Here is a 72,089-nt window from a genome sequence, read left to right as displayed (position 1 = left end):
CTGTCCTACTTTTTACCCTTTTATCCATTTGTATTTTATTCAAAATCTTTTCATTCCTCTGTGAAGACATTCCCATTATTGGGAGGCATTTACCTGTGGGAGAAGCTGTATATTTTCAGGACAGCTAGAGGGAAATCACCATTTTTGAAATCACTTTGGAAACGTAGGGATTTTCTTGACCTTCTTTTTGGAGTCCATCTTTAATCCTGAACAGGTACGTTGTTTCCCCTTACAAAAGATTCGTTTTAGTATTAAAGTCTTTCACCAGAGTTGAAAAGCAAAATGCTTGCTTTCGTTGTAATGTTCACAATCTTCAAGAAGAGCAGCCAGACCTATTCATGAAAATTGATAACGAGAATGACTTCTTGTGCAGACTTAAGCGTAAGTATAGTAACTTTTCTAAAGCTGTCACCTTTTATGCCTAATCAAAATTTTTCTGGGTCACCTTAGATACCCAATAAAACTGAAGTCTGAGGCTGGAAGCCCTGAATTGCTGGCAAGCAATTTTGGTATATCCTGGGATCTCTATCTTTTTTCCCCTTAAACTTGGATGTGGTAATCAGATTAAGCATTCTTGGTATGTTCATGTTGGGGGAATGCAAACACTGAATATCTTTCTCACAAATCCCTCTTCTCCCTGTCTCAACCACCTTGCTCTAAGAGAAAAGCATATGCATGTGGTACTGAGTTACTCAACCACACACACAAAATCCCTTACTTAATATCTCATCCCTTTTCTTGAGGCAAGGGTATGAAAATGTGCACAACTCCAGGTGAGAGTAAAACCACAAATTCCTACAAAATTACCTGCCTTAACCAATGGAGCTAGACTCCATGTGTTTTGTTTTCTCAAAAAGATCCTTTTTGGAGAGAAAGGAAAGTAATTTTAGAATTACAGAAAAAATATGATTGTAGCACAAAGAATTTATACATATTCCATACTGAGATTACATCTTTATTAGAAATTTACATCAAAATGGTACATTGATCCAAATTACTAACATTAATGTGCTCTTATTAACTAAACTGAATGGATTCATTCTTTCTTTTTTAACTTCATTTGTGTGAGTGTGTGTGTGTGTGTGTGTGTGTCTGTGTGTTTGTCTGCATGTGTGTCTGTGCACCACAAGCACTCAACATCCTCAGAGGAGGCCAAAAGATGACATTGAATCTCCTGAGACTAGAGTTGCAAACAGTTGAGAGGCCCTGTGTGGGGATCTAGGAAGTACTAGAGTCTGATCTTAGATTCCTCAATCTTATTATGCTGATCATTTAACTACTTTGTCAAAGTATAATTGAAAGAAGATAGTTTGGGGGAGGATAGTTTCAAGTAGAGACAGTAAAACAACCCTATCCCCTGTTTCTTTTCCCTTAGACTTCACTACAGCCTCGTTAAGCTAGGAAGAGATGGAAGGTTGAGACTTCTGTGTATACCCCAAAACATGAAAAAGGCAGAAAGAAAAGAATGGGCATAGCAGAGGTATGTATATATTTTCTGGTACATTCATACACCAAAAAGCTGAATTTTAAATACTTACTCTTATTATAAACCATATCTCTTATTAAATATGTAGCTCTGCTCCATCCTAAATAAAAACATCATAAGGTAAATATAGGGGGACCCTTAAGATGCTTTCATAGGCTAGGGCAAGCCACATACCAGTGTTATTTGTTGCCGTTTTGAGAGAGAGATCCGCTATGTAACACTGCCTGGCCTTGAATGCATGGTTACCCTTCTGGTGCAACCTCACAAGTGCTAGGATGACAGGCATGAGCTTCTAACAGTAATTCTTGTTAAATTGATATGAAGTTATGGTATAAATTATGTTCCAAATTCTAATGATCTAGCTTTGTTATATAACATCTTATTAAAATCAGAAATAACATTTTAGTAATATCTTTCAGGTTTTGAAAGGTTGATATTGGTATTATACATATTGATATTGATCATATCCATACCACTACCTCCCTGCAATTTTCTCTAGGGCACCTCACCTCAAATCAATCCCATTCCAGTTTTATGTCCTCTTTTTACTGTTTATTTGTTTTTATTAATCCCCTGGGTCCAATCAGTGTTGTCCATATGCACATAGGCATCTGCCCATCTACTTGGGCATGATCAAACTACTAGCAACCACTCCCTTAAAGGAGAGTGACTCTCCCTCACTCAGCAGCTATCAAATACAAATAGCTCCTCCTCTGACAGGGGTGGAATTTCAGGGCTCCTTCCTGCATCCATACTGGAATATTGACTGGCTTCATCTAGTGCAGATAACCACAGATGCTGTCAGTTGATGCTTGAAACCACCATATCATGTCAGGAAATAATCAAGAATGCCATTATTTTGTTGGCCACTTTCAACAAAGAAACCAATAGCAGGAATCTCAAGAGAACACACAAACTTGATTGGTAGGATATTCAGAAGGAAGAGGGGTGGCTTAAGCTGCTTCTAACATCTTTAATATAGAGTTTTATCTTTTTAAGCTTTGACACCTTTCAGCTTTTGTTCACTTGATGTTATTTTGTCCATTGAAAGGATATTAGTTAGCTTATTTTTATTTTTGTGAATTTAGCTAGTATTTGCTTGACTGTAATTTCTATCCTTTGTTCTCGTAGCTCTAAAGCAACCTTTTCTAGAAAATAGTCTAAATGAGCCTCCTTTTTACTTGTGATAGACTAATAAAAATCTAAAACTAGCTATTAGCTCTTACACACAAAGCTTTCTATTTTCAGGGCTAAAATATTCTAGCTCTGGTGTATAAGTCAATCCTTGAGCCATTTTACAGCAAATCACAGCTATCAATTTTGGCGAAATTAAAATCTCATTTTTCTTATGAATGAACACATTTCTCTTTTTGTTGAGAGGCAGTATGCATGGCACTTATTAGTGGAAGCTGAGGAATCAGAAAGAACTGTTTGCAAATCTTTTTATGAGGCTCTTGCTCTGGCCCTTTCCAGTATCTTATGTTCTCCACAGAAAGAATTCAGATGAGACAGACAGAATGAGAGGAGACAGAGTTTATTACAGTGCCAAGTGCAGTTCTCTTAAGGCATGAGAATAAGTGATAGCCGAAGGGGTGGTTAGAAAGGAAAATTCTCCCAGAGAGTGAGAATGATCCATGGCAAGAGACTATTGTGCCAACCTACATGATTAGGTAGATTGTATTTCATTTTACAAGTTCTCTGGAACAAATGTCTATCTTTCCTGTGGGTGGTGAGTGTCACCTTTTCTGTCCAAGTGACTGACAGATTCATTTGAATTAATGCTTAGAGGAGGAGACAATGGTGTAATCTTCCTGGCAGTTTGAAAAGTTGTATCTCCAGCCAGGGTCTGACATCTGATTCAGTTCCCATTCTCTTGACCAAAGTCACTTCACAGAATATGTTCTACAAAAATAAATAACTTTTAACCCCCAAAACAAAAAAGCCATGCTTTACTAGGATTCTTTCCTTAATGGACCTCCATAGTACTCTAATATTTTCACCTTCTTTCATATGATATTTTAAATCTTAAAGGCAGTGGGATTTCGGTATTTTCTCTTTTCATGTGGTATTTAAATTTTGAGGTGAAAGTATTACCATGCTTTCCCAGTCTTTAAAGACACTGTATAAACATAGGAGGCAGGGTCCAGAGTTGTTTATGAGGGAAAGGCCCATTCTCAATAACCTGCTAATTTCTAACTAGCTACCTAAGACTGGTCCTAACTCATCTGGAAAATGTATATTGTAGGCAGAGTTTTCCTGTCCAACCACCAGCTCCAAAATCAGCACAGAGGTTTGGTATTAATTATAAATATTCAACTCATAGCTCAGGCTTGTTACTAACTAGCGCTTACAACTTAACCTATTTCTATTAATCTATGTGCTGCCCTGAAGCTTGTGGCTTTTATCTCTATCCTATTTTGTGTGTCTGACTACTTCTGCATCTGGCTGGCAACTCTTCTAACTCTGTTCTTCTTCCCATCATTCTGCTAGTCTGGCTCTCCTGCCTAACCTTGTTCTGTTCAGTCATTGGCCAGTCAGGGTTTTTTTTTTATTAAACCAATCATGGTGACAAATCTTCAGTATACAAAGGGATCACTCAACAGCAGTATATAATGATAGGGCTTATCTGGGTATGTTGGTAAAAGAGTAAAATATCGAACATATCCCTTAGCATGCTTGCCTGATGCCTGTGGCCTCCTCAGTCTTTCTCTGAACCTCCATCCCCATTCTAAGGCTGAACCTGCCTGCCTTCTTGGGCACTAACTCAAAAGGCAAGGCTTTCTTTTTTCTTCTAATCCAGCTCCTTCCTCCCAGTAGCTGTCAAGACTTACAGCTTGTCTCTCTTGTTTTCTCTAAAATTTTAATAAAACATTCTTTCATTTGAAGTCTGTTTTTAAATTTATTTTATGAGCAAGATTAACAAATGCCAAAAGGGAATTTCACTTCCTGGTGACACAAGTGCCTCGGATTCTAGGAATGGCAGAATCTTGTGAGATGGACCACCCTTTTCCTGGAAGATAAGTCCAATTATCCATGGGGCAAGGCTGCACCCTGAAAAGAATTGATCATCTTCTGAGAATCACCTGAGACAATTTGTCTTGGAGAAACTGAAGTTTCTTTCTGTGTTCTTAGTCTCATTACTAACATAATTCAGAAATAACCACAGAATGAAGCCTTTGGCATTAGTTCAATATGTTGTTTACTGAAATCACAATGTAAAAGTATAGTGTGAAGGGCCCCAAATTGGCTTGACCTCACAGCAGTCACGACAGGCTTAGGGGCCTAGACACAGCTTCTGTGACAGGCTTACTGGCAGGCAACACCCAGATCCAGGAAAACCTTAAGCTGATACCATCCAGGGATCCACCCAGGGATGAGGAAGTACCTGACATCCCAAACATTCCAACCATTAGATAAGGTGGCCGGATGTCCTTGAGTCTAGTACACACCTATTTTTTGTTTTACAGATACCCCTAGACAATTGTCAGCCAATCAGGGTCCTGAACCCTGGAAACCCCCTCACCCCAACCTCTGCTACGATAAAAACTCTGCCCCACCTGAGCTCAGGGCTCTCTGCTCTCACAGCTGTGTTGGACAGACAGAGGGACCAAGCTCCAGAGCTTGAAATAAAGGTTCTTTGCTTTTACATGCAGGATTCTGTCTCTGTGGTGGTCTTTTGGGAGTCCCTGTCATCTGGGCATAACAATAGTTGTTCTAGTATGAGAAAAAAATCTCAGGCACATTTGCACTGTTAAATGTGTCTTCTGTGGGTACTGTGCAGTGGCATTTTTTCTGTAAAGACAGTTTTGTTTTTAAGAAAGAACAACACTCAGGCAGTTGAAGGAGAGAATTTTGGAAGATGTAAATGTGGAAAAAAGAACACCTTTCCCCAACTTCCATTTTGTGCTCATTGATAACGTGAAAATATTGGCTGTCTTATCAAAAAGGTACACTGGAGAAATAGGATAGTAGACATGGTTAAGTCAATTTTGACTGTCAACCCAAGAAAATCAGTACAACACTAATCAATGTCATTAATGGCAATCTGTCCTGGGAATTGAGCAGTCTGCTAAATATTCAGGAAAAGCTATTGGACAGGTATCAAGTATCAAACCCTTGTTGTATGTAGTCTAGGCCTAGCAATCCCAGTGATAATGCACAATGGAATCCCCAGGTTCTAGTTAGTATCTGCTAAGTGTTTTGAATGTGTGAGCTTCATTGAGGTGCTAATTGTAGCTGTTTGTCATCCTTGGCTATAAAACTATAAAATTTGAGGAAGATATATTCACATGATAATTACCATTCAGTCCTTCAAAAGAAAAATCCCTGAAGCAATTTACCTATTCCTACTAAGCAGAGTTTGACAAGCTAGTTTTACCATGAATTTATTGAAAGTCTATGATCTTGGCAATGTTTCCTAATCAGTACTCCATGACAATTTGAGCCATTGTCAAAACACTGTGTGTGTTGAAATATCCTGAGTTTCCTTACCCCAGGCAATTGCTTTTTTGCCAAAATCCTAGTTTCTGAAGTCACTGCTTTCAGCTTCTGTCTGCAACAGAGAGATAAAAGCCAACTAATTCCTTTGAGGAACATAAACAACTGAATAGGGCAATCAAGATTAAGTAGGAGACCTTTAGTACAAATGCAGTAGGTGCTCTGGACTGAATTCTAAAACTCTTTGCAAGGATGTAGTGCTAGAGTGTAGCATGAGGAATGCAAATGTTAAATAAAATCCACATCCCAAAAAAAACAAAACAAAAAATAAAACCTCTTTGCTGCATATAGCAAAAGTACTCAAATTTTGAAGTTGTAGAATTTATTCCTAGAACCTCTGGTAATGCTTATGGAGATGTGAAAAGGAACTGGATAGACATTTAAACTTTCATCTTCTCATATCCAGAAAATACAAAACCTTTTCACTACAATAAGACATTCTGTAACAAAATACTCATGGATGTACTGAGTTCTGAAAATGGAGTAGGGAAATACTCCACTCACAATGATTTGATTGAATGTAGGGATGTGTTAACACAGGAATTTAATCAGTTCACTTAACCTCTGTGATGTTCTTATCCCCAATATTCGCATTTTTAAATAAAATAACTAAATCAAATTTCATAAATGCTCACTATTAACTATATTGTGCAGCATTGCTTAGTAGACTGATATTTTTACTCAAAACAAGAGTGTTTTCCACTTTAAATTAACCATGGTTGTTAGAGACTAGGCTTACACTAAGAATGCTCATGTAGCCATATAGGGCTTCAGACAAACTATAAATAGACTCTTTCTATTGTCTATGCCATATTTCTAAGTTTAGGTATTGTACAATAGACTCTATTCCAGCTTACTCATTATGAAGAGAATATTTTGCTGGAGAGTCCTTTTCTTCTAGCTGTCTGACAGCATTAAGAATGGTTTTCTAAATGCGATTTGAGGAAATAATTCATCTTACAACAATAAATGTTCTTTCAGACAAAATGAAATGAAGAACTAAACATGAATTAAATGAATTGGAGACAACCAGTCCTAATTTAGATAGTTTAAGGTTCCCAAATCACCTGAATTATTCAAACTATCTGTCTCTACTACAGCCAATTCAAGTTAATTGCTTAATAGTTTCTTCTCTTCTTCCTTCCTTCCTTCCTTCCTTCCTTCCTTCCTCCCTCCCTCCTTCCCTCCCTCCCCATCCCTCTTTCCCTCTTTCTTTCATTCCCTTTCTTTCTTTCTTTCTTTCTTTCTTTCTTTCTTTCTTTCTTTCATTCTTTCTTTCTTTGTTGTTTAGCTCAATAGAACAGGCTCTCAAAGATCATTGATAAATCTAGCACTGGTTAATGGTAAAACATAGAAAAGAGATGTTTTCACACTATCATTCATGTACCAAATATATGTTTGACATCACTTTTCATAAGTCATATTACACAATTTTTGAGGGAGTTTTTAACAAGATAAATGCATCGAGATGTAAGAGTTCTAAGTAACTAAGAAGGCCTCTTAAGAGGAACCCTCAGCTTGGTGTGGTATATGAGAAGGAGAGACATGTGGACCTGGAGTTTGAGTTCATTCTGTGCTATGTAGAGTCTGAGGGCACACTGGGATACATGAGACCATGTTAAAAAACCAAAAAGCAAAAACAACTCCCCCCCCCAAAAAAAACAAAAAACAAAGCCCTGATATCTCCACTGTTTTATACAATAATTTAAATCTTAAGGAGAACAAAGAGGTAGAGTCCAAAGGAAGGGTTTTTTCTCAATATTCTTCAACCCTGAAAATATCAGTCTAGTCACATAACAATCTCACTGGTTCATATAAAAGCACTAAGAAGAAGACAAAATAAATGGGTTTTACCGTATTTACAAACTATGAAACCCAATTGGTTCTCAGGAGAGTGCAGGGAATCAAACTCTGATTCTCTGAAAGAGCAAAACATGCTCTTAGCTATCCTAGCCATCCCTCCAGTCCTTTATACAAACTATGGAACCTTTCTGTTCCTATGTACAGGATATTTATTAATTAAAGGCAATATTTCTAAGGAGTGACTTTGTTCAATAGCATCCCTATGAGCATTATCTCCTCTATTAAGAATAAAAATAGGCAAACTAAGGCTTAGTGAAAAGAAAGGACTTTAATCAAAGTCATATAATTACTGACTTACAGAATCATAATTTGCATGGTGGTCATCTCTTTCCATAGCTTGCATACTTAACTACTTTAACTATAATTCCTTCTAACATAACAGGAAAAACTTTAATTAGTTATCATTATAAGCATTTCCTATACATCACACTAGCTTAGAGAACATCCAGGCCCTTGTTTATTAAATACCTTTTCATCTCTATTATTTTTTCAATTTTCCATTTTAAATAATTTCTTCTAAATCTTGAAGTTACATACTCAATGCTTTGAATTATTTTCAATTTGTTCAGCTAAAGTCTGTAAATTCCTGTTGCTTCACTTTAAAACCTAGTAGCTTGTTAGTGTCTTTTCTAATCATGGAGCAGTATCTTCTTTTTCATAGTTCTTTTATTGTTTATTTTGCTTATTTATTCATCTATATGTCTCTGTGTTGTCAAGTTTGTATGGGGGGTCTGAAATCCACTTTGGGCATTGCTTTATAGACATTTTGTGTCCTCAATTATACCTCAAACATGTCAGTAATGTTCAAATAATTTCCAATGGAATGTTAGAAATATATGTTAATGATACACTGTTCCTTTTTTATGAATTCACAAACAACTTATTTGTAATATTACTTTATTTCTGATTGCTAAAGTGTTATTTTTTACAAGATGGCAATAAATCTTCGTTGTACTGGTGCATTAGAAGCCAGAGCTACACATCTTGCTTTCTTGTTGATATTGTATACATGCCAGGAACACATATAGCTCATGTGTGCTACTTTTCTGTTCATTGTCAAGAGAAGTGCTGTCATTTATAGATTTTGTATATACATGGTTGTTCTTATCATAGTGATTACTTTCATACAGCTGACTTCAAGTACTGTTATGAGCTGCAGGAACATAGTAAGAATTCAGCTGAATACATTAAAGCTATACCAGGAAAAATCAAGGCATTCTTCAGAGGAACCCAAGTCTCAAGGAGTATTTGGTGTTATTCAGCTTTATTAATGCATCAGCTGTCTTTTGCTGTGAAGTTTATGTGTGCTCACAATTTACCCAAGAACTTTTAACAGTGTATTTTACCTAGCATCCTAGAACAAAATGGCAAACAGACCAACTCCTGTCTCCTGGATTAAGGTAAAATCCTTAGGGATACACTGTCTCCTAGGCATAGCTTTGTTTCTTGTGCAAATGAAGCTCAGACTCTCCTTTCTCTCACAGCCCAAATGGCATTCCAGAGCAATTCACTCAGAACAAAAGGGTTTTTTGCATACCAGCTTCAATATAGGTTTGAGACAGGTTTCCTAGCTCTGAGTAAAGTTACCCCACCCTGCCAGTATATGGTGGCATAGGAAAATAGAGGCAATTTTATTTTAGTTACTTATAGACTCATTTGCCTAACCACCTGTAAGATTGTAGTTTGAGTACATTTATGATAGACTCATAATGTTTCACCTAACCATTTATAAGAATATATTTGGAGCACATAAATTCACTTTCTGACTTATTCCAGGCCTTATCTGACCCCATCTCCAGTATTCACTCCCCTTTTGGGCTGCAAATGAAGCTGGCTATCACAGCTCTTGTAGGGACCTTGGAAGCTTTGCACTGGATGGTAAGGTCAGGCTGCTGGTTGGGAGAGACAAGTCCTGGGAGAGGAATGGGAAGGAACCTTGATGGAGAAGAACCAGGATGAAGATGAGGATGGAAACAGAAAAGAGAGTTATGAGAGGACAGGAGGAGAAGGGACAGAAAGGAGCTAAGTATAAGAATAGAATTGAAGCCAGGTGGCGGTGGCATGCACCTTTAATCCCAGCACTTGGGAGGCAGAGCCAGGAGGATCTCTGTGAGGTCGAGGCCAGCCTGGTCTACAGAGCAAGACCCAGGACAGGCACCAAAACTACACAGAGAAATTTTCTCTCAAAAAAAAAAATCGAACAACAACAAACAAACAAAAAAAAACAGAATAGAATTGAATTGAAGCTGTGTAGAAAGAATTTAATCTCAGAGAAATAAAATGGATGGATGAAAGAGCATGGTATACTCATGATATTAGTAGTGTCTCTTCTGGACCCATAGAAGGAAAGTAAGAAGCCAGCCCTCAATAATTTCTGAAAAAGTACTTATCTTCAAAGTTATTGATTCACAGGAGAGTAGCACCCAGTTTCCCTTGATCTTATATTGCCAGATTCACATGGCTTAAAAATGTATTTCCTCAATCACTTCAGCTTGCATATGTAAAAACACAGACTAGCTTCCTTAATGATTGGAACAACAAAAAACATGGATTAAATGGACATTGAAGAGTGATAAGATGGCTCCATGGTTAAAGGTACTTGCTGGCAAAACTGACAACTTGAGTTGTATCCCTGGGTCTTACATGATGGAGACAACAGAATCCAGAATGTTGTCTTCTGACATCCACACATTTGATATAGTACATATCCCATATCCCATACATATAAGCACACGGATGCAGGCAAATAAATAAATAAATAAATAAATAAATAAATAAATAAATAAATATTTTTGAAAAGGGTCTTGAATTGCTTACAAAATGGATGAAAATACAGAAGGTTCAAAACTAAGAAAGGGGGTAAGGAGGGAAGACTGCAATCACAATAATTTGATATGTATGAAATTATAAATAAGTAAATTAAGCAGTAATATTATTTTCAAAAGCTAAAATAATGCCACCAGAATAGCCTGGATAGATTCACAACCATCTGCAGGCCAATGATACATGTTCCACTGTCAGAGAAGAACCTAGGGTGACTGTCCAAGTGGCCTGATGTCCCTGTCATTAGGTAACATTTTATCTTTCTTGGGTCTTTGATGGAGTTGAAGACTAGATAGTTACAGTTTTCCTTAGTTATGACAGAAGGTAAATTAAGTATAAAACTTTAGACTCACAAAGATAAGATAGGTAATAGAATATTTTCTCTAAGTTTGCCAAATAAAATAGACTGTATATTGTAACTATAATTCTGAGTTTATACTTGTTTCTGTTGTCTATAATTTTACCCTTAAAGTTAAAATCTTCCTTTTTAATTAGACAAAAAAAGGGGAAATGCTGTGGAATAATCCTTTTGTACACAGTGAAGATTTGTTACTTGGTTTGGTTTAATAAAAAGCTGAATGGCCATTAGCCAGGCAGGAATTATAGGCAGGACAACCAAATGAGGAGAATGATGGAAAGAAGAAAGGGGGAGTCAGAGAAGACACTAGCCAGCTGCTGAGGAAGCAAATGAGAAAATTCTCATGTGGAAAATGAGGTAACAATCCCTAAGCCACATGGCAAAGCATAGATAAGAAATACAGTTTAATCTAAATGTAGGAGTTAGCTAGTAGCATGCCTGAACTATTGGTTAAGCATTTATAATTAGTATTAATCCTCCATGTGTTTATTTGAGAGCTGCTGGCAGGACAGAAACTTCCACCTAAAACCATCATCAAGACAATCTTTGCTCTGGCAAGAACTTTAGGTGACTACTTCTTCCTTGACTATTTTCTAAACTCTCCTTAGTTATTTTTAGTGCTGTAGTAATTATCTTTCTAGAATGTGTACATATAAATGACTCATAGCATCAGGTGCTTCTTGGCTTCTAGGGAATAAGGAATGAAAGAAGTTTCCTATGTCAACTTCTAAAGTGTAAGAAAGACAACCAATCAACAACACATACAGTAAAGAATTTTTGCCTCCCAAATAAGTAGAAGATTTGAATGCTAAGAAGCTGTGCAAATTGCAAATATTCATTAAAGTGATATTAAAGGGATTTTCCCCTTAAGTAAGTCCATCTATAAAATGACTGTTGAGTTTCTTAGATTAGTTTTCTTTTACTGTTACATACTCTGAAATAGATTTGAAATCTTTGGCATGTGTCATAGTCACTGTTCCACTACTGTGAGGAGATTCCATGACCAAGGCAACTTATAGAAGAAAGCACTTACTTGAGGCTTGCTTATACTATTAGAGGATGAGTCCATGATCATCATGGAGGGAGAGTGATGTCAGGCAGGTGTGGTATTGGAACAGTGAGAACTCACATCCTGAATAACAGGTAGGAGGAAAGGGGGGGAGAGGGGGGGAGAGAGAGAGAGCGCCATTTGAGAGTGGGCCTCACCTGGGCTTTTGAAACCTCAGTGCCCACCCCAGTGACACACCTCCTCCAACAAAATCATATTCCCTAATCCTTCACAGATAGTCCACCAACTGGAGACCAAACATTTAAGCCTATGGGGGGGGGTTGGATTCTGATTTAAACAATGACAGCATGTCAGTTTTATTCTTATCTAAGTTCCTGACTTGACAGTGTTCTCCAACTTTCTTATTGTTTTTCAAGTTTTCACATGCATTCCAGTTCTTCAAAATGTTTACCTCAAACATATTAATACAATTTAAAAACAATCAACCACATGGGTACCAATGTTTAGTGTCTACACGAGGGGTTGAAATTTGAGAAAGTTTATTATAATTATGAGGCCTTATCTAGAATGGCCTTTCTAGGTAATTCTCTGACCACTTCCTACCTCTCCCAGTGCTACCTACAACGAAGTCCTTTCTTTATGTTGCTTATGCCAGTTGTTGACAGACTCTTCCAAACATGGATCGTCAATTCTTTAGTCTTAGGGAAAAAAATCAAATCAATGTTAAGTAGTTGGTAAGCTTTAGATTTCCATGTAACAAGCACGTTTCTCTTTGTCCCTGTATCACACTATCCCATTTGAAATGTATAGCACTTTTCATTATAACTTTAAAATAAATTACACTTTAACTATGTCAATTAAACCACTTTGCAGTTCTTAATGACTTGAAGAACTGGTGAAGCTTTATTTTCAGAGTCTTGGCATTGCTAAATAAGATGGCTTCATTTTATACAAGTAATAAATTGACAAAAATATTGGTTAATTAACATTGGTTAATTGAATCATTATGGTAGCAAACACTTGCATAAACCTCAAGAAGAATTAAATGAGAAAATGAAGCTGGGATGTGCATTGTAAATTCTTCCTAATAATGGGTGATGGGTGCAGTAATGTTTTTTCACTGTCCACCTGACTCATCATGAAGTTTTCAAATCGATATTGTTTTCTAATATTATCACATTAATGCTAAACTTTCCATTAATATTATACAGTAATGACAGACAAAATTAGACACATTAACACACATGATTTTCTTTTTAAAACTCCCTTTCATTTTCATGAAAATATAGACATCTGGTTCCAGATATATGTGTGTGTTTTTATCAGTGTGTTGCATAAATTTAATCTGATCATAGAAATTAAAAAGTAATAAACTTCTTTTTGTTTGATTAGTTTTATTCTTTGAATGAAATATATGTGATGACAGTCACTGAAAAATGAAGAGACAAGGCAGCATATTTACTAAGTAGCATTATTGGAGTGTACTGGGTCTTCCAGTGCGTATACTACCTTGTATACATAAATTTTCTCCTTGAACACAGTATGAAAGCAAAATGCACAGTCTTCCTGAGATATACACATTATGGACTGTCAGTAAATTTTTACATTCCACATGTTCACTCTTGCCACCAATGCTGTACTTCCCTTCTACAAGCGACCACTCATTATTAGTTTTGACCTGGACTTAGTCCCAGTCACCTTAACATGATAAAGTCTGTTATACAACTGATATGATGCATATCAAAGTGTTTCCCAATCTGCTACAAGCAACCACATACTGGTCATACAGAGAAGTCTTGTATAATATTAAAAGGACCAGCCTTAATATTATACTTCCCAGGGGCTCAGGAGAGAAAACTATAAATGACGAGAATTATTTTTGGGAAATGAATCTAAGTACACCAAGCTCTTTTACTGTCTACTTTAGTCCTCTGGGATAAAATTCTATCTACACAGCTTCAGTTCTGTTGTCACGTCTAGCTCTTTTCTTGCCTGATTTCTCTCTATATTTATCTTCTGTTCCCTCTAAGTTCTATCTTAATTCTCTCATCTTAATTCTGTCTCACCTTGGCCCTTCTCATCTCATTCTTACCCAGCTAGTACTTCCCCATCTGGTTCTTCTCATCTTCCATCTCGTCCACATGTCCTCTCTGATGAAAATTCTCCGTATCCCTCTCAGTTCTCTGTCCTCAAGCTCTCCATTCCTCTCGTCCTCTCTGTCTCCTTATACCTCAAAGTTCTATCTCTGTTCTCTGAAAATAAAACTGCCTTTTTATCCCTTTGACCCTTATCTCTCCAAGTTATCTCTGTTCCCACCATTTCTGGCGAGTGTGCTCCATCCCTAGGCAACTTGGCTAGGCAACTTGCATCACAGCTAGATGTACCTGTAAGTTGGAACCCTTTAGTTCTGAGTTAATTGTTAAGGGTGGATCTAAAGCTAGAGATAAGACTTTGGAAAGGAGAAAGTTAAGATTAATTGGCATATCTGCCAGGCTTTCTCAAATAAATAGTCTGGATGCTTACTTAGAGAGTACAGAGGTATCTCTGATAAGGTACTTTCCTCCATCCGTGGATGGACCTGGTTGGATGCTGCTAATGATGATAGTTACAAGGAGCCTTGAACTTGGGTTCTGGCTGTGCATAGCTATCAGCGCAGAAGGTTATCTAAATATTCCTAGAAGTGGTTAGATAAGGAGTTAGAGGTCTATAAGTAAGGTTGTATAAGAAAGGAGGGTTTCACCCTAAATAGCACTAGAAATAAAGCTATCTGCCTAACTTAGGAGACAGGTGTTGTTTTCTTTGGCCCTGGATTCTGGATAGATATTTTAGATAAATTCAGTGTTAGGAGTTCTTGGAAGCACACATAGCATTACAAGAAAATCATTGTAGGAACCAGCTAAAATATATATACAAAAGCTAAAATATCATCAAGATTTCTTAAGCCATGGCTTGACCTTTGGAGAAGTCCTTGAATTTTCCAAGTAGTAGCTTTTCTGATAGTAGCTGAATTCCATTACATTTTCCTGCAGCTTGCAGCAGGACTTCATATCAATCTATACATATCCAAACAGATGTATTCACATATACTATGCATGCATATTTCTTCTTTCCAGTGTGTATATACATGCACACTCAACAGGATGGAAATCCTGCCTGGCACTTGAAAATTAGCCATCTTCCTGGGGCTAATGAGGTCATGAAACTTAGAAAAGAATCTACTACCACCATTTTGCTAGATCAGCATAATTCCTTACTGCATTGTAAATCTTATCCTTATAATCATAGACAGGTGTTGCTATCACCACTCATCAGATAAAGTTCTTATAGCAAATGGAGTTCATCACAGAAATCCACAACTGGACACAATACAGAGATCAACATATCTTGGGGAGATCATGACCAATGAATACATTTCCAACACAGCTCCTGATCACTTGCTCATGGACCACCACAAAAAAGGGAGAAAAAAGACTCCAAGAGTCTGAATACCAAAAAGTCTTCTGGGGAAATGTCTTTCCTTGAAATAGCTACATAAACAAAACTGGAACAGTAACAATATCATGGACATGGAATTTCCATGGACATGACAAGGGTTAATTTTTGTGGGGTCACACCCCTAAATAAAGAATGATAGGCAGTTATTGACTGCTAGCAGAAGGAGAATTAGCCATTTCCATGAATGAGGCCACTGCTGGTTGTCCAGTAGAGAGTAGTCAGCCTTGAAAGCATATAAACTTAGCAAAAAGAGACTTAACACTTTGTATTTTTCTATAGTTGTGTATACATATACATACACCTATGTATTATATAACCAACAATCAAGGTAAAAGAAGCTATTCAAGAGACTAAGGAAGGCATGATAGGGGTTTGAGGAAGAGACTGGAGGGAGGGAAGGGATAGAATTCTATTTCAATTAAAAATAAAGAAATATGTATACATTTGTATGTATATACAGTTTATATATATATAATATATACAATGTATTTCTTCTTTCCAGTATATATGCATGCATATGTGTGATATGTGTACACAAACATAACACATGCACACACACATAAACACACATGTACACACACACACTGAAGGTATAAGGGGTAATTACAAAGTCAATTATGAGCAAAGTAGATGACATGCATGTATGCATATGTCATAATGAAAGATTTTTATTTTAGTTTAATTCTTGAAGGCATTCAGAAGAGAAATGAACATTATGAGATCTATATGTAGCCCAAATCTTATATGTTTAACAGCTAAGAGATAAATCTTTAATATATTAGAAAGACTAGTAACCAGGGCCCCAAACTAGACTATTAGGTATAACTTCTGGAAGGGGGGCTCTTTATAAATATAAGAAAGATTGACCAATTTTCAGAAAGGGACACAACAAAGAATTCAAATTACATTTGGTAGCATGAAGTTTAAAAAGGGAGTAGTATTTTGGAATATCTACCACAAAAGGCAGTAATGATGAGAATCCTGAGACTGCATTTCAAGCACCTTTGGTGGACAGAAGTCAGTACCATGACTTGAGGCGGGAGAATGAACAATTAAGAGAAATGGGCCAAAGCTGACTATAGGAAACTATGGACTTGATCAGTAGATTCATGTCACCTCAATCCTTTTCCTTGCTGACAGTGTTGCGCTCACCTGGTCACTGGGTTTTGATCTGTTGTCTGCTGCTTTATTGCCCTCAGTACCTCACGTGATATACTTTTCACTAGACACCTGAGATAGTTCTCACCTGCACAAAAGAGTTGTCTTCATGAGAAATCACCATGCTTCCTTTTGCCTGCAAGGTAAGATTTGAAGTATCATCATACCATGTGAGCATTTTTCTCAGTCTTGAATAATATATGATTTGTATTCACTCCACGTATCAGACATTCCTAGGAAAAGCTGGAGAAATTCACACATAGAAATTAGGTAATTAATATTCATTCACCACATTCTCTAGTCAAATATTTTATTTTATTTGGGAAATCTGTGAGTTTCCCGTGAACACATATTGCCAATTTTATGTCAATTATGCCAGATACTGGTAATATCTTTTTCTGCCAACTTTAAAAACTGGTATATTCAAAACAAAATATTTTATATTTCTCTAAAAACATTTTTGTTCTCCATATATCCACGAAATAAAAGTTATCTAAGCTGTCTTAGGCTTTTCCTTATCCCTATATATCATGCTCATGATGAGATATAGGCCCTAGTACCCAAATTCTGACATTTTAGCTTTTAAGAAAACAGCAGAAGTAGGGAAATCACTTTCAAGTTGACCTTGCCCTTCTCTGAAGATAATCATTAAACCTTGGGAGGTCACTTCCCGAGCTCATTGCTCCCTTCTCCTCTGAAGGAGGCCACATGATCCTCCTTCAGTTTTCTTCTTTATACTCAGAGGAAAGGAGCCAAACTAAGAGATGAAGAATCCAAGAAGAAAAGCCATGTTGTGGCTCTCCCATTTGTTGCTATTGGATCATACCCCTTTGCCCTCAAGAACAAATCTTGCCCAACTGTTTATTCCACCAAATTTAAGCATGATATGTCTAAGCTTACTTGTTTCCTTGTGTCTGTAATTTTGTAACTTCCTGAAAATGACATAAAAGTAACCACAAATAAATGTTTATGCTTTTCTTCTACTGATCTTATTTTTATTATAGAGTTCTGAGCCATGAACCTAGCAATGGGTAAGGAAATATTCTCCTATATATTCAAGCTCTGCTGATCCTCCAGCTGAAATCACATTCACACATATACCTCAATCCTTCTTTTCGATTTCCAGTTCTCACTACTCTGTACTCTAGTTAAAGTTCCCATTATCTCCTGCTTGGATTGTTCCTTGATGCCAATTGATTGTTCACAGAACTGTCAGAGCAATCTTCACAAATAGTGACCTGACCAATAAATTCCCTAACTTTGAATTCTATCTGGCTTCCTACAAAATTTTGAAGTCTTATAACATGGTTACAGAGTCCTTCTCATCTCTCTAGCACTGGGCTGACAATATGACTGTTAATATGACCCTCAATTTAGAGTCCATTTCAAGAGGCATTCTTTGCTTTCCACCTGAAGACATCTCTAGGACCTTCACTATATTGAAGCAATAGCTATATCACTGTGGAAAACAATATGTTCTATATCAATCTCTTTCTGCCTGGGTCTGAAATGGGCCATCTTTCCCCCCATTTCTATACATGGATCATATTCCAGTACAACTTTCAGCTTAATAAGTCTTCCTCTTCTACAATTAAAAGTATCAACTCCCCCTATATTGTAATGGTAATTTAGTAAAAATTACCACATATTCCAGAATATTTTTATACCCTTTCTTCCCAAAGGGACATGAAACAGCTTCCTAGTGTGTCTTGCACATATGTAATGCCATGCAGAATTTGGAAAGCTTCAGTTAATTACCAAGAACATGAAGATTTTTTTCTGACAGTTTTGGAATTCTCTCATTTAAAATATTTATAAAATACGTAATTGTCAATCCTAGCTGTTCTCTTGTTAGAAAGAAAGCTTCATATTCCACTTCACATAAAACATCAGTCGTTCTGTAAAAAAGTATCATCATTGAACAGTAAATAAGTTTGTGAAAAGGAGAATTTATAAAGTAGAAAAATAAAAAAGGAAGGAAGATAGGAGGAAAGAGAAAGAGATCATTTAGTTGCATCAAGAAAATCTGGGTTAAGTAGAAGAAATATTGCAACAATAAAAGTGTCTAGATAGCAACACATCTTCCTCTTTGCAGATTTCTTTTCAGGAGTCATCAGAATGATATGACTATTTTTATTTTATATTGAGGTATGATTGTGAGTTTTCTGCTATAAAGTAATACAAATTCATGTGGGATAATATTTGAAATGTAAAAATGGAGATGTATAAAAACACGTCTTTTCTTCCTCCAAAGAGAGCGACTATTACCTTTTGAAGATACTTCCTTCCAGGCTTATTTGCAGGTGTCCTTTCAAAGTCCATCTCTTTTTAAAACTGAAATGATATGCCCATATTGTTAGCTCTAGGTATCACAGAGGATGTTCCTTTAGAAAAGTGATGAAACAACGGTATAGGGACATTTTCAGAGAATGCTGTTGATAGCTCTTAAAGAAGGAAATCTAAGAATTTACAACTTCAAAATCCATTTAGAAACATTGTAAAGATCAGAGTGATCCACAACCACGGTTAACACATTGACCTTATAATATTGCCTTATGACAGAAAAGTTGGACAAGCCAAATTGTTTCTCAACAACCTTCATCCAGGAATGAATTCCTCATGAAAAAGACTTCAGGCAAGCTTCCTATAATGCAAGACTGAAGCATTAAATTAAAGGTCAAGAATATGTTAACAACAGGTATTCAAAGTCCAGAATTCCCTCATTCCTGACAACTTAATACTTCCTGACATTCTGTTTGTTGTCCTTACCCTTGAATTATCTTCTGAATCTGACCAACTGGATTGCTTTTCAACTGTATTCAGTAGCAGAATTGCTCTAGGAGTCATAACTATTATAACACTCTGAAGAAGTTACCAAATGATGACTGAAAATGTGTCAGTTCCCAGTAGATTCACCTAGCTCCGTGATTATGCTGCTACCTACATAGACAACCTCAAATGTACCACCACTCCCGCTTCTATATCCAAATATGGCCTCTGAATTATTCTTAATATAGAACTCAGGAAACAATTATTTCTCAATAGAATTTGTTGCTTTTAATGAGATTCACTTATTTCTAGAAGCTAATTAAGTAAACTATAGAAAAACATTACGCTGATAAAATAGACTTCTTGTTACTGGTTAAAACATGTAATCACTATGGCTTACGTTGCCTTTGAGGCAGAGGTTCCTTTTGGTTTCCTATTTCCTTCTGTCACCATTGACTCTATTTTCACATCAGATAAGCTACAGTGTCTGTAATCCCTTCTGCTCTTTCTTAACTTTTGTTTTTTTTTTTTCCCTATATTTATTTATTTGTATTGTACATGTTTTGGGGAGGTGAGGGTGGGAGTGTGCCATAGCACACATGTGGAAGTCAGAGGATAAATTGTGACAGAGAGGTAATTTTCTCTTTCCATTATGTGGGTTTCAAACTCGGGTTGTCAGGCTTGGTGGCTGAGCTATTTCATCACGCACCATTCCTGACTCATCTACATGTTATTCTGCTATTGTATTGTTCATTTCAGCATGAGTTTCCAGAAAGACAACCATTTACTGTTGGTAAATAAATTTCTCTTAATATCAGTTGGAAACTTTTGAAGTTACAGTGTAGCGATTTTTGTCCAGTTATGATCAATCCAACAGAAAAACAAAAATGTTTCTTCAATAAAAGTGTGACTATGTTTGTTACACCACCTTCGTGGATTCAGGTTCTTTGAATTTTCTTATTTTGTCATCATCAGTATTGAGGTGCTAGGTCAAATCTTACAACACTGCTCCAGTTCTTTGTCATTAGTTCATAAATTATCTGGCTGCAAAGTAAAGAGAGGGAACTAGAAGGTTTGCCTCTTTTTGGTGGCATAACCCACAAGCCTCACCACTTGTTTATTCAGATCTCAGCCACATGCAGGCCTGACAAGAGCTGCTGGGAAATGTAACTCTGAGATGATTTGCCTTATTCTCAGCTAAAACTCTCAACACTTCTGTTTTTAACTGTATAGGAGAGAATTCATGTTGGAAATTGGAGGCATGTAACCAGTTCTTCTAAGATAATCTTTTCAAGATTGGTCATGTTTCTGAGCTCTAGCCAAATACTTCCCAGGCACATTTGATTCCTACACTCACAGTCAGAGAGAAGTGGCTCTAGGAGAGCTCTAGCCCTCTAGCCCATGCTGGTCTAGTTCACCAGGGCAGTCAGGCTCAACAAAAACAACAACAAAAGAAACAACAATAATAATAAATAATTCCCTGGAAATCTTGTCCGCTCAATTTGGGAAACACATCACTGTCTCACACCTGTGGTTTTCTTATTCCATAAATCTCTCCTCTAAGTATATTGATTATATTCCCATCTAAGTATTAACCCAAGAAGTTTGTACTTATTCACCAAAAGAGGTGTGGCAATAATGAAAAAGGTATGTTTTATGGAGTCAAATATCTGAAGTGTAGCAACTTAGGAGTTGTACAACCTGTCTAGCTATATGATTTTTGACAATTGCCATAAATATTCAAAGAGATAATATGTGAAAAAAGAAGACTCCATTAAAATGCTGCCACCTGTCAATTTCCTGGTGATGTTTTACAAATCGGTGTTGCTAGTATTGGTAGCTAATGGTTTCTAGTTTGGGCCTTCCCATCAGTGATTTACTTCATCAGAGTCAGAACCCTTAAATCTTCCTTAGTTCCTCACCACTGGCTTAAGCATAGCCACATTTCCTTTTGAATCATTCAGCCTTAGAAAAATTAAATTCTTATTCACATAGGAAGTTTACTGGCATTGGGATTTTAGCTGCACATAAAAGAATGGCAGGATGCTATTTATTTCACAGTTAGTACTCTGTACCCTGTATGAACTCTACTTTGGGCCTACCTAATTAAGGATCTGGATTGTGGTGTCATTTCTAATGCAATGGTATTTAATCTTCACGTTTCTTTCCTGGGTCATTTTGTATTCAATCTATTTAGCATAACTAATTTTGGCTATATACAAATTCTATCAAATTATAGCAATTCTGCTGGTAACTATAGCGACGTGTGTTCTCTGTTCCCAATCAGAATGTAGAAACTTTAGTTCATATGAGAGTTTACTTCATGCACCTCAGTAAAACTAATATTCCTAGGGAGTCTAGATCCTATTATGAAGTCAGGAACCTTCTGTTGGAAGGCTATAGTAGAAAATATTTACCTCTCATAATTTTTAGAAAATCAAATGATATGTGACATTAATTATAGTTTCATAAATAGTTGACCATGAATTTAGACTCTGATCCTTTATAATAATACACATTTTGTTAGAAACAAAAGCGACAATAACCATGGTACCGTCTTCATAATAATGTTACCTTCTGCAAATACATCAAAATGGCAACAAAAGAATGTTGTAAATAAGTATTTGGAAGCTTGTTTGCATAAAGGATGCTCTGAAGGCTTGATAGCTATCCAAGTGAATGATATAAAATATCTTGTAACTGTTTATTTTCCCTGTCAATGGGTAGTACAAGTGAGACAGAAGCAACAGTTATCAAAAACTGATTCTTATCATTTGCTATACTATTTATTATACATGAATTTAATTAAAACTTAACAGCAATCCTGAGAGGTAGATATTATTAAATCTCTCTTTTCATAATAACAAAAATGAAATTCTGGGAGCTTAAATATATTGCTGAAATTGCAAAGCTAGTAGGCTCAGGACAAACCCAGTCCACTTGCTTGGAAATTGTTGTTCATTTTTTAGGGTCATATTATATTCTGGAAATATGTGAGAGTGAAATGAAATACAAATGATTTAAAATAAATGTTTTAAAGATTGTTATATTACTGTTTCCATGCAATTTATAGTTTTATTTTCAGTAAAAAAGATATACTTTGGGTACTGATGAACCATGAAGAACAGTCTATTTTCTTTGTAAGTTGCTGCTGATTTAACTCTGAATATAGAAGTTGTCAGGTACAATAAAGAAGCAGCACATTTTGAGTAAATATTAGAAATGTAGTTTTTTGAAGGTTATTAACTAGATTATAAATTAATATCCCCAAAAGAAGTTGTTGATAACTATGTAGTTGAATTACTTCAATCCAGTCAGAGGATTAGCTGCAGGATATGTGAAACGTGGTATGTATGTTTTCATTCTGCAGACCAATCCTAGGGCTTCACCAACAGTGAACATGACATAAGCACTATAGGATTTGTGTCTTTATGTCTCAGGAAGAAATACAGTTGAATATGTTGCTCTTGCTCTAATTCAATTCATATCCAAAGAGTTATTTGAAAAAAATTATGTTGAGTCTTCATTTCCACTGAGACAATTATTATTCAGACATAGAAATTTATGTAGCCTAGTTTTATAAATATTCACATTATGTATAACTCAACTCAATTCCTAAAATTTGAGCTATAATTTCCAAATATAACTAATATCATATTTATTTTATAAATTAAAATACAAATTTTCTACCCTTATGAAGTTTGAAGGATGAATGAATTTAGGTTTATAAGACGGTGCCAACTAAGAAAAATCGGGGATCAATTTCAAGGCCAGGAGATCCCCATGGCCCTTCCCAACTTTCTAATTTTAGTCATAGAACAAATGCCAGCCTTCTCCTCCTCTGAGCATACACAGCATGTAACCTTTACATGGCAAAACTCTGATCGCTTTAATTTTACATATCCTATAATATTTGAAGAATGGAAGGAAATGAAAAATTCCTCCTTTCTAAACTTACAAAGCTAGAATCAAGAGTTGTGTAGCTTTTTATTGGCTTGATTGAGGTATGCTACTGGCTACTAGGAGCTGGCTGCTAATCAGAGTTCCACATTGGAAAATTACAGTTTTGGTTCATAGTACCTACTGGTTAGGTTAAATCAATTGATGACCTTATATATGAAAGCACAGATTTCCTGTCCGTGGTATCTAGTATTTAATACAGCAACCATGTTCACTATGGTAATTCAACACGAGTTGGGTATTAACAAACGTTAACATGACTTCTAGTTCAAAACCAAAAGAATTAAGTACAATCTAAATGAGGTCCTCTCTCAGAGGCTGCTGTCTTTAATGACATTTTTCTTCTCACCTATGCTATAAGAAGATGTTTAAATATTTTGCAAAAGCATTTTAGTCTTCTGTATACAGAATGAACTGTGCCCAAGGTACCAAAATGCAGAAAAGATAAACCTCTTCTATCAGAGGAGTGGTAGATGTCTACACTGAACAATCTCCCTGTGAGGATGAATTCCAATCCGTCAAGATCACATGCAAAAACTGTTATGGTATAAATGGCAATATTTTGTGGCCCTATATATCCAATTAATTACGTTTCTCTTATAGTTAAATCCCATGCATATTACATCAAGTGTTTTCTGCCATATTACTACTAAAATAAAAAAAAAATCAGATTATCTTTTAAGGTTATGAAATATTATGAAGATAAAGCATCCACCATAAGCATTCAGGTACTTTAAATGTCAAACAGACCATGGTATAATTGAAACTGGATTCTAGGAATACCTGTACTGCTGCTTTCATCTTTTCTGCATTCTTAATCCTTCAAATAATTTCTTCACCTCTAAAGAAACAAGTAAGCATCACATGCCATAGAAATGTTCAGTAACATGTCTGTTTTCTTTGCCTCAATAACGAGTATATTTTTATTATTATACATTGTATGTGGAGATAAAGAAATAGGCACAGAACATTTACCTAGCATCTCCCCTAACTGTAATGAAGTGAGCTTTCATACCATTAATTCCAATAGAGTTTGGCTCCATAAATGACAGAATAGGTGCACTGTGACCTTAGGCAAGGACATGTGATACCACACCTACAGAAAAAAAGATGTTGTAAGCTGAAATGAACAAGTGAACCTGCACTGAAACCTTTAATAAAAAGCTTCACTCCCCTTCCTAGTAGGTGGCAAACCAGCTTGACAAGCTTTGCTCAAGCATTCAGTATACTTTTTGACATTAAATCAGAAAGACATGATGACATTTCTGAGTTCACCAACACTCAGATTTCACAGGTAAACTGTAAGAATTGCAAAGAAAGGAGAGATAGCGTGAAAAGCATAACTATGCACAGTTTCTGATAAATGTCAACCTACTGTCCCTCGTTATGCTCTTACCAGAGGGCCTTTGAAAGATGTGAGAAAAGTAAGGCCTAGGAGGGCCTTTCAAAAAGGCTCATTGAGTTTTGAAGGGAATATGTTGCAACTGCAATAATAAAACTATACATTGCAAGTTCATGAAGACAGAACTTTAGTTGAAATACATTTTTAAATGATGATTGTAGCTGAAGTTTTTCTCTCCAGTTCCCGCCAAGCCCCTTCAGTCCCACAGCCCACTTATAAAATAATCACACAGACTCATATTATTTAAACTGTTTGGCCTAATGGATCAGGCTTCTAGCTATCTAGTTCTTACATCTTAAATTAACCCATTTCTATTAATCTATAAGTTGCCATGTAGCTCATGGCTTACCAGTATCTTAACATGTTGCTTCTCATCACAGCGACTGGCAACATCTCTCTGCCTCAGCCATCCACTTCCCAGAATTCTCTTCTCTGCTTGTCCCACCTATACTTCCTGCCTGGCCACTGGCCAATCAGCATTTTATTTATACAGAGCAATACCCACAGCAGATGATAAAAAGGACTTAAGAGAAATAAATGGAATCGCTCTCAGTATTACCACCTATAAATGTGGCCCATCTCAGTGAAGTTGGGCACTTTCATGTTTATTAGCTCTTTTTTATCTTCAGAAATGGGGTTATGGAGGTGATAAAGGTCAGTTATAGAAGTGAACTCTCTTTCCACAATAATTACACTTTATTGATTTAAGATAGATCTTTTACTCTGAAGCGAAATGTTGAACAATGTTAACGTTTCAATAGTCTTATATCTCATTGGGATGAATTTCATGTCATTCTCAGAAATCACTTTACATTGATAGACACCCTGTATGTAAAGGGAGTATTTTCTAAACATCTTTCTTGGCTGCTAATAAAGTTAGCAATTGCATATGTTCATAGACCATCAACTTCAGTTGTAAGGAAGAAGTGTCCTCTTCTATGTTGAACATTAGTACTAAAAATTACTTTGATTCCCTCAGCTTGTAGATCTCTTTTTCAAATTTTATCAAGTGGGGCTTTCTACACTGAGCTGAGAAATACATTGACAGAAGACTAAAATCCATTTCAATATTACTGTTTTCAAAATTTAAAGATTATTACACGTATAGAAATACAGCAACTATTGGTTTCAATCACTGTGCATGTCCTCACAAACACTCAACATAAAAAACAAATTGTTCTCACCTAAAAACATATGCTGGGGAATGGAAGAAAATCTTTGAAAAATTCACATCTGATAAAATGCCTGGTTTTTTGGATTTCTTTTGTTTTGTTTTGTTTTCTGTAAGCCAAGAGCTGCTCTAAAAATAATTAAAGTCTAATAATACAAATTGGGTTTGGAATGTGGTGGGCTGAACTGAGAATTTCTTGCTCTAAATCTAATTTTGCAAAAGGAAAGTATAGAAAGTAGACATATAATGACTATATCTGCATAGTAACACATATTTTAAGAAAAAATACTGTGAAAATTGGTTAAAAACAGAAAATCCATTAAGTAGTCTGTTTCCAGTGAAAATATCTTTGTACTATTTATATTACATCTGTGTAACCCTACTTATCTAAAATCATATATTTTAAAAGTTTTAAATATGATTTCTCCATACTTCATTTTAAAAACACTTTATGCATATGTATGGCAAATCATAAGAAAAGATGATATGAACTACATGTCCTCTGTGCTAAATCATGGTATAACATGTCAAACACATTTACTCAGCTGTCCTTCCTGCTCAAAGCCATTCTGCTAAAACTTAAACAAGCATGTTTTCTCAGTACTCTCTCCTGGGTGATATCAATATGAAAGTGTCCTCTTATCTGAGTTAATCAAGGTATAGTTACATATATCACTTAATTATATCCTATTGAACATTCATTGTCTTTAATTTGAAGGACCACTAATCCCACATAGGACTTTCTCGGGAATCAGGTCTAATAATATTCACAAGCTATTTCTAATTTAATTAACCTCATTTTAATAACTAAACTATTTGATTTCTTCTGATCTGGCAATTTCTGCACAAACTATACATGAATCAAAGCAAAATGTGCAGAATGATTAATTCAGACTAAACCTGATACAGTACACATGGGGAAATGTGAGTATCCACTCGGAGACATCTTTTGAACTTTGTTGGCTGTTTTCTTTGTTTTGAAACAAGATCTGCAGGTTGGCTCAGAATTCTATATGTAGCATGTGCTGATCTCTGCTTTCAGAGGTCAGGGATTGCAGGCATGTGCCTCCGTACTCAGGTTTGAAATTTTGAACTTTGACAGACTTGTTTTTAAGGCAGACTCACACAAATATCTGTGAGGATCAGATATTAAGATTTTAAGAGATGACATAAATTCATGTCAGTATTTTGAAGTCATTAATCAAGGATCTATTAAATAAAATGATTTTGGCTTTCAAAACTGTCAGATATACCTTTGTGCAAGGAAAAATAAGAAATTAATATTGTCAGTGTAAAAGGACAATACTCACTTCAAAGGAACTAATTAATAGTTTATTCTGGAGCCAAGTATGAGTCACCATGGCCTGAGAATACAAATAGGGTTACTGCAAATGCCATGCTCTAGCACGGTAACCATTCCATGAAGTTCGTATAGGAACAGAACAAAGAAAATCACAGGTCAAGATACTTTCACATTCATTGGTGGAAATATCAGATAGATGGGTCACAGTAACTTAGGGAAATCTCTTCTATGGGCCTCAGATGTTACTGAATTGTATTCTCAGCTTTTTGTATAGTAAAATCAAGGGTTATGTTTGTATCCTTCAAAAAGGTCATATCTAATGGTCACAGGTATGTTAGGTCACATACAGAGGTGGCCAAAACATACTTATTTATAGGCTAAGCTATTTCAAGATAATTTGACTCTGGACCTGTAACAGTCCAGCTTTCCACAGTCATTGAGGTTCTAATCAGTTAATCAGCCTTGAAAAATTATCACTATCAGGGAAGTTTCTTTTTTTTTCTCAGAACTTCTGTTAGCAATATATTCAACATTATGTTTCTTTGAAGTATCTAAAAATTGTTAATTTATCAAAGATTATTCAGTGTTATTATTAAATTCATCTAGCTGTTCTTTCCATGAGCCTGCAATAGTCATATAAGGTAATAAAAATATCATGCTCATTTCACGAAAGTAATCAATCTTTTATTTAGATTGGAAAGGTAACCATTTTGCTAAAACAAATATTTTCATATACTGTATATTCTACTGCCAACAATGCTTCAAAGCAAAGGTCAGAAAAACATACATTAGAGAAAAAGACTCTTCAACAATGGTGCAGGAAAAGCTGAATGTCCACATGTAGAATAATGAAAGAGACTTCTAGCTCTCTCCAGGCACAAAACTCAATGTAAAATAGAGGAAAAATGTAAATAACTGAAAAATCTGAAACTCTTAGAAGAAAGCACTGTATGATGTAAGCACAGATGAGGAGTATCTGAAAAACAATGTAGCTCTGGGAAAGTAACAAAAGTAACAAACGGGGTTGCTTCAAATTAAAACACCTCTGAGTCAAAGCAAACAATTAGCAGAGCGAAGGAACAGTCTGGAAAAGGAAACACCTCTGCCAGAGAATTCATATCTAGAATGTACAGAGAACTTATAAATTTAAATAACAAAGAAATTTCAAGTAACCCAATCAAAAAAGTGCAAATGAAAAACCAAATGGCCAAGAAATACATAAAAAATCTGTCCAATATCCTTAGGTATCAGAGAAATTAAATCAAAACAACTCCCTTCAATGACTATCATCAAGAAAACAAACTAAGTTGGGGATGGAAGAGGAAAGGAACCCTTATGTCCTGCTGATGAGAAGGTAAACTTATATAGCCACTGTGGAAATTACTATTGAAGTTGGTTAAAATACTGAAAGTAGTACTGCCTTGTGATTCAACTACACCACTCCTGGAAGGAAGCCTGAAAGACTTTGACACAACACAAAGATACTTGGACATTGATGTTTTCTGCTTCACTATCCACAATAGCTAAGAAAGGAATTAGCCTAGATGCCTGTCGATAGATGGATGATTAAGGAAAATATGGAGCATAGGCACAACAGAATTCACTCAGACACATAGAAAAGCAAAATTATGTCCATAGTGGGAAAATTAACAGAATGGATATCACCCTAAGTGTTATAGGCCAGATATGGAAAGACAATGACAAATATAGTATATTTCCTCTTGTGTTTCTCTCAGTAGACCAAACCTTAAAGGAGATGGAGGGAAGGGCGGTGGTGTCTGAGAAGAGGAAACGGAAGAGTATTGGGGGAAAGAGAGAAGTGGGGAAAAGAACACAGTCAAAATACATGACACTTTTGGAAAAAATGTTATTGTAAAGGCCATCACTCTGGACAATGGTGCTAAAATTTTAAAAAGAAATATATTAAGGGTCAGCAAATTTTTCATGCAAAGGACCAGCCTATGATTCTTCTGACTACAGCACAATTTTTCACCTCTGAACTTATGTTGTAAATACAGTCACTGATAATGTGTAATATAATTGCCTTCCTCAACTTCTGACAAAACTTTGTTCCTTAATATAAATAAAAAATTTACATGTTGCAGTTATTATTTTCCTTTTTTTTACCCTCTAAATAATATAAAAGTTATGTTCAGCCCATGGGACATTCACAAACAAGTGACAGAATTAAGTTTGTTCTACAGTCTGGAGTTTGTTGACCTCTTACCCAAAGAACAAAAATCTAAAATTTATTTTTGTAGCAGGGATAAAGTTTTAAGAAACATAAATGATCAGAACTCTAAAGTTTTGAAAAATCTATAAAATTTCCCTATGTGTCTTCTGAAAGTTACCTTTAAAAGAAAAAAATATGCACTATAAATTATAATGGTAAATACTGCTTTAAATCAGAATTTTAATTTCAGCTAAAACTTCTATGTTTTTTAAATTTAATTAAATCTAATTAAAATTTTATAAAAATAAAATGATTTGCAATTCTAGAGATCAATGCTCATAGAGTTGCCAACAAAGCACATTCCATGTACTGGCTTATGCACAAATTCAGAAATAATATAAATTAAGTAATATTAAAAAGATTTCTAAGCTGTTATGTGCAGTTTTGTGATTATCATATTAATGTGTGAGCATCTCTGTAATTATGGTTTTATATGCAAAATGATGTGAGAAAATGGATATTGGCCACTCATAAATGACTAGAAAATAATGAATCATTAGGTAACACTGCCTATTATTGTCATGTTATCTAGGAAAAAGGATTAGTTAAAAAAAAAGTTTTCTTCAAATATCTCCCAGAGCTGGAATAATTACTTACCTCTAAGGCTGGCACAACTCAAAAACGCTTCATAGCATGTAATTGCAATCAATTTTTATTTAAAACACACAAATACAAAGAAGAAGTAATAGAAGCTGGGTATGGTAGTTCACAATTAAAAGTCTTTAGAAGCCAAGACAGGAAGTTACAGATAAGTCTGGGCTATATGAAAAAGAGAAACAAAAGCAAAATAGAATATGTGAAGTGTTTCTGGTTTTCTAGTGTTTGAACAGTATCTGGTCATGTAAGTGGAGGTTAAGAAGTGAAGGTCCTGTTATGACAGAATGACACATCAGATTTCCATCAACAGCACGTTATGTTTCATATAGCTATCTGATTATGTGTGTGTTTCAATACATGACCTGGTAAAGAAGTCTAAATTAATTTCCTGCATAACCTTTCTATCACAAACTTAGCAACTTAAAATACCATGTATTCCCTAGCTGTCCATTTCTATGGGCCAGCAATTCAGGCACAGCTTAGTGGTGTCTGCTGCTGAGGCTCTAAGACTGCACTCTAGGTATCAGATGGGCCATAGTGTCATATGAGAATTAATGAGGAAAGTACTCTCTTCCAAGTTCATTCAGTTTGTTGACAGAGTCCAGTTTTTGTGGTTGTAGGATTGAGAGATTCATTTTCTTTATGGCTGCTGGCTACAAACCCTTGTCAGCTGTCAGCTGGATGACACCTTCAGCTTTTGGAAGACACCCAAAGTTCCTTGCCATGTTGTGCCTCCAAACATGTCTGTTTGCCTCCTGGAAGCCAGAGAAAAGGGAAAATCCCACTGATGAGATTTCAGGTGTGCACTGCTTTGCCAGGCTGGAAGCAATATTTGGCAATCTTACACAATCCCTTAATTGTGTGAATGCCATCACATAGATCCTGTTGTGTTTTAGTGCTCCATTGATCAGAAGAAAGAAATTCATCAGATATTACTAACACTCAAAGTCAGAGATTACACACATGTGTCCATATCAAGAAACAGGTCATAAAGTCTATTCTAATAGACTGTTCACAATAGAGACTGTTTGAATGAAGCCAAGATGGCACTACAAAATAAGATATACAATTTTTCACTACATTGAACCGATCTAAGCCATTCTCTTACAGAATACTGAATTGTATGATTCTTTCCTCAAATTTTGTCCATTTCCAAAAGTAATTGTTTTATCTCTTCCTAACAGTATAGATTTCGTGTATTAACTTGTAAGAAGTCCTAGTTGTTCAAAAGGAAGAAGAGGAGAAAACAGACCATGGAAAGAGACAGAGAATGGCAGGAAAAGGTACAAAAAGAGGGAGTCCCAGAAAAGAATGAGAAAAAGGAGATGGAATTCCAAGAAGTGAGTTATGAGGGTGAGAAAGAGGAGGGGAGGCAGTAGTAAAGAGAAGAGAGAACAGAAGTCAGGGAAATGGGGAAAGGAGAGAATGAAGAAGAGGGGGTGGAGAGTGAGGAGAGAAAGAAGGGAGGAAAAATGTTCTGTACTTAGAATCAGGCAGTCACTCTTAGAAGGTGATGATATCTTCTGTACAGATCAAAAGAGCCTTCAGTTTGGACAGGTGATGATGTCAGGTTTCTGGATGTATAATTCAGGAGAAACATTCCAGAGGTTTGTGCTTCATTTTCCTCTCTAAACTATGAGATATGCTAACAAAATCAGGTTCCCCTCATATCTGATCATGCAGTTGAACTGTCTGAGATTGACCTGTTTCCTGGAAACCTTTTGTTTGTTAACAGACAGGATGATTATATGCTCCTTCAGCTGCCATATAGGGCTTTCCCCCATACATAGGCATGGTTTTGGAAAGAAATAGAGTGGATGACTGTAAACAATCTATCATATAAATGATAATGGATGCTGTTTATTGGTTGTCGTTTTAAGTTGGACTTTGCTTAATTCTATTACTCAATTTGAAATTTCAAATTGTGAAACTATCATAAATCTCAGGAGCTACCTAATGGAACACAATCAGCCTTTGTACATGTACAGCCTTCCAATACACAGAAGCAGTGCACAGAACCATTTAACTGTGCATTTAAGAAGCAAAATAGCAATCCCAAGTCAAGATCTTATTTACTATTAAAGAACATGCAACATAAGTTAGAGTTCACAGGACCAGTTTGAACTTAGGAACTAAAGGAACTAAAGGAAAGGTCCCATGAGATGTTTTGCTAATGAGGCCACTTACCACAAAACTTGCCACATGATTTGAATTCATCCCTGAACTCAAATGATAGAAAAGGAAATTGACTCCTGTAGCATGAATCTTAAAAGTTCTTATTAATAAAATCAAACCAGTGGCCAGTTATTGGGGTGAGTTCTGGAAGATCAGAGAGACAGAACAAACCACAGCCCACCTCACCTGGCCAACTTCTCAGTTGGTCTTGTTTCCTCAGACTGGATGCCTCTGTGTCCTCATATCCGAATGGCTCTCAGCTGAACTGCTGCTTGAAAGCCTGGAGCTTAACCAGCTAAAATGCTTAAACAGCCAAATGCTTAACCAGCCAAATGCCTCTAGTTTCTGGTCTCCATGCCTTATATATCTTTCTGTTTTTGCCATCACTCCCTGGGATTAAAGGCTAGCTTTCTGGGATTAAAGGTGTGAGTCACCATGCTTGACTGTATCCTTGAACAGATGGATTTCTGCCTCTGGAATGCTAGGATTAAAGGCATGTGCTACCACTGCCTAACTTCTATGTTTAATATTGTGGTTGTTCTGTCTCTGACCCCAGATAAGTTTATTAGCATGCACAATATTTTGGGGAATACAATACCACAGACTCCAATTCATGCCTGACCTCTACAAGCATGCCATGGCATGCAAGAACATACACATGGACAAAAATAAATATAAAATAAAATTTAAAAAATGAACTAAGGGAAAACAATCCCTTCACAGTTCCTGTCTAAATTTTAAAAGACAATGTTTAGATGATGTATACTTTTAATGCTTGGATGATGTATCCTTTAAATCCTCCCCTTTTGTAACCTTATAGTGTTCAACTGTAATATTTTTAAACATCAAATCAATCATGGAGGCAACAACAGGTCACAGGGAAAGGTAGAGGAATTTAGGTTTCTGACCATATTGTCATTGCATCTTTCAAGAGCAGCCCATAATAACTAGTCAAATTCAAGTGTTCTGCACATTTTAGGATTAGTTGTCTGCTCAAGTGTTACATCTGTTCTGGGAATAGGAGTAGAAAAAAGATGAGCAGTCATACAGTTTACAAGAGTGGAAAATACTGATAATAGAAAAGGATAATAGTTTCAATAATAGAATACTTTAGCCATAAGAGAGTGACTATATCTCTGGGGAAAAAACTTATATTTGGGGCTATTATTATAAGATCTCGAAACATTTTCAGAAAAGTTTCCTAGTGAGAGTCAGACTAAACTTAGTGAAGATAGAATGAGGATAAATTTCAATTACCAATGTAATGAATAGAACAAGAGTAAGTCCTCATGAATTGTTGCCACTAAAACTTGCATCAAACTCCTTTTAAATGTCACTGTTATTTTGAGTATGTTCATTCCAGTGCATTTATTTCCTCAACAATCAATGAAATACAGTTCACGGACTGAAAAATACTCCAAACAGCACTTCTTCAGCAAACACACATGCACAAAAAACCCCTTTGTTTGATCATCACATATGTAAATTCTACCTCACTGCTTAAATCAAGCAGAGAACTCCCAAATACTATTCACTATATATTAATCAGCCAAGTAGGGTTTAATTTTAGATTATGGCTTATTACAGCAGTAACGAAGAGATAAAGAGAAGTATGTGAGAGTCTCTTCTCTTCTGGCTCTTACATTGTCATCCATTGGCTTATAAATGAGTTATTGAACCTGTTTAGAGGTAGAGTTAATTCATCTTATAAAATGGGGTTTTTTTCCATATCTTGAATAAGGATCTCATCTACATTGGTGTAGAACTGCCACAGCAGGCAAAACAAAGTTTTAAAATGCATTTAAATGAGTTTGACCCAATAACTCCCTGGTTCTGTTTCTTCATAGCAATTGATTCCATTACATACTCAATCAGAAACCTTTTCTTTTTAATGTCGAGAAAAAGCATTTTAAAATCACTACTTCTATATGTAGGATTTCCACCTCTTATTAAATGGCTTATTTACAGTTATACTAAATTGACTTTTTATTTTTAATATACCTAGTAGTAGGATGCTATAAAAGCTTTTAAGGAAGCCCATGAATCTTTTGGAGTGGAGTATATGCCATTTCAATCAGTCTGAATTAAGCTCTTATTGTCATACATAACAAATGAATTAACATGGCAAAATTTTGGGTGCTAACAGGTGAAAGAATAGTTGGTAGATATCTAATTATGATTAACCTTCAGAAACATACTTCTTTTTTTAAAGAAAAATGATAGGAATTTCCGCTTGAAAACTATATTCTCTTGCATTTGCCTACTGATTTGTAGTTGCTGTATGCCATTAGCCATTCTAAAAGCCAAAATATGAATGGGATTACAATCTACCTCAAATTTACAGCATCCGGTAAATAGCTAAAGCACTCAAGCTTTGAAATCATCTACTGCAAAGACTGTTTATTCCCCATATAAAATCTTACTGTATATTGTGTCCTCAACGATATAAGGGCTGCAACCGAGCAGACTGCTAAACATCTCAAATATTCATTTATTGGCTTTCAAGGCTGTGCTCCCAAGCATACAGAGTAGCAGACTATTGGCTGGTAAGAAAAAATAAGTGAGATTTGACAATGCTATTGGAATCTTCTGTGGGTTGGAATTGGAATATTTTAAGGCAACATGAGTTGAGAAAGATATTTTGAACAAATAGCTTCATGAAGTAGGTCTGGTTTTAAAAGCTAGAGGGATTTGAGAAATTCATTTTTATTCTTCAGAAATAATTAGAAGTGGGAAGCAGTTTATTGAAAATATCAGAAAACACACAAACAGTGCAAAGTCCCCATGGATTGGTATCTATCTTGTTATTGTTTCACCCCGGTGTGAGTCTCAGCCTCTCTGGCACAGGTGTTTCTGTCTTCAAAAGACACATTTATCCCCTGGCCTGAGCATTTCATTATTTATTTCTATGAATCTGGCTGGCAACAACATCAGATTTTGTACATAAACAATAGCTTTTCAGGCAAGAAATTAACTGTGCCTCATAACAATTTGCATTTGTGTACAAAAAAAGAAAACTTTGTGGTTAATCAATGAGGAAAAGTCTCCAGCATAGAGTGTTAGATGAGAAAAAATGATTTGAAGAAGAGAGGGAAAAGCAGGAAGTTGCTTCTTGCACAGCCTTAGTAACAGAAAGAGACTATCAGAACAATATGCTGCCGTCTTTTTAACATAATAATTTGGAAATAAATGAAAGGAAATGTTATACTTTACTGATTCATCTTACACCCTGAGGTGAAGACTGAAGCAAAACAAGAGATCCAAAAACAAAGGATATCTCCAAAGACTGATATTTATTAGTTCCCATTCATAAATGTCTGCTTTGATCTTATTTTTGCATTTTCAGGTTCATCGTCTGCCTTTCTTTAATTTGCCTCTATAAATTTCTCCTATTATCCAGATATAGTCAAAGAGGTTTCTTCTCTTTTCTTATTCTGTACTCCTTAGAATTCTGAAACAGTGCCTGACTGAATAGAAGCCTCCCATCCCCAGATCGTCACTTTAAAAACAAACTGACCTAGAATTCAAGAAAATCAAGTGACATCTTCGCATGCAACCACACTCTTCCAGCACTAAAAAGGTCATGCTGAGGCTTCAAGACAGAAACGCATTTCACTTTCTCAACACATAATTTGCATGTGGGAACCAAGTCCATCTACCTCCTGATAATGAGAGATATTTTGTTTACACGTTTGTTTTTGCCACTGCTTTTACCTCTGATTTCTGTGCAGTCAGCCTCTCTTTCTATGACCTCTGTATTGGTGCAACTTGGATCTGATTTTCCAGCTAACACAGTTACCTTATAACCAGTCCCGGGAGCCACACAGTCCTTGCACTTTTCTGCTTTGTAGTGCCAAAACCTTCATGCCTCGCTGAAAGCTGCATAACATTAAACACATGCTGCAGATAGATGTTCAAATTAGAGATGTAACAAACTATCCATTGAGAATCCACTAAATCACTGAAGCAACAAACCTGCAGATCCAGAGTTCGTATCAGTAAATTAAAATATACTCCCTGTGATGATAAAAGTAAAGCATATTTTATTTTAAAATGCTGACAATAACTCCTGAGCAATCAATACCTTTCTTGAAGCAGGAAAATTGCACAGCCCCAACTGCTCCCGTACATACATTGGAAAGGACAGATGAACTATAGATGTGAGCCCTTCAGCAAAAACCAGGTATGAAAAGTCTTTGGCATCTGGCACTTAGATTGGATTCAGCAGTCAGCCCTTGAACTCTTTGTGTTACAGGCACTGAGCTTCTCACGTTTGACAGCATGTTGTCTTGCAAGCTTGAGGGATGTCTAAAAATCAAATATGAAGACTCTTCTGACAAATGTGTGACTTTTCCCCACCTCTGCTTCAGGGGATGCAGGCTGAGCTTGTGAGATAAAAGCAGAGCAGTAGGTGATATTGTATGGAATACGATGAGGAAAATATGCATTTCTGAACTGTCAAGTTCTTGATGATGAAGATGTGTTACTTCTTTAAGAATTGTTATAGGGAAGAGAAAGAATAAAACCCCTCTCAAATGAAATATGACTTTATTTAAGAGTGTAATCCTGTGGCTTATGTTTCTATCTGTGTGAGGTGAAGATGGAGGGTTATAAGACTGTCCTTTAGAACATTGTGTGAATATAGTAACTTACTAGTGGAGAAGGCGATGTACAGAGGAACTGTCCTGGGGAAGTTACACATCAGGGTGTCTGTTGGTAACGTACAAAAACAGAAAATCTGATTCTTGTGATCACTGTCTAGTTATATTTCAGTGAGAATGAGCTCTCTGCAATTTGCCTAGATGAAACTTCAGCAGCTTTAATTATCAAATGGCTTATTTTCAAAGCCCAGATCATTTGTGCAGTTGTGGCATCACTACATCTGTAAATGTTTGCAAATACTTTCAGGCTTGGGAAATTTGCTTTCCAGCTTGAAGTGCCTCCCATTATTCTGAGCTAGATACTACTATTTGGAACAACTGATGGATTGCTGTTCACATGTGTGTCCTTCACAAAAGTTTGATAACTTTTAGTTTGATGCCAGATAATAATCTGTATTAGGCATATTGAGTCTTTATGATGTTTCCAAGTGGGGTTCACTGAAGCAAGCATCAAAAATAGCTTTGACATTAAAGTATGAACCGGAACACGTCCAAAAGGATGTGCTACAATGCCGCCTCTGGTTTATGTGTTGCTAGAGATGAAATTCAGAGCTTCCTGCATGCCTGGTCAGCACTCATCCTACTATGCTACATCTCCACATTTGCTACAGAAATCTCTTTCTTAAAAAAACCCTTCTATTGTGGGGGTATCTTTGTGGATTTCTGTGGGCCTCTCTGGCACTTTGCTTCTTCCTATTCTCATGTGGTCTTCATTTATCATGGTCTCCTATTCCTTGTTCTCCCTCTCTGTTCTTGATCCAGCTGGGATCTCCCGCTCCCCCAAGCTCTCTTTCCCTTGACCCTCGCCCTTCATTACCCCCATTCATGTCCAGGCTGTTCATGTAGATCTCATCCATTTCTCCATCATTGGGTGATCCCCGTGTCTTTCTTGGGGTCCTGTTTTCCAGGTAGCCTCCCTGGTGATGTGAGTAGCAGTCCAGTCATCCTTGTTCCACATCTAGTATCCTCCTATGAGTGAGTACATACCATGTTGGTCTTTCTGAGTCTGGGTTACCTCACTCAGGATGATTTTTTCTAGATCCATCCATTTGCCTGCAAACCTCATGATGTCATTGTTTTTCTCTGCTGAGTAGTATTCCATTGTGTATATGTATCACATTTTATTTATCCATTCTTTAGTTGAAGGGCATCTAGGTTGTTTCCAGGCTGCTGGCAATGGTTGAGAGACAGCCAGAACTGACCTACTCTGGTGATGGGATGGCCAAACACCCTAATTGTCGTGCTAGAAACCCCATCCAATGACTGAGGGATCTGGATGCAGAGATCCACGGCTAGGCCCCGGGTGGAGCTCCGGGAGTCCAATTAGCAAGAAAGAGGAGGGTTTATATGAGCAAGAATTGTTGAGACCAAGGTTGGATAAAGCACAAGGACAAATAGCCAAACGAATGGAAACACATGAACTATGAACCAATGGCTGAGGGGTCACCAACTGGATCAGGCCCTCTGAATGGGTGAGACAGTTGATTGGCTTGATCTGTTTGGGAGGCATCCAGGCAGTGGGACCGGGTACTGTGCTCATTGCATGAGTTGGCTGTTTGAAACCTGGGGCTTATGCAGGGATGCTTGGTTTGTCCTGGGAGGAGGGGACTGGACCTGCCTGGACTGAGTCTACCAGGTTGATCTCAGTCCTCGGGGGAGGCTTTGCCCTGGAAGAAGTGGGAATGGGGGGTGGGCTGGGGGGAAGGTGAGGGGGGCAGGAGGGGGGAGAACAAGGGAATCCGTGGCTGATATGTAGAACTGAATTGTATTGTAAAATAAAATAAAATAATAATAAAAATATCTTTACTAAGTTGGTTCTTTGACATTTTCATACCCCCCACTCATACTGCATGCAAATTACTGCCACCCTTACCATGTCCCTTTCACTCTTATTATCCTCTTTTTCCTTTAAGTGTTCTTTTCACATCACGTCCCTCTGTTTTGTGAATGATATAAGCAAAGAACAACAGCAATGTCCCACAAAGGAACACACAAAGTGAAAGCAGTTCATGTACTTTTGTAGGAAGAGTGTACTGAGACCTGAGCAAGCACACTTAGCCAAGATGACTTCAGTCTTTGCTCCCTGAACTAGGTGATAGCTATATCTCATTCCATTGGTGGAGTTCTACTTCACAAGCAGCACAAAGGGAAAGGGAAGTTTCAAGAGATGTTAATCCTTGCCTGATTAACTACCTTTGATAGAAACAACATTTCTCACGTGACATACCGTGTTTGTTTGTTTCTTTGTTTTCTGCTTTACTTGTTCCTCCCTTTCTTTCACATCAAGAATCCTTAGTAAAGGACAGGGTTTCTGGGGATCCTGAAATCCTTGCTTGACATTCTTTTAGGGATCACTTGCATATTTCCCTGAGAACACTTGGGGCCTGGAAGACAATTTATGACTTCACACAGGGACATGAGCTTATTAAGATCTTTCTGTGTCCCTTAACCTATTAACTGTCCCTACTTGCTTGACTCAGCTCAGGAACATTTGTAAAGTGTTAACAACTACATGCCTTGAGACCCTCACTGTTTCTCTTTCTCTGTTTTCTAAATGAAAGTCAATTGTGTGGTTTTGTAGTGAAAGTTGTTTGCTTTGTTTATTGTTTGTTACACTTTATTTTGTTTTTTTAAGCCTATAGAGTCTTCCAACATGTAGAACCTTGAAAAAGATTTGCTGATATTCTAGCTTTCTACAAGATTCCCTTCACTGCATGCCTATTTTCAGTCCCCCTTGCTCCATTGTGCAAAGTTTCTTGGCTTCTCCTCAGTCTAGTCATTCTCACGTGTTTGATAATGGAAATCAAGCTCATTAATTCCAATGTCTCAGGACAACCAAGGCCGTATTGAAAGAATGCCCATATATTCAAATAATGATTTATTTGCCTGAATAAATTAGTAAGTATGGTCACTAACATAAAGAAAAGTCATTATTTATGATATGCATGTATATAATCATACTGTGATTCATAAACGTATGGTTGTTTTTCTGAGGAGTAATATGGGTGAATGTGGTTAGATTTTGTATGGGAGGGAAAATGGAGAGGAATAAAACCTAAATTCTCTCTTTCTCTCTCTCTGTCCCTCCCTCCCTCCCTCCCCTTCTCTTTCATATACACACAGACACAGACACAGATACACTCACACAAACACACACACACACACACACACACACACACACACACACACACACAAACAAAACAAAAACAATCCATGAAAAATAAATAAATAAATAAATGGCTTTATTAAAACACCAGTGCTTTTGAATTTGACATTTTGGGGAAATAATTTTTGATAAGATGGAGTGAAAATACCAGCTTTAAAAAATGACAAGTCGCCCCTTTCTAAGTTTTTAAGTAAGCTAATCTTTTTTTTTCTTCTTCTTCCTCACTCACTTAGGAGGGAAAAGAACATAGTACATATGGTTGCCCTGGTAACAAGCACAATAATAACATCTAAAGCATCCATGTGAGCTGTAATTATAGCATTATATTAAACTAGCACATGCTAATTCTTTAGGAAATCCTTTTTATTTTTTACTATGGAGAGTATTAGCTGTTGATATATCACTTTTTAAATCTTTGCAAAAATTAGTTTCATCACAAATAACCAACAAACAGCTTCTCTGATAATATTTCAAAAATGAAAACCAAGGCTTGTGACCTAGACATCCTGTTTTATGTTTACTTGGTCAATTATGCAATGACTATCAGTGATGTGCATATATTAGTGGGGATGGATTTAATTATTTTTTCTGTATAAAAATAAGATGTCTGTTTATAGAGCTAAAGGGAAATTAGGGAGATATAAGAATATCATATATAGAAAATGCCATGGATATCAACACATGTGTTTTTACACGCATTATCTAAACAAAGTACTCTAGTAAAATGTTGACATGAACAAAGCACTTCCTGTGTTTTTGCTGAATAAGAACATGCCATAAATGACATAGAAGAAAAGAACATACATTTGCCAGCTGCTCTTACCTCATACGCATTTTAGCCTTCTTTCTGAGTAGGATCTGCCCCAACTACAATACAGCCATTGTTTATCAAAATTCTCTTATACTTTGAATCTCTGACTTTTCCCAAAACTAGCTAGAGGAAATATTTTCTTTTAGATTTTCTCTGGTTATTTTGAGTGAGAATCTAATGTAGTATAGGTGGGCCTTAAGCTCTCTGATGCTGTGCTGAGCTAGAAGTCTCATTCCTACATCTGCCACTGGTGTGTGTGTGTGTGTGTGTGTGTGTGTGTGTGTGTGTGTGTGTGTATGTGTGTGTGCGTGTGTGCCTCTATTTCTAGTCTGTGTACCTCTACCATCTCATTTTAGGCATTACTGGAGACTGAAGCCATGGCCTTTGGTATACTACCTGGACTTCTACCCACTAAGCTACATCCCCAGCACAACTCTTTTCTTTAAAACTAGTCACCTGATTATGATAGGCCTACTGAGGTAATTTCCTATTTTATGAACAACTAACTTTGAAGTTTAATTAGATCCACAAAATGGCATTAGTACTTTACCTGGATCAATGTTTAATTGAATACAGTAGACAGGAATCTTAAATGTCCATATTTGGAATGCTGTCTACCATACTATCAGACACCAGAAAAGGCTACATAAGGTAAAACACAACTATAGCTCCAGTTTGAGAGGATTCAGCATTCTCTTCTGGTCTCTGAGGAACCCTGCACCCACATGACAATATACACACATGACCATATCCACACACGTGCCTTAGATCTTTAATAATTCTCCAAGAATTAAAGTTTTCTGATAAATCAATCTATCCAAAATCTCAGCAATGTTACCCTCTATATGTATATTTTGAGAAGTTTGTGCCAATCCCATTGTCATTTTCTTACTAAACCTGTAAAAATGTGTGTGTGTGTGTGTGTGTGAGAGCAAGTGTGTGCCCACACACATATGGATATCTTTGTGTATCTTATTTTGAATTTTAAATCACTGTGACCTAGTTTGTAGTGGGTAGCCATTCCAGCTTTGATCTGGAAGTTCCAACCCCCATTGAGACTTCGGCAATGTCACGCCTACAAGGCGGGGCCAAGGGAGGCGCCTGGGGACCCGAGAGCTAGATCGGCGGGCGCTCTCTCTGTTGCGGGACCCTGGACTGGAGAGGTGGACCGAGCAGAGCTCCAGAGAACACCGCTGGACTGCGATACACCTTCCCCAGACTCCGTGACCTACCTATTCCTTAATTTGTAAGTTACACCATTAAATAAATCTCCTTTTAACTACGTGGAGTGGCCTTAATAATTTCACCAATATCTGGCGCTCACGTGGGGCAAGTTCCAAAGGCCTGGGTGGCTCCCGCCCTCAGCCTCCTCCCCGGCTGGCGGGTACCTAAACCCGCCTGCAGAGTTCCCTATAACCAGGGAACACCTACACGGTTCCATTCCCGAAAAAGGGAGCAGCTAGTCCGGTCTCAGCTCCCTACCTTAGCCCCCAGACCAGCGAAAAACCGCTGTGAGTGAGGCGATCCCCCTCCTCCCCGAGTGCGGGCCCCGGCTCCCGCCATCCCGGCTCCCTGCCATCCCGGCTCCCCGCCATCCCGGCTCCCCGCCATCCCGGCTCCCCGCCATCCCGGCTCCCGCCATCCGGCTCCCCGCCATCCGGCTCCCACCATCCCGGCTCCCGCCATCCCGGCTCCCGCCATCAGGCTCCCACCATCCCGGCTCCGGCCATCCGGCTCCCTGCCATCCCGGCTCCTGCCTCCAGCTGCCGCCCGCCAAGGTTGCCAGCAGGCCCTGCTTTGGAGCTGTACCAGCGCCTCCTGCTGGCTGAAAAGCGCCACTACACCCCCCCACCACCGAAAGGTAAGATAGGCAAACCAGCGTTTTATTTCAAGTAGAAGTACTTGATAATTTTACACCTTAAAACTGACTAACAAATTTTGAGTAATTCTTGTAATATGGCTGACAACATTACCTCACAAGAATTTGAAAACCTTTTTGCCTGTATGATGAATGACATCTTCCTGGAAATATACGACCTTCCTAAGGCATATCTGGCCTGTACCATTTTGGCATTCATTGTAATAATCCACACAGTGTTCAAACACTGGTTTAATAGCAAGAACAAAGATGAGTCATTATTGGGACTGATACAGGCTTTAAGCGAGAGCAATGAAGGCTTACAGAAAAAGATTCTCTCTCTGGAATCTGCTTTAACAGATAGCAATGAGACCTTAGAGAAAAAGATTCTTTCTCTGGAATCTGCTAACCAGGATTTACAGGCTTTCAAAACTAACAATGAGGGCTTACAGGAAAAGATTCTATCTCTGGAATCTGCTTTAACGGATAGCAATGAGACCTTAGAGAAAAAGATTCTTTCTCTGGAATCTGCTAACCAGGATTTACAGGCTTTCAAAACTAACAATGAAGGCTTACAGAAAAAGATTCTATCTCTGGAATCTGCTTTAACGGATAGCAATGAGACCTTAGAGAAAAAGATTCTTTCTCTGGAATCTGCTGATCAGGATTTACAAAACAGGCTTGTACCAAAAATTGATCTTATTGATAATAAATGTGAATATTTAATGGACAGAACACTAACTCTCCAGACACTATATAAGGAAGAAAGATTATCATTAATTGATAAGATAAGGTCCATGGAATCATGTGTTTCTGAGGAACATAAAAACTTCTATGATTCCATGAGAAATCTGGAGTCCCTTGCCAGAGAGGAGGTTCACTCCATAGAACAGACTCTAGGTGCTCGTTTGCAAGCCTTAGAAGAAACTCTCAGTAAACATGACAAGGGACCTAATAAGCAGAAGGGCAAGACCATAGCGGTTGTAACATCTCCAAATGGCTCTCACACAATGGCTTATCCTGTTATCATCCATGAGAAGCCAGCGGATGACACACACCCCGAGCCATATACTACATATACAGTACAACCAATTTCAACAAGGGACTTTAAAAATATAAAGGAAGCAGTAGTTACGTATGGGATACACTCCACATATGTAAAACAATTGTTAAATTCGTGGTCTACCTCACATAGAATCATCCCAGATGACTGGCATCAGTTAATTTCAGCTGTTCTAGAATATAGTCAGCAGCTACAGTGGAAAAGCTGGTTGAGAGAAGAGGCAAAAAATTTAGAACAACAAGGTAAAATCAGAGGTTTTGTGATCTCCCAAGATCAAATACTTGGTGAGGGATGTTTCGCTGACAGGAATGTACAAGCCACTTATGATGAACATACAATATCCCTATGCCGTACAGCAGCTCTAAATGCTTGGGAAAAAATTCCAGAACCTGGAAAACCAACTGAGGTATACACAAAGATATTTCAGGGACCACACGAATCCTTCACTGATTTTTTACAAAGACTGAACACAGCTATAACAAGAGCTGTATCAGATAAAGAATTAAGAAAAGTATTAACTGAGTCCTTGGCGTTCGACAATGCTAATGCAGAATGCAGAAGAATACTTACACCATTAAAGATCAGATCAGCTCCTTTGGAAGAATGGATTCAGTATACTAATGGTGTTGAGTCTCGTAACTACAGTAATGAGGCTTGGATAGGAGAGACAAATCCCAGAGGTGAAAGAAGGCCCCGTGTTACCAAATGTTTTAAATGTGGTACACCAGGTCATATAAGTAAAAACTGTACGTGGGGTACTCCTAGGAGTAATACTCCTTTTAGGAATAGCCTAAACAGGAGACCCCAACCACCTCCCGGATTATGTAGAAGGTGTGGCAAAGGCCGACATTGGACCAGTGAGTGCAGATCAAAAATAGATATACGAGGTAACCCTTTACTGGCGGGAAACGCCTCAGGGGGCCTCTTGCAGGCCCCCAAATCAAATGTAGTACGAACATTCCCAGCCACTGTGGAAGAAATTCCTCTCCAAGACAACTGAATAAACCAATGCCTAATGTAAAAACCGATACTGCAATGGATGATAAAACAGCTCTGATGGATGGATCACAGTTTACAAAGAACACTATAAAACAAATATTTTGGCAGACTTCCATAAATGATCAAAGACCAAAGCTTAGAATTCGAATTAATGGCCTGGTTATGGAGGGACTGGTAGACACAGGTGCAGATGTGACTATAATTACACCAAAATCATGGCATCCAAATTGGCCTCTTCAAGAGGTAGATGTCCAACTTTTAGGGATTGGCACCTTATCTCAGATAAAACAGAGTTCGAGATGGGTTGAATGCATAGGGCCAGAAGGACAGAGAGGAAGGCTGAAGCCATATGTAGCAAATGTAGCAGTAAATCTTTGGGGCCGAGATCTGTTACAACAGTGGAATACCCAGATTAAAATTCCTACACTTTCAGAAAAAGAATACAGACCAATGCATGTTTCTAGGAATAATATCATCACATGCTATAAAAATCAGGCACCAACCATTCAGGCTGTTCACAAACAGAGCACAACTGCTGTTGAACTCTCAGAAGTACCAACTGCCTTACCTTTAAAATGGCTAACTAATAAACCTGTCTGGGTTGGACAATGGCCTTTGACAAAAGACAAGCTACAAGCTTTAGAACAGCTGGTTCAAGAGCAGTTAAATGCTCAACACATTGAAGAATCTACCAGCCCTTGGAATTCTCCTGTATTTGTTATTAAAAAAAAGTCTGGCAATTGGAGAATGCTGACAGATCTGAGAGCTATTAATAAAGTAATTCAGCCAATGGGCTCCCTACAGACTGGGATGCCCTTGCCCTCTATGCTACCTAAAGAATGGCCTATAATAGTTATTGACTTAAAAGACTGTTTCTTTACCATACCCTTACAAGAAAATGATAGAGAAAAATTTGCCTTCACAGTACCTAATTATAACAATTCTCAGCCAGTCAAGAGATATCAATGGAAGGTTCTCCCACAGGGAATGTTAAACAGCCCTACTTTGTGCCAATACTTTGTGCAGAAACCATTGGAGATAATTCGTGTAAAGTTTCCACAATCCATAATTTATCACTATATGGATGATATCCTATTAGCTGATCCAAAGTTAGATACATTAGAAAGCATGTTTGAAGAAGTAAAGAAAGTTTTACCTCGCTGGGGACTGCAAATTGCTCCTGAAAAAATACAAAGAGGAGATTCTATTAACTACTTAGGATATAAGATAGAGCTACAAAAAATTAGACCCCAAAAGGTACAGCTAAGGAGAGATCGATTGAAGACTCTTAATGATTTTCAAAAGTTATTAGGAAGCATTTCCAACTTACTGGGTATCATGGGAATACCCAAAGAGGGACTACAAAATTTGGCTAATACTCTAGAAGGGGACAAAGAATTAAATAGTCCAAGAGAATTATCAGCCGAAGCTGAGAAGGAATTGGCTCTAGTAGAAAAGACAATTCGAGAAGCACATGTGGATCGTGTGGATCCAGAACTTAAATGCATTCTTGTCATATTCCCCTCCAGACATTCCCCAACAGGTATTTTGATGCAGAGGGAAGATATTATATTGGAATGGATATTCCTACCACGTAAACCAAATAAGAAATTAAAGACTTATATAGAAAAGATCTCTGATTTGATTCAAAAAGGTAAACTAAGACTTCGCCAGTTGACAGGAATGGACCCAGCAGAAATTGTAGTACCTTTAACTAATGAAGAAATTTCATCACTATGGAAAGATAATGAATACTGGCAGAGAGCCTGCAGTAACTTTTTGGGAGAGATTAACAACCACTATCCCAAAAGCAAGAGAATAGAATTCATAAAGAAGACCGAATGGGTCCTTCCTCACATTGTTCGACAAAAGCCAATTTCTGGAGTCCTCACATTCTATACTGATGCAAATAAATCAGGGAAAGCAGGATATAAATCAGGAGACCTAAGTAAAGTGGTACAAAGTCCATACAGCTCTGTACAAAAGGCAGAACTGTATGCCATTCTTATGGTACTGAAGGACTTCACAGAACCCCTCAATATAGTCACTGACTCTCAATATGCAGAGAGAGTTGTTTTACATATTGAAACTGCTGAATTTATTCCTGATAATACAGAATTAACTTCATTATTCATACAATTGCAGGAAATCATCAGAAAAAGGGAGCATCCTATATATATAACACATATCAGATCCCATACAGGTCTGCCAGGACCTCTAGCACAAGGTAATGATGAGATTGATCAGTTACTAATAGGTAATGTGCTAGAAGCTTCAGAATTTCATAAGAAATGCCATGTAAATAGCAAAGGTTTGAAGAAGGATTTCTCCATCACTTGGCAACAGGCTAAGGATATTGTGAAAAAATGTCCTACTTGTTCCATCTATAACCAACTTCCATTACCTGCAGGGAGCAATCCAAAAGGTATACAAAGAAATGAAATTTGGCAGATGGATGTGTTTCATTTTGCAGAATTTGGAAGATTAAAGTATGTACATCATACCATTGACACCTATTCAGGATTTCAATGGGCAACTCCTATGAGTTCTGAAAAGGCTGATTCTGTGATTACACACCTATTAGAAGTTATGGCCATCATGGGAATACCTGTACAAATTAAGACAGACAATGCCCCAGCATATGTCTCCAATAAAATGAGACAATTCTTTGCTTATTACAATATAAAGCATGTTACGGGTATACCACACAATCCCACAGGCCAAGCAGTCATAGAAAGATCCAATCGAACTTTAAAGGATATGCTAAATAAACAGCGACAGGTAACAATGACTCCTAGAAATAGATTGCATAGTGCTTTATTAACCTTGAATTTTCTTAATGCTGATGAGAAAGGAACAACAGCTGCGGAGAGACATTGGACGACAGACAAAACTCCTGAGCTAAACCAACCAGTTTATTTCAAGGATGTGCTGACCTCAGAATGGAAACCTGGATATGTTCTACGTTGGGGAAGGGGTTTTGCCTTTGTTTCTGCAGGAGAAGAGAAGCTATGGATACCAACAAAATTAATAAAAATTCGATTTGAACAGGAAAAACCCCTTGATGAGGTGAAGTAAAAGATCATCCACCAATGTGACATCTCTACAAGTTGTAAGAAAAATTTAACAATCAAGGTTGGGGTAGGGTTCTATTTTTGTCTTTCCAGGATAATGGAAATACCCATCTTCCAAAAATCATAAGGCCTTGGATATCCGGATGTTTACAGCAGAAAGAAAGAATCTATTGGTACCAATCTACACACGGTAAAATCTCACTGTCTAACATCTATCTCTCTATCAATCTAGAAAAGTTGTGGTTCCAATTCAATTATAAGCCAAGCTGGCTTTGGAGATGGAATTGGCTCACTCCTTCTCTAAACCCAAGCACATTGCTAAAAGAAAAGTTTGAAAGATTCTTCAGTTCCATATCAGAAGAGCCCTCTGGTGTGGGACAGAAGGAAACCAATAAAAGGGACCATTGTCTTCTAGATTCTAATTCTCTCCATGCTTACTCTTGATTTCTCAGAATCCTTTCTTACATGCTATGTCCTCTTTAAATCCAAATCTTCCATTTTGATAACAAATAAGTTTTTCTAATAGCAATCTCAGAAGTCTCCAGAAGGAAGATGGGGCCCCAACAACAACTCTACCCAATCCAGAATGATGCGATGGTAATCATCATCATACTACACTTCTTACCGGAATTTCAGACAATCTTACCCACTACTCTAAGACTTACTGCAGAACCTACAGTTAGTCTAACTGAGATTTAACTATCTGAGCTTTCTCACAGTACCCAACAGAGATAACATCACCCCCTAAACAGCAGGAAGCAATTCTAAGAAAACAACGCCCCTTCTCCCTTAGGTTTCATAATTCTCAGGGTTATGGATGATGGTTATAGGGTTGGGGGTGGAAGGAAATATTAAACTCAGTATTCCAAAAAAAAAAAAAAAAAAAAAAAAAAAAAAAAAAAGAAAAGAAGAAATGGAATGGATAGGTATAAGATATTATGTTAGATTATTATGTATACTAGTAAACAAATTTAGTAAAATAGTAGCCTTAAATAATTTGCACTGTAATTTGCACTGTTATGGGTTCTTATATGTTGATACAAATGTAAACTATTTTTATATTCCTGTTTAAGATAATTTGTATATTGATACAAATACAGAACTATATTTGTTATAATGTATATATATTTCTACTCTTATTTGAAATACTTGTATATTGATACAAATGTAAATTTATATCTGTCATACTTTATGTAGGTTCTACTTCTGTTTAGGATATTCAGTATATTGATATATATTTAAGATTATTGTCATATTGCATATCACACTACATACTCCTACCTCTGTTATAAATATCGATATATATTTAAGATTATTGTCATATTGCAATCGCACTATATACTCCTACCTCTGTTATAACATCTTGTGTATTGTCACAATTTTGAAGTCATCGTTCTTTACCATACACTTGCTTATAGACTGTTTACCTTGTTTACGTGAAGCCTTAGTCCTTAGGTTATTTTGGTAGATAAGACTTATAGATTAATAGTCACCTATGCTTGTCATCTCTATAGTTACGTTAGTTAGGTTATCCAGATTTACAGATACATAGGTCAGATGGACAGGTAATCTTCAAACACTTCATAGACCTAGAGAATATGGCATTTAAATAACTTAGAATTCTGTTGATGTGAGACATAATTGCTCCTGGCTGCACCAATTTGATCCCGAGAGAATGTTGGGCTTCTAAGACATTTCCATTTGGAAGTTTGTCTTCTTGGCACAAAATGGCCTACTGGGCAAAGAACTGCCCTTGCCTCGACGGCTGACAGTACTAATGCAATGCTATCCTTTCTGGACAAGTGGGACACAAGGAAAGCGACCACTGTACTCTGCCAAGACAGGGTAAGATGGTCTTTCAGAATTCCTGCTTCTGAAAATGGTCTGTCAGATACTTTAGGCCTGTAGCCAATTTGAATGCACCAACAATGCTGAGAAACATTAGGTGACTGTCCAGGCTGCCAGCTGTCTCCGTCTACTCTCGCAAGATTCCCGAAAGTTGCTTGCATCCATCTACCATTTCTCAGGTACCATTATATTCCTTCTCAGGTCTTTGATGGGATTGAAGACTAGCAGTTATAGTTACAACTTAGTAGATAGAATATATTAAGTATTAGATTCAGGTTCTTTAAGATAGGACACCTTTTGGAATGATCTTTGTAACATGCCATTTACCTATGCTCTACACTTCTCTGGATTTTAGTATGTGTTTCTTGCTTGATATTGTTTGCATTGGTTGTAGTTCCATCTTATCTAGGTCATTATCCCTCGTTATTCCTGGACAATATTTGATAACCATTCCTTTGTATATAGTCTTGTATTAGGTCAGAACTTTCTTATTTAGACAAAAAGGGGGAGATGTCGTGGGTAGCCATTCCAGCTTTGATCTGGAAGTTCCAACCCCCATTGAGACTTCGGCAATGTCACGCCTACAAGGCGGGGCCAAGGGAGGCGCCTGGGGACCCGAGAGCTAGATCGGCGGGCGCTCTCTCTGTTGCGGGACCCTGGACTGGAGAGGTGGACCGAGCAGAGCTCCAGAGAACACCGCTGGACTGCGATACACCTTCCCCAGACTCCGTGACCTACCTATTCCTTAATTTGTAAGTTACACCATTAAATAAATCTCCTTTTAACTACGTGGAGTGGCCTTAATAATTTCACCAATACTAGTTGAAAATGAACTTTGCAGATATAAGGTTTAAGCAAGTCGCTTATATTGGTGAGTCCTGATTTGTTCATCAACACAGTTAGGGCAATAGCAAAATTTGGTTCACAAGATAAATGGAAGTAATGGAACATAGACAGATAAACAGAGGGACAGACATAAGCCCATAAAGAACATGCTTAACTTCTTTTAGTACATACTGTATTACTTCATTTTTTAGTCATATACAGCTGCATCGTGAACTCATAGTCTACTTATAGTCACCTTTGAGATTATTGGATACCGGTAGTTCTTATTTGACTCCTTCAGACTTGCAATTGGTTTTCTCTTTCTAATTATAAAGCACTGTCAATCTCGAATATTTTATTATATATAAATAATTGGTCAAAACAATAACCCGATTGAGATAGCAGATTAGATTGTGTTAAATATCAACCCTGTCCCAGGCCACTATTATTACTGCTCAATCTTGACATAATACCAATAATGGCTATTATTTGGGTGAAAATTTTCAAATCAACTGATAGTTCTTAAAAGTAATATTAGACTTGTCTAGGGGAAATGTAGAAACATATCATTCAGAAGAAAATGTGTAATGTTCTTCAAGTAAAGATAGATTAATATGCTATATGGTAGCTTTTCACTTATCTATATGGCTTATTCACCATTTAATAAAAACAGTGAATTGAGCATCCACTACATGCTACTCACCATGTTTGAACATTACAAAGATGAATAAGACATGATTTCTGTTCTGAGAGACCATATTCGTCCACAGATGTATGCTCATGTAAACATGCATACTTACACACATGATAAATCACACTTTCTAGGTGCTTTTACGATGTCTTTTCACTTACACTGTTGCATGAGACCATGTTGAATACACACACGCACACACACACACACACACACACACACACACACACACACGTCTCTGAACCTGCTTATTCCACAAGCATTTATTGAAGAATCCTTCTTACCAGACTGTGTGTCACACACCACTATCACAAAGATCAGTAAGTTGTAATCTGTACATTTAAGGTGCTCAAAGTCCAGCATATTTAAGAGACTTTCCAAAGCACATTGCACAATGGTGATAGTCTTACATTAGTGGTCTACATACCTCAAGTAAATGTGAGATTTACAGAGTATGGCCTTGAGAAATCAAGTGAAACTGTAACTACAGTTCCTATTGTGTTCAAAGCCAGAAGTTACTGAAAATTTTTAATTAACAAAATTTATATTAAAATTGAGTGTAATTTCTTGATCTCTGTTTAAGATTGAATAAGAAATGTCTTACATAGGCTCATGTATTTGAGCACTTGATCTCTAGCTGGAGGCAATGTTCTGAGAGGTTATGGAACCTTTAGGATGTGGAGGCTTGCTGGAGGAAGTATGTCACTGGGGGCAGGCTTTGAGAGTTTATAGTTGTGCCTGATTTCCAGTTTATTTGCTCTTCTTCCTGTGTATAGATAAACTGTAATCAGTCAGCTTCTGATCATAGCTACTGCATCCTATGGAGTGCTCGCTGTGCCATTATGGATTCTGACCCAATGGAACATGTGGAGACCTACAGAGGTTTCCTAGTGAGAACTTACTCCGGGTCTGAGAATCTGAGCTTTCTTTACCCAGCAGGGCTGCATAGGGGGATGATTTGACCAGGGGTGTGGTTATCAGGTGTTTGGAAAGGTCTATACTTGGCTGTGTGGTGTGCTTTGATCTAGCAAGGGGGAGGTCTTTTGCCCCACCCCTTGGTATTGTTATAAAAAAGCCCCTTTGAATAAACAGAAAAGGCCATTGGGTATTGAACCAGGTCCTCCTGAAGCTATCCTGTGTTTCTGTCTTTCTCCTCTCCGCTATCTTTCTTTCTAATATTTTCTTATCCCTCTCTGTTTCTCATAAGAACCCTTGAAAAGGTGGGAGTTGGCCTCCCACAGGAACAATAAGCTAAAATAAATAGTTTTTTTCCATACATTTCTTTTGATCATGGGATTTTGTTACAACAGGAATGTTATTTTCTTTCAGTTAAATATGGCCTCTTCTAGGGAGGTTTTCCAAAAGCTAATGTCCATGGAAAGTTAATCTACTATATCAACAACAGACTTGTGATCCCTTCCCCCACCTCTGATAGAAAAGACTGAAGCAGCAGGAAGATACAGAAGGTGTTGGGGAAGGAGAGCTAGTGAGGGGTTTCAGAAGGTCGTCAGATTACAAGCCTTTGCTGAGATCTGGAAGCTACATCTCTACCTTAACTCTAGGGGCATTTCCACTGAATCATTTTAACTGCCAGCACTCTACTTCGTTTGCATAACTTTCCTATATTCTCAATCAACTGCTAATAAAAACATACAATTTCATCTCTTAGCAACAAAGCAGTCTGTATGAACATGTATAGTACTTTACCTGCAATTCTTTCTTACAAATTAGAAATTAATCGACAATAAATATAATACAATTACTTTGAAAAATAGTTTGAAGAACAACATTTATTTCATTTTAGCTAAGTGTATAGCACATATTGGATGAGGCCAATATGAACAAGTTTTTAATAATAATTTCTACTAAAAGAAAACAGAAGCAAAATTTCTTTGACTTTAAATACAGCATGACTTCTGTTTCTTATTCTTCTAATCTCTCCTTAACTTTGCAAATGTGACCTTTCACCAAAGCTTCCTAAGATACTTAGTTACAAGTGAGATCATGGAAAGTACTCAATATATATATTTCAGATACATGTGAAATTTTAAGTCAATATTTTTCTTCCTCAATAATTGGTCTCTATCAGCATTATTTCTCTCATAATTTTCTGTTATGTTTCCCCTTTCTTTCTAAATAATTAATGAAATATGGCTGAAAAGCAAAACATTCTTATTTTATGTATTTAAATACTAACAGCACTGTCATTGGAATATCAAAAGAGAAAGCCACTAGGCACATTTCTTCATAACTATACTGACAAGAGAGCTATTACAGAGGTCTAACAACAGCATTTTAGTCTGGAAGTTTTTTAAGACAAATTTTAATCCTGTTTCTTACTATTTCCCTGTCCTTGGATAAGCTACATGAGCATTTAATATATTTGCCAGTATTTTTCCATTTTAAAAGGTATAATAACTTTTATAAAATCAAATTAGGGCATTGAGAATTATTTGTCTTTAAAGAAAAATTTATTTCTGAAAACAAAACTATAGAAAATGTAAATATTACATTTATCTTTAAATGTGTATTTTGTATAGCTTTGTTGTATTACCTCCAGATACATTACTATTTATATCTATAGTGGTGCAATGAAATAATGTTAACACTTTGGAGAAATATGCAATTTTGTTACATTACTTATATCTTATCATGTTTATACGTAATTGCTTTCCCATGCATAATTATGAAGTAGCTGAATACACTTTTTTTCTCTCTCAACTTGAACATGTATTTTATTGTTTACTATTTTATTATTATCAAAGCAGAATGGAGTGGAATGAACAGTGATGTTAGATGTCAAAATGCCTATAGTTAGACTGGAGGTTTGAAGACCTGATTTTGTATGTGATCAACATTTCCTAAGGACAGTTATTGTAAATTTTAAAATAAATGTTCACTAATATATATTAATTTTGTAAATGGTATGTTTGAAAATCTCCAGGAATAGTTGTATTTAAAGCTGATGATTTTCAAAATGCACAATTCTTATGGGGCTGGATACCTTAGTGGTTAAGAGCACTTTAAACTCTTGCAGAGGACCCAGAATAAGTTCCCAGCACCATATAGCAATTCACAATTGTCTATAACTCCAATTCCATGAGATCCAATATTCTCTTCTGACCACCAGGAGCATAGGCTCCTGTGATAACATAGACAACAGACATCAGCACAGACCCCAGCTGCAGCAGTTCCATGAACCCAGACATGGCCATTGCAGTAGGTTGGGCCTGAATGTCACCATAGGCCCAGGTGGCAGCACAGGCCTCTCTGATTAGCATGGGCCCAGCAACAGCATAGTCCCTTGACTCCAATATGGCCCCAGGTGGTTGCCCAGATCCCAGGTATCTGTACTGCCTTTGATGGTGATCCACAAACATCAACACAGACCCTAGCTGAGATAGGTCCTTGGAATCAGACATGGCCCTCAGCAGCAGCAGCTTGGCCTGGATAATACCACGGATCTGGGTGGTGATGCAGGTCATTCAGATCAGCATGGCCCCAGTAAAGGCACGTCCCTCTGACCCCAACATGACCACAGGTGGTGGCTCAGAACCCCAGCTTCCTTATGCTCTTCAGTGGCAACATGGGCCATGGACATCAACACAGATGCTGGCTGTGATAGGACCATGGACTCAGACACGGTCCTTGGCAGCAGCCTGGGACTGAATGTCACCATGGCCCTAGTCGGCTGTTTAAGCCATTCACATAAGCCCAATCCTCCTCACTTTTGCCTCTTCAGATCTGCCTTTCTCCCCAAGACATGAATCATTCTGCTTCTCTCTTTCTCTTTCTCCCAGACCCCACCACATGTGGTGCTGGGCAGGCCTGTGGTTTCTTCTACCAGTCCAGGGCAAATAGCCTCAGGAAGGCATGTAATGCCTACACTTTTTAATCAACTAGATCATTAACCTATATCTAGAATACTTTCTGGCTACCTGTGGTTTTATCTCATGTGGGTGTCTCAAAGGTAGGGCAGAATAATAGTAAGCTTATGCACTTTTGATTTCAAATTGCTGCTTTCCATGTGGCATTTTTAGTAGTACTGCTAAGTCATCCCTGACAGTTTCTGCTATTTCTTCTCTCTCCCTGTTCTCTGTCTGTCTTCCCTCATCTTCCCTCTCCTCATTTTCACTACCACCTTCACTCCAGTGACTCAAATCTTGATATACATTAGTGAGATCTTACATAGAAGAAATGGAACAGTTTTCAAGGTTTGTTTGCTGCTTCTAATATGGTAGCTGCTGATTATGTTCTGATACAGTAGAAGGGAAAAATAGGATCCTTCACATGCACTCATGAGAGCTCTATTCTAATGGATTATTCACTTCCCACATGGTTTAGGATAGTAGAGAATGGAAGGACATTAAGTGCCTTCAAATTGGGGATTTTCACACAGGAATTTTGCATAGACATCAAAGTTCCAATCAAAGCAGCAAGTTTTCTTTGCATTCTGAGGCCCATAAAAAGAAAATCACATGGGACTGGAGTGATGGCTCATAGTTTAAGAGCAATAGCTGCTTCTCGAGGGGTCCTGATTTCAAATTTCCAGCAACCACATGGTGGCTTACAACCATCTATAATGAGATGTGGTGCTTTCTTCTGGCATGCATGCATACATACATGCAGGCAGAACACTGTATACTTAATAAGTAAATGAATCTTAAAAGAAATGACAATCACATATGATATCACACCAGTGAAAAGTTATAGTTTTTGTTAATCCAAAACCCTAAGCAAAACACTTCAATTTCAGTTTGAGGATGATTTTTATTACTGTATTGTTTATAGTAATTTGGGTAGTTAGAGCACAAAACCTCATTTTGAGACAAGATCTTGCTATGTGGCTCAGGTTGACTTTGAACTCATAGCCCTTCTGCCTCTGCCTCCAGAGTGTCAGAATTAGACATGTTCCATCAAGTCTGATTAGGATGTGACAACAATTGATTCTGGGAATTGTTTAATTAAAATACAATGACACTATAAATCCAGAGGACTTAAACTCTATCCCATTGTAGTCATTTATTATGAAATTACTTTAATGTTATTGGACCTTAGCCACACTGTAAAATGAAGATACGTACATTGCCTATAAGAAAATTTCCGACCTGTCTCACATAGTTACCAGGATACTGGAATGTTATTAATAATTCTAGAATTTCCTTCACATCTCTAGAGAATTGCACAAATAGAAGATTTTTGTTCTTCTCTTAAATTTAGACACTTGAATTTCACCTTTATTACTGCTACAAAATTTTACCTTCTAATCCTGACAATATTATACTCATGAGATGGATATGATAGTCAATTCTATATTTCAAGCAAAAAAATAAAAAATAATTTTTATTATCTACAGTGTTATTTTTATTGAAATCAAAATAACTGGTAATACCTTTTATGTGAACTTACATAAGGCCAATTCATACTTTTTTACAGTGTCTGAGTCCATCTTTTGATCCTGCTTATTGTCTTTAGATCTTAGCATTAACATTTTGAAGATGATCAGTCTGCAATAGTGTTTTAAATGTTTATTTATTATTATTATATGAGTGTATGATGTGTGTCTGAGGAGAGTTTCATATACCATGGTACACGTGTACAGCTTAGTGGAGTCACTATTTTCCTTCTACTTTTATTTGTGTTCCAAGGATCAAACTCAGTTCTCCAGGCTTCTATTGCAAGAGTATGTGTTGCACAAATCCTAAATGGTCTTAATAAAAACCAGGAGCCAGATATCAGGGTGGAAGCTCAAAGATCAGAGAAGCAGAGTACACCATAGCCACCACCTCTTACCGCACCAACTCTTCAGCCTGAAAGACAGAGTTTCTCTCTCCTCCTGCCTTATATTCCTTTCTCTACCCAGTCATTTCACTTCCTGTCTCAACTTTTCTAGTGCTGGGATTAAAGGCCTGTGATCCCAAGTGCTGGAATTAAAGATGTGTGCTATCACTGCCTGGCTCTGTTTCTCTTTTACACTGGATTAATCTCCTGTAGTCTAAGGTGGCCTCGAACTCACAGAAATTCAGATGAATCTCTGCCTCTGCCTCCCAAGTGCTAAGATTAAAGGTGCATGCCACCACTGCCTGGCCTCTATGTTTAATCTAGTGGCTCATTCTGTCCTCTGATCTTCAGGCAAATTTTATTTGTTCAAAATATCACAAGTATCTGCTGAACCATTTCATTAGCTTCTGACAGAGTATATTTTACGTAAGAATTTCCAAAGAAAAAGTCACAGGGTTTTTTGAAATGCTTTGTTTTGGGGCTGTAGAGATTGCTTAGTGGTTAAGAGCACTGATTGCTTTTGAGGGGAGACAGAGCTGGTTCTCAGCACCCACATGCTGGCTTACAACCACTTCTAACAACAGTTCCAGGGTATTCAGCACATTCTTCAGACCTTCATGAGCACATGGTGCACATACTTATACTCAGGTACACACAAACATATGCATAAATTTTAAAAATAAGCACATTGTAAAGGGAAGGCTGGAGAGATGCCTTTATGGTTAAAAGTGCAGGTTGTTCTTCCAGAGAACCCAGATTCGGTTTCCAACACCCACATGGTGGCTTGTAAGAGTCTACAACTCCAGTTCCAGCGGATCTGATGCTTTCATCTGGTCTCCATGGGCACCAAGCACATGTGGTGCTTGCAATGCATTCTTGCAAGCCACATACTCAGGAATACACTTTAAAATAAACAAATCTTAAAAATAAACTAAAATATTCTGCCTTGTTATGTGCACTATGAGAGAAAAGAACTGAATTTGGTTTGGCCATCGAAACAAATAAAATGAGAAAACTACTTTCTGGGAAAAGTAAAAGCCTCTTAAAATAGGGAACAGAAGCCCTATCGTGCAGTGGGATTCCAATACACAGGGACAGGAGTGCTTGTACTGCTCCTCAGTAAATTGTAGGACTCACCAGGCCCCTGATTCATAATATGACAATTTAGAACTGTGGTCACAATGATCATCCAGCTGTGTGCTTCTGCTCTATATCCTTCTTAATACTAGTTTGCTAAAAGTGAACCAGTCTAGACAAAGTAATATATCCTGGAAAATTCAACTTTGGTTACAAAGAAATTTTGATTTACCTTCTACAAAGTTAATTTGTGTAGTTCGTCTACAATTGTCTGTCTCTCTCTTTCTCTCTCTCTCTCTCTCTCTCTCTCTCTCTCTCTCTCTCTCTCTCTCTCTGTGTGTGTGTGTGTGTGTGTGTGTATACTTTTCTGGTAGGAAATAGTACACAGTTTCTAACTGTCTGGCATACTGGTGGGAATTATGACAGTAGACATGAAATTGGTAGCTTGAGTTTTGGAAATCCAGAGTTCAAGCCACCTTACTTTGCCAAATAATTGGCTTTGTGTAAGTCACTGTTCCTTTGGGGCTCAATTTACTCTCCTGTAAACATAAAATCCCTTCCATTTTGAACATTCTGCACCTGATTTAAGAAAGAAAATGATATAAATAAGAACTCATGAGCTGCATGAATGACTCATCACTCTGAGTTAATACTGAAACGTATTTTAAATTAATATTTGGTTGCAGCTAGTTCTTCAGTTATATAGCTAATGTGTTATCATAGAAAATGAAGATATAAATAACTGATTCTTCAAAACACCAGGACATATGACTTATGCTGTCGTGATATTTTTATTATCTAAAGAATCCAATATATGTCATTCTGTTCTCTTGAATACTGCTAAGTCAATGAAGATTTTCTCGTTTTTTTTCCTGTCTCTTTCTTCTTGTTCCATAATGGACTTTAATCTCAGATATCAAATACAGTATATTTTGACCCATACTGAATTATTACTGATCCCAGGGGAGTTTACTGTTAAAGTTCCATGCATTATTTAAGGCAAGAGGATAATCCTAGGGCCCTTCTTAAATCTTACTACTATAGTGTACTCTAAGTTATCCACACCTTTTGATTTCTTCTGTATCCCAGACATCTTTGCCTGATAGTAATGATGATTGGGGAAGAGTCCCTGACTCTCAGTATGTTCCTATTCAAATGACTTAGGAATTCTTAGCCATGATAATTATGTTAGGTAAATCTCTGCAACTTAAAACACCTTGATTTCATGCTACACTTCAACCTAGTTTGGCCTTTTAAATCCAATTGAGAACGTGGGTGGTATTACAAGTATATAAGTAATATTTGCGTGTGAGATCCACTAAGGGGTATGCCTATGCAAATCCTAATGGGGCAGTTTCTTTTCATGTTGTAAGCTCGTTCAGCTTCAGGAGCCTGTGGATAGAAGTTATATCCCATTATCGCACAGGGAGAGAAGGCAATCCACTAATCCTTCTCATTGCTTCTCACTTCACTTGCACCCTCCAAAGTGCAAGTTGCAGGGGCAGATTTATAATCTCAAAGCAAGACACTCAATACTGAAAGTCTAGGGTGGGGAAGCCCCCAAAGACCCGCAATTATTCTTCTACACATGCTCATAAAGTTATTAGATATCCTTTTTGGGAAAGAATGTCTGACAAGGGACACAGCATGTGGTTCAGCTCCAGCCATGAATTTGATATAAGGGTTTTCAGGAAGTCATAGCAAAGGGCAATATGAGTCTACTTATTAGCACTCGCGTTTTATTTCCACTTGGTGCATCTGCTGATCCTTTGCTTTATACGGAACTGCTTTACAGAATTGCAAATATCTTCTAACAGAAAATCACCCTGGTAAAGATAGGGTTTGAACTCTTCATTATATAAACCAATACTGTAAAAAATGCATAGAACATAACAAAATGCATAGATAAGTATCAAATATACTTTGAGATCTCCTTTCTGATCTTCGTCTATAAGTGATTACAGACAAACAAAGAAGGATGCATACTTAAAGAAACTCAAAATGTGATATGGAAGTAGAGAAGTATAACTCTGTTTACAAAACTGCAAAGCAAATCATAAACCAAAGCAAGTAAATGTAGCATGCTTCCTAATTTGATGTCACATCCTAAATGTGAAAAGAGCTTTTAGTTTTCAATAACATACAGATGAACAGTTCACAAACATTGGCAAGGAAGAGAAAAGACAATGCAACAGTCAAGAAAATTAAATGGCCAATAATGAATGCAGGCCAGCCTAGGTTACAGAGTAAGACCTTTTCTCAAATAACAATTAAATGATTAATAAACTAATAAAAGTAAAATGTCAGAGGCTATGGGTTAGGGAGACAGTCTAGGTTGTAAAATGTTTGACATGTAAACATGAGGACCTGAGGAGGGAAATAGTGATGTTCATTTGTAATACCAGCTCTGGAGAGGTGGAGACAGAAGGATCCTTGGGTAGCCAGTCTAGCTGAGTAAGTTAGCTCCAGATTCAGGGAGAAAGGAATGACATTGAAGGTTGTTCTCTGGCCTTGACATACATAATGCTTTACACACAAACATATTTCTATGTGAGCACACACACATATATACAAGCACACACATGTACACAATTTAGAGGCTATTCCAATATTACATTTTAAATAACATTTTATTATATCATTTGACAAAGTGTTTCAAGAATAGATATTTGCTGCCACTAAAGTTGCAGAAACATATACATTGGCATCCATAATTTGTGAAACGTGAGTTAATATTCTCTTTCTTGAAGAAAATGTTTATATTATCAAAAATGCCTTTTTTAACATACATATTTATTATGAAGACATTACACATGGTCATCAAACATATTTTGCAATATTACTTGTAAAATTAAAAAATGGCAAGAGATTATCCAGTAATTTTCATTAAGTAAACACTGTAAATCCCTGCTAAAGAAATACAAAATAATCATTAATATGATACTGACAGAAACATTTAATGAAATAGGAATCTTTCATAACAAAAATCAAATGAAAGATCGTACAATTGTGAATCATGACCTTGTTTACTTTTAAAAGAAGACTATGTACATTATATATATATATATCCACATGTACACACACAAAAGTAGGGACTATACACCAAAAATAAGTAAACTGATTAAATAACTAAATACATACATAAATACATACACACATACATACATACAAGCAGAGTGAAGAAGGAATAGCAAAAGATGTTTTATTTCTTTAAATTCAGTTGAGTTTCGATATTTTCTAGAATATATCATATTACAAATATTCAAACATGAAATATTTTTGAAGACTGTGGAACTAGAGTATTTAAATTTGTGTGTTTTACAACATCATATCTTTACATTACTATATAGAACATGGAATATATTAAATTAACATAAAATTCAAAAATTTTCTAATAAATTGTTATAGTCTGGAGTGTTCTCACAGATTATAACAGGTATAAATAATAAAAAATTATTCATCAGTTGATACAATCTTTGCTGATTCAATTTCCTAGTTATATTGAGTAGGGCAGCAATGAACGTGGATGTGCAGTTACCTCTGCAGTAGGATATAGCGTCTTTTGGGTTATATTTAGGAGTGGTATAACCACTTGTGTGATAGATCTATTTCTTGGTTTGTGTTTTTGTTTTTTGAAGAATTTCAACACTGATTTCCATAGTAGTCTTACCAATTTACACACTCATTGATAGTAAATAATCATCCCTCTTCCCCTACACCTTCACCAACATTTGTTGTGGTGGTGGTCTGAAAGAGAATGGCCCACAAAGGGAGTGTCAGTGTTAGGAGGTGTTGCCTTGTTGGAGGAAGTGTGTCACTGTGGGATCAGGCTTTGAGGTCTCTTTTTCTCAAGCTTCCCTCAGTGTGACAGTCAGTCAACTTCCTACTGCCTCTGAGTCAAGATGTAGGACTCTCAGCTCCAGTACCACATCTGCCTGCACACTGCCATGCTCCCCATTGTGATGATAATGGACTGAGTCTCTGAAACTATAATCCACCACCTCAATTAAGTGTTTTTATTCATAAGAGTTGCCATGGTCATGGTGTCTCTTCACAGCAATAAAAAAACCTTAACTAAGGCAGTTGTCATTTATTTTCTTCATAGTAGCTATTCTGACTGCAGAGAGATGGACTCTCAAAGCAGTTTTTATTTACATTTAACTGATGGATAATGATATTGAATACTTTTTAAAATGTTTATTAGCCACTTGTGTTTCATTTGAGAACTCTCTATTCATATCTATAACACGTTTTTTTGTATTTTTATTCTTAATGTTTAGATTTTTTAGTTCTTTTTATATTCTAGATATTAATTCTGTCAGATATATAGACAGCAAAGATTTTCTTTATTCCATCTTGCTGACATTCTGCATTTTCTTTTACCTTATAATGTTTTATATTCTATTTTCTCACTAGAATATTTGTACTTCATCTCTACTGGCTTTTCTAAGTATCTTTGTGATCTGACTTCTTATCGAAACTACTCCTATGCTATATAGAGGGAAGAACACATTGAAGTATACTCTGTACTCTTAACTTCAAAAGCCAGGGGTCCAAATTGATAGAGTTTGGGATATTGAAATATTTTATGTATATAATGCTTAACATAACACAGAAGGGATCCTCAAAAGGACAGCATATTAATAAGAAAGAGCTGTTACAGAGAGCTGAGTCAAATAACAGTTTCAGGCTAGTACATAAAGCCATTTCCCTTGTCTATCTTAATAGTGATCATATCTACATATAAAGTAAGAGCGGTGCATGAGCCCTGAATTGAGAAAGAAACATAGAAGCAGTCAGGAATGTTCATGAATATGTGAACTCTAACTTTTATTTGAGGTTTTGCATTTTCTACGTCCACATTGTTGATTTACAAAAACCCTACTGATAGCTCCTATAATTTTTGCAAGCTAGAGTCAACAGAGTCTTCATAAAGCTATACAAGAGTCTCCAGAATTCTATAAAAAAGGAATTTTGAGTACCATAGTAGTGATCATGTGGTTACAGTTTCCACTGACTACCACCATAATGCCTAAAACATTCTGGTTATTCCTTCAAGTAAAGATCAGCTGGACATGAATTTTTCTTAACTGAAAAATCATCTCTCTAGCTCTGTAAATAGTATTTTAAAGTCTTTATATATTGTCTTGATTTCATAAAATTTGAAAATCATACATGAGAAAAAACCCTACTTAGTAAACAATTTGTTAAAAACGTTGGATATTACAATTACCTTCAGTTACAAAAAAAAAAAAGAAAAAGAAAAAACCTGAAAGAACATTTTGAATGAGAAAGAGTCACTTAAGAATGAATTTATAGGTAAAACCTGGATAGAGTAACTGATCTGATTCAAAATCTAAATAAAAATTTAGTTTATCCGTTTATATACCAAGATAACTGGGTATACTTGATCCTAGTGACTGAATGATTGATAACAAAAGGGTGTTAAAACTTTTCTTAACTGATAAGAGTCTTCATTTACTGTAGAAAGCACGTATGGTGGCTTCTGGGTACCAGTTTGTATCAGCAACTCAGCAAAGTATAAAAGTTATACAAAGCAGATCACTATTAACACTTCACCCGAAGTAGAAGTAGAAACCTTTGCTGAGTATGAATCATAAAGGTTAATCTGTAGCTGGTATGTACTATGTTGTAATAACAGTCTGAAATCAGTTGTATCCTATATCAGATGGAACAAAAAAATCCATTGTGATGGGAAAATGATAAAATAGAAGTACTAAATAAAATATGTTTAGAAATACACGTTCCCATTTGGACCTTTATTAGGAAATCTGTTGATTCCAGATTGCAACTGGAGCTTCAGTTGACGATTCATGATACTTGCATTTTGCTCATGATCCACCATTGAGTTAACTGCACTTCAGCACAGTGGACTGAAGAAGAAGAAGAGACGATGCAGATGGTGACAAAAGGAAGGGAGAGAAGTGCTTTCTTCAAGAGTTAGTGCAGTCTTACACATTTTTCCTTTTAAAAATGCTTCTAGTTAACAAATATAGAGCCAAATATTTGAAACTATTGATTGTTGTTGTTGCTGTTTAACGTTCTACAAAAGCAAATGTGTAGTTTCCTTATATGGACACCCTTATAAGTAAGTACATTCAGCAGCAACCTATAATAACACAGATGGAAAGATCCTTCTTCCAGAGGCCTCGCATTCTGGCAGGTCTGAAACATGTTGTATTCAGGTATCTGTAACTTAGAGTATAAAAGGTTTATCTTTTGCATGCAGTTATTAATTCGTGTGTGAGTGTATTTCTGTGTGTGTGTGTGTGTGTGTGGGCGTGCGTGCGAGCATTTGTAAGAGAGAGAGAGGGGATATATATGGAGTAGGCATACCTATAGCACAGTCTGTGTGTGGAGGTCAGAGGACAACCTGTAGGCATCATTTTCTCCTTCCACAATATGGGTTTAGGGGATTGAATTTGAGATATCAGTCTAGGTGGCAGGTAACTTTATCCACTGAGCTATATAGTCTGCCAAAAGAGTTATATTTAAATGCAGAATTTTATTTTAGTGTGTATGTGCATGTGTGTGATAAATGTATGTTCATCTGTGTGTGCAAGTACCCATGTACGTACCTTTACATAGGCCATGGGAAAGTATCATATATCCTCTTCTATTATTTACCACCTTATTTCCTTAAGATAGAGTTTTTCATGAACCTAGTAGTTACTGGGGATTTGAACTCAGATCCCCATGTTTGTGAGGAGAACACATACTCAGAAATTTTCTTTGTCCTGGCTGGCTAGTAGTTGGGACAAATCTGTAGCCACTCGTGTCCCCCAAGTAAGCATACAGAAGTTTATATTAATTATAACTGCTTGGCCATTATTTCAGGCTTATTACTGACTAGCTCTTATACTTAATTTAACCCATAATTCTTATCTATGTTTAGCCACTTGGCTTGGTACCTTTTCTTAGTTCTGCGTTCACATCTTGCTTCCTCTGTGTCTGGCTGGCAACTCCTGACTCTGTCCTTCCTCTTCCCAGAATTCTTTTAGTCTGCTCACCCCACCTATACTTCCTGCCTTGCTACTGGCCAATTAGTGTTTTATTAAACCAGTATACAAAATCATTATCACACAGCAAGAATAAGCTAAGGAGAAACTTCTAGCCAATCTCAAGAACACAGCTAAGATCAATAATACCTTTAGCTCCCTTAAGTTTGTCTGAGTAGCTCAGCTTGCTATTCTTTTATTAAATGAGGTAACTTTTTTTTTCTTTTTTGTTTTTTTTTGAGACAGGCTTTCTCTGTGTAGTTTTGGTGCCTGTCCTGGAACTCACTCTGTAGACCAAGCTGTCCTCGAACTCACAGAGATCCGCCTAGCTCTGCCTCCTGAGTGCTGGGATTAAAGGTGTGCGCCACCACCACCCGGCCATTAGGAAATTTCTTAAAGGTGAAAAGGGACACAAACAAGAAATTTCAAGCATCCAGCTTTTAAAGGGATTGGTTAGACATCCAACCTAGAAACCATACAATCTAGGTGGAAAACTATGGCAGCTGGAGAGGAAGAAATGAGACACAGATCAATGGAAACAAGTACATGGAAGCATCATCATCAACTTAAAGATGCTGTTCAGCTTCTTGATTCACAAAATAAGGAGCAAGAGCTAAATCCATAATTATTTACTTCTGGTTACAAAATGTCATGGTGCTAATCTGAATATGGCAAAAAACTGTCTTAGGGTAACGTGTAAAGAGTGCAGCAATTCCCCTGTGTTTGATTTGGTTCACCCACTCTCTGCCATCTGTCCTTTCTTTTGGACCACCTTCATTAAACTGTCAAGTTCACACATTCTCTTTCACATTTGCATTTTATCTAAAAGTATGAAAACACAGCCAAAAAGAAGGCAACATTTTTTCAGAGGTTTTGATGGGGTAAGTTAAGGTCAATGTTTTCAGCATTAACTCTGAATGTCCTTGTTTTTTTATGAAGTTAAGTCAGACCCTTAATATACAATTTAAATGCAGCTTTGACTGACTAGGAAATGTTATTTAAAAATCCCCAGAAGACACAGATCAAAGGACAGTAAAAATGCATCCCATATTTGATTTAATGATGCTTTGAATTAAAGTAAACGGAACATATGTCAAAACCTTGATCCATTGATTATTCAAGTTCAGTTTAAGGCTAACCTGCTATAGCTTCACACAAGTCTATTGCCTAATATATAATGCATAGCATACACTACCTGTTAGTAATAAATATCAATGACTTCAAAGGCATTAAAGGTTTCTAAGCCTGAATGTGAGTTGTGTTCATAGCTTTAATGTGATGTTTTTCTTCTCTGAGATGGAAGATCCTACCTTCTTCTGTTCGGCCCTGAGGAACTTTAACAGCGCTACAACCATTGTTGGTGTCTAATAAGGACTGGAATTTCTTTTTCAGTCTCTTACATTGTTTTGTTTCCCTCACTACTCTTCGTAGCTACTGCGATGTTGACTACCACCACTTCCATTATCATTATTTGTTACACTTTTACCATTTATTTTACCCAACCCAGAGTCTTCTGCTATCCCTTTTTGCAACCATCTTCTATACCTCTTACACATGTTTCCATAGGAACGATTCACATCTCTTACTGGATATCCCACTTGCCTCTGCCGCAAACATCTTTCACTCCATCCTGTTAATAGTAAAATCTTCTCTCCCAGTCTCTCAGGCTTGAGCACTTCAGTCACTCTAGCCTACTTTCTCTACCTGGTCCTTCACACACAATCAATTTCTAAGAGCTCTTGATCTTACTTGCTTGGTATCTCTTACATCTGTCCCCTCCATTCTGATTCCACTGCCAACACTCTGGTTAATGCTCTCATTACGTTTTCATACTGGGCTACTTTAATAGCTTTCTAATTGCTCTCTCACCATTTATCCCTCTTTACTCCACTGCATGCTGTATTCCCTGTCAGAAAGCCCTCAAGATAATTCTGGTCCAGTTCTCACCATGCTCAAAAAATATTAACACCTGCTCATTGCCAGCCAGCCAAGTATTAACTACAGACTCTACCCTTAAAGTCTCCTATGATACAAAACCACATTTCAACTTCTGTGATTCATGTCTATATAACTTGGATATAACTTTAGGAAAATGACCTATGCCATACTTCCTCTCAAGGCCATCCTTCTCTCCTTCTCTCCAAGCAGCAATACTAGCAATTCCTCCAGGTCCATCTCAAACTGACTGTATCCTGATATTTCTTATATGTCACCACTAAAGCCATTTTGATATTCTAAAGTTATTATTCTGAAGGGATCCTTTGGGAGGCAGTGTGAAGAAAAGGTAGATCAAATCTTCAGTCTGATAGACAACAGACTGAAGTTCAGGAGAAGCTTTCTTCAAAGGTCACGTGGAAAAATCCTCTATGTGGATAATTATTAAGAAGTAAATGAGAAGATCAACTGAATTCAGTAACATCATGGATGGTCAATAATCACCAGGCATTGTGCTTATCCATTTCTGATGGCCATAGTAGATCTAACATAATCTTTTGCCCATATGATTCGAAATTAGAGCTTAAGCAATCCTTTGGATTTATCTTGATAAACATTAATCCAGATAGCTTCCTCTGAGTTGTGTCCTTTCTAATCACTTATCTTTGTACCATTATTTCATTTTGTCTTTAGTTAATATAATATTTTTCTGTACATTGGGTTTTGGGTCATTTGTGTGTTTATTTTACTTTACCTTCTTGGCTTCTAAGATCCTTCAGAGAAACAATGTCTCAATAGCTATATAGACCACAATGCCTATGCAAAACGAAAGTGGAGGAAGCAATCTAGTAAGAAGGGTGTGGCTGAAGGAGGGACTTTAGGCTCAGAAGTTACATTTGCATAATACACTTTTATTTATAGCAATGCATTGGCTTATACTTCTGGAGGTCAAGAAAGGGCATCAAGTGAACTCCTTTGAATTATATCATGTTCTTTATGTAGCTTTACATAATTTGTCCTTACTGTGTACACAGACTGGCTCAGGTATGTTTTCATATGCTATATGACAAGGACTACCTCAGACTCTCACTCTTCTTTTTAGTCTTCCTTCCTCCTTTCCTTCCTCGATGCCTTCTTGGGATCCTTTCCTATTAAAACAAATGCTTTGAGGTTATGAGGGTAGCTGTGGTATAGTGTTTTGGAGATTAAATAAATCTGAGTTGGTATCTGCCTGTATACCTGTCAACAAATGATGCAATCTGTCTGCTCACCATTCTCTTTGTCTAGAGATCATTAATACTATTTTTGCTTAACATGTAGAGTGGAGGAGTAATAGCCTCTCAAGACAAATAAGGTACTCATCTAGTAATTTTGCTTATGCTTCAATTTTGTACCACATGGATATGAAAATTTAGATATGTGATGGTACTGATTGAAACCAGAAGAATATTCAAACTAGGAACAGTCACTGTGTCTTTAGTATGCTTTATGTACTTTTGTAATTTTGACAACATAATTATGAATTACTCTTTGTTCTTGAGCAAATGAAGAACCCTTGTGCAATGAAATGGTACAAATGCTCATTTCACTTATGCTAATATTTCCAGAAAACCTCGGTGCTGTCTATTTATGATTCTGGAAATGTAGATAGATATTGTTTTCTATCATAGCATCAGCTGTGAAACTACAAAATTTTACCATCCTAATGGGGCTTATCTCAACAAAGCTTTTCGAAATAATTTTGCTGTCATTTGGACATCCTATTATCTTCTCCTCAAAATTTGGCACTAAAATAAATGTTTTCTTTTTACTCATTTGCTTTTGGAGGAAAAATGAAATTCAGAATGTGTTTTCTAGCAAAATGGTGATTGTTTTAAATTTTTTAGCCGATTTTCTACTCTTTCTTGATGCTTGGGGTAAATTTAAATAGCTGGTAAGGAAACAGTTCTATGCACTGAAAACATTTTCTTCCATAAGTATAGGTTTTCCTTTTTGTAAGTGTGTTTTTCTTAAGGAGTGAAGGCAATAACAGACAGAATTGTCTTTGGGGCTCACGTAATTTATTTACTATCTATAACTTGAGCTCTTAACACTCTGTGATTCTCTATCTTGACCCTTCTGTGGGGTGGGTCCGTTGTTGGGTTGACAGCGAAGTGGCAACAGCAATTAGGGCCTCATACTCAGTCAACATAATATCTACAATGAAAACTACACGTATAGATTTTTTTTATTCACTCAGTTCAGAGTTTTGTTCTTTCTTTCTTTCTTTCTTTCTTTCTTTCTTTCTTTCTTTCTTTCTTTCTTTCTTTCTTTCTGGAGCCTTCTGAGGTAACATAACATTCTTATGATGTGAGAAAAGAAAGTAAGGCAGTGTGGGTATACAAGTATACAAAGTATTGCATAAAAGTAAGACTTGGCCACCTGCATTGCCTCCACAGTGAGTATCCTGTATAATACAATTTAATGTAAATAGTCTCTTTGTTGTATTTTAATGCCAAATTGGTGCCTTTAAATTTTGATTTATTTTTAATTATGTGCATGTGTGTCTGTGTGTGAATTTGTGCACATGTGAATACAGGTGCCCTCAGAGTCCAAAAGAGTGTGTGGGATTCCCTGGAGCTGGAGTTACAGATGGTTATGAGCCACCTGACATGGGTTTTTGGAACAAAACTTGTAGTGGCTGAGCCATAACTCCAGCTCCCATACTGATGCCCTTTAAGACTACGTTTTCCTCTTTCACTTTTTGACAAACTGTAAACAGACATGAAGCAAATCAAACTATTCTCCAAGGAAATATGATATCGTGTGTGTGATGCTGAGCAACTGATTAAAAATTGGAATGAAACAATAGAAATTATATGCCCAATACCATGTAAACATATTATTTTTGACATTTATGTATTTATTTTTTGGCATAGGCTATAATTCTCTTTGAAGCTCTACACATCTCCTTTCCACATTCCCAGATGCATGCTTCTGTGCAGAGCAAAGAGCCAGATATACATGTTGGAATTCTTCTTTCTACCAATATGATATTGAATAAATTATGCAACTTGGTTTGAAACTCAGCTTCTTCTTCCATAAAACGAAAATAATAATTCCTCTTTCATAACTTTGCGGTGATTCAAAAAATAGGATTTTTGTCATTTCTGGTTTTATTTAGCCTTTGAATTTATTCTTTTACAAGTAAACCTTACAAATAAAGCTTGTAACCAAAATGATATCTGCCAGTAACATAAGCAACCCAAAAATGTGTTTTACCAGCTTTTCAAAAGTATCTTAAAGCATTCTCTTTTTTATTTCATTTTGACTTCTCAATTTGGCATTTCAAGTCAATCTACTTGTACAATTCAGGCCCATTAAACAGGAAGTTGGCAGTTTTCTCATTTCCCTTTCATTTGCTTTATACACATGAAAATTGTACTTTTTTACTGTTTGTTATTGGGCTTATACAAAATATATCTCTTTAACAATTTAGATTGCCAGTCTTCTTGCAACACATTTTTCCCACTCTAGCCCTTAATAGTGAGCTCTTTTTTTTCCTTTGCCACTTTCATTTAACCTTTCGTGTCTCTGAGGCAACAACATGTCAATACAACATTTTGCTCTTTTAAAAAATGAAAGTAAAAATGCTTGATGATAAAATGCACTAATTACTTGCATTCAAGTTTCATGTGAGGGTAAGACTGACAACCAATAGATTTGGTTGCTATGGTACAGAATATAGCCCTTTATTTATAACTGCTTCATTAGAAAGTATTTGAAATTAATTTTCATCAGATAAAGAAAGCTGTGGTATGGTCAGAATTATAGATGTCAAGGTAACACTGGTGTTGAAGAATGCTCCCCCCATCTTGCCCCGGACTGCAAGTGGTGGATTACAGATCACTTCAGAAACGCTATAATGAAGCTTCACTGTGTTTACTTAAAAGAACATTATTAGCATAGTAATTTTGTAAGATTAATATTCTACTAAATTGTCTCAAAGGTTTCAGATAACTCTTCTAATTTTGTGGGAAATTGTTACCAAAATTACATCTCTTATGAAAAACACATTAATGTATCAGACAAGATAAATACATTTTAATAAATAAGCATTGTGTTACAAAAGAGTTACATCTTATTTGAACCTGGTATAATGAGTAATGGAGCATTTCAACTTGATACAATGAGTAATGAAACCTTTCACCAACACCAATGATTCACTATATCATTAAAATACACTGGATTTTTCAGAGAGAGACATTAAAATCATCACAGACTCCCATTCAGAGTCTACAAGAATAAAGCCTGAATTATTTTCCATGCTCTGCCAGAGCAAGAGACAGAGGCTGCTTGCACAAGTTGTTCCTAGAATTCTAAAAGGAGCAGAGGCTGAATAATTTATTTCCCCTGTAGTGGCCCAATACTGTACTACAAAATGGTATACCTGATGAAACTAACCCTTTGTAACTTGACATCTTAATAGCCTAGTGTTAATTTTGACTAGGTTTTATAGCATCATTTATTTTTCATTATCTCTGTAGATTTGCACAGGCTTTGTAAGATTGTTAACAACTGAATATAAAATTGGAGCTATAAATCAAGAATGAAAATGGGAAAAGTAACTCTGCTATCAAATAACAGTATATTGTTTGCATTTCAATAACAGAATCAACCAAGTATAACTGTTTCTACAGTCCCATTTCTTACTTTTTTTTCAAGAATATTTTTTTCTTCCTGGATTTTTTTTCTAATCTCCTCTTGAACTTTCTGTATGGGTTTTAAATGTTTTCTCCTTCAAGATAAATGGATACCTAATTCATTGTTGGTGATGACTGTTTTGTTGTACCAGATAATATTAGACTACAAAATTAGAGTGCTATTAGTATCATCGCATTTCATTTCAAATTACCTTTTAGAATCTCAGCTGAGGAAAGCATATAACTCCATTCCAAGTCCTTAGATACAGGAAAAGACAAAAGATATTTCAAAGATGGTAA

The sequence above is a fragment of the Peromyscus californicus genome, unplaced genomic scaffold, assembly GCF_007827085.1.
Source record: "Peromyscus californicus insignis strain IS unplaced genomic scaffold, ASM782708v3 Scaffold_10__1_contigs__length_136768540, whole genome shotgun sequence".
NCBI classification, from domain to species: domain Eukaryota; kingdom Metazoa; phylum Chordata; class Mammalia; order Rodentia; family Cricetidae; genus Peromyscus; species Peromyscus californicus.
The sequence above is the reverse complement of the archived record's forward strand: the minus strand, read 5'-3'. Positions refer to the sequence as shown.